The 72,089-nt window shown below is 42.5% G+C and overlaps 1 protein-coding gene across 1 annotated transcript; it reads left to right on the top strand.

Annotated features, from left to right (window-relative positions):
- The first annotated feature begins 29,046 nt into the window (after positions 1-29,046).
- On the top strand, positions 29,047-47,607 carry LOC139380422 (actin-related protein 3-like). Its single transcript, XM_071123081.1, has 12 exons — positions 29,047-29,256; positions 32,541-32,596; positions 32,955-33,067; positions 34,288-34,398; positions 35,064-35,159; positions 35,394-35,501; positions 38,983-39,126; positions 41,395-41,568; positions 42,795-42,887; positions 43,098-43,223; positions 45,627-45,710; positions 46,516-47,607. The coding sequence occupies exons 1-12, from the start codon at positions 29,213-29,215 to the stop codon at positions 46,609-46,611; spliced, it is 1,245 nt and encodes a 414-aa protein (XP_070979182.1). The 5' UTR covers positions 29,047-29,212; the 3' UTR covers positions 46,612-47,607.
- The last annotated feature ends 24,482 nt before the right edge of the window (positions 47,608-72,089 follow it).

Below are 72,089 nucleotides of genomic sequence, written 5' to 3'. Positions count from 1 at the left end.
TAGCCTAGCATAGCATTATGTCCAGCTAGCAGCAGGAAGCTTGGTCACGAAAATCAGAAAAGCAATCAAATTAACCGTTTACCTTTGATGATCTTCGGATGTTTTCACTGACGAGACTCCCAGTTAGACAGCAAATGTTCCTTTTGTTCCATAAAGATTATTTTTATACCCAAAATACCTCTGTTTGTTGGTCACATTATGTTCAGAAATCCACCGGAAATAGCGGTCACGACGACGCAGAAAAAAAATCCAAATTATATCCATAATATCGACAGAAACATGGCAAACGTTTTTTATAATCAATCCTCAAGGTGTTTTTCAAATATCTATTCGATAATATATCAACCGGGACAATTGGCTTTTCAGTAGGAGCGATAGGAAAAATTACTACCTCTGTCTTTTACGCAAGAATCACTCTGAGAGCCCTCAGCTGGCCACTTATGCAATGTAGTCGTTTACGCTCATTCTTCATCATAAAGGCGTGAAACTACGTCAAAATGCTGTAGACACCTTAGGGAATACGTAGAAAAAGGAATCTGGTTTATATCCCTTTCAATGGCCAATAGGGGTGCATAGGAACACAACGGTTTCAAAACATGAGTCACTTCCTGATTGGATTTTTCTTAGGCTTTCGCCTGCAATATCAGTTCTGTTATACTCACAGACAATATTTTTACAGTTTTGGAAACTTTAGAGTGTTTTCTATCCTAAGCTGTCAATTACATGCATATTCTAGCATCTGGTCCTGAGAAATAGGCCGTTTACTTTGGGCACGTTATTTTTCCAAAAATGAAAATAGTGCCCCCTAGCTTAACCGATTTTTGTACTGCAACCTCCTTGGGTAGGTGGAGGGAGTCTGAAAGGGCGTCTGGGAATCTTTCGCTTGTCCGAGAATTTATAGCATGGCTTTAGATGATCCTTGGTTGGGTTTAAGCAGATTATTTGTTGTGATTGCAAACATAATCCGATAGTCTAGGATTATGAGGAAAAACATTAAGATTTGCAGTATTTATTCCACTGGACAAAACTAGGTGCAGAGTATGACTATATGGCAGTGAGTAGGTTTGGAGACAAGTTGGACAAAACCCACTGAGTCAATGATGGCTCCGAAAGCCTTTTGAAGTGGGTCTGTTGGTTCCATGTGAATTTTAAAGTCACCAAAAATGTGAATATTATCTGCCATGACTACAAGGTCAGATAGGAATTCAGGGAACTCAGTGAGGATCGCTGTATACGGCCCAGGAGGCATGTAAACAGTAGCTATAGAAAGTGATTGAGTATGCTGCATAGATTCCGACTGTGTGCAATAGTAGGAATACCACTTCATGCAGCTCACCCTGCACTATCAGCTCCAATGTAAATAATATGAGTAAGTCTACCTCTGATAAGCTTCCGAGTAAAGCATTAAAACCAATCAAGCAACCCAGAAAAGTGCAAAGAATAGCCCATATTAACATACAGTATGTAGCCTAAGAAACAAGGTCCTTGAAGTCAATAACTTGCTTGTAACAGATGACATTCATATTCTGACTATCTCTGAAACTCACTTAGATAATATCTTTGATGATACAGTGGTAGCAATACATGGTTATAACATCTACCGAAAAGACAGAAATGCCAACGGAGGTGGTGTTGCGGTCTATATTCAGAACCACATTCCTGTAAAGATTAGAGACAATCTAATGTTAAATACTGTTGAAGTAATATGGCTACAGGTTCATCTGCCTCACCTAAAGCCCATGCTTGTGGGAAGCTGCTATAGACCACCAAGTGCTAACAGTCAGTATCTGGATAATATGTGTGAAATGCTTGATAATGTATGTGATATCAACAGAGAAGCACATATTCTGGGTTATTTAGATATTGACTGGCTATCATAAAGCTGCCCATTCAGGAAAAAACTTCAACCTGGATCAGGTTATCAGTCAACCTACCAGGGTAGTTACAAACAGCACAGGAATTAAATCATCAACATGTATTGATCACATCTTTACTAATGCTGCAGATATTTGCTTTAAAGCAGTATCCAAATTCAGAGAATGTAGTGATCACAATATAATAGCCATATCTAGGAAAACCAAAGTTCCAAAGGCTGGGCCTAAAATATTGTTTAGGTCATACAATATGTTTTGTAGTGATTCATAGGTTGATGATGTAAAGAATATTTGCTGGTCTGTGGTGTGTAATGAGGAGCATCCAGACGCTGCACAATCAAATTTTATTTTATTTGTCACATACACATGGTTAGCAGATGTTAATGTGAGTGTAGCGAAATGCTTGTGCTTCTACTTCTGACCATGCAGTAATATCTGACAATTAATCTAACAACTTCACAACAACTACCTTATACACACAAGTGTAAAGGAATGAATAACAATATGTACATAAAAATATATGGATGAGGAATGGCCCAACGGCATAGGCAAGATGCAGTAGATGGTATAGAGTACAGTATACTGTATACATATGAGATGAGTAATGTAGGGTATGTAAACATTATATAAGTGGCACTGTTTAAAGTGGCTAGTTATACATATATTACCTCCAATTTTTAATGATTAAAGTTGCTAGAGATTTGAGTTAGTATGTTGGCAGCAGCCACTCAATGTTAGTGATGGCTGTTTAACAGTCTGATAGCCTTGAGATAGAAGCTGTTTTTTAGTCTCTCGGGCCCAGCTTTGATGCACCTGTACTGACCTCGCCTTCTGGATGATAGCTGGGTGAACAGGCAGTGGCTCGGGTGGTTGTTGTCCTTGATGATCTTTTTGGCCTTCCTGTGACATCGGATGGTGTAGGTGTCCTGGAGGGCAGGTAGTTTGCCCCCGGTGATGCATTGTGCAGACCTCACTACCCTCTGGAGAGCCTTACAGTTGTGGGCTGAGCAGTTGCCACACCAGGCGGTGATACGGCCCGACAGGATGCTCTCGATTGTGCATCTGTAAAAGTTTGTGAGTGTTTTTGGTAACAAGCCAAATTTCTTCAGCCTCCTGAGGTTGAAGAGGCGCTGCTGCGCCTTCTTCACCACGCTGTCTGTGTGGGTGGACCATTTCAGTTTGTCCATGATGTGTACGCCAAGGAACTTAAAACTTTCCACCTTCTCCACTACTGTATCATCGATGTGGATAGGGGGCTACTCCCTCGGCTGTTTCCTGAAGTCCACAAGCATCTAGAGTGTGAGGTTATTTTCCCGAGGGCCCTCACCTTCTCCCTATAGGCCGTCTTGTCATTGTTGGTAATTAAGCCTACCACTGCAGGGTTATTCCAGTTACTAAATAAGCACGCACCCATTAAGAAAATGACTGCGAAACTGTTAAATCCCCTTGGATTGATGAGGAATTGAAAATTTGTATTGTTGAGAGGGATGAGATAAAAGGTTTGGAAATTAAGTCTGGCAGCCGAACTGATTGGCAAACATACTGCAAATTAATAAATTGTGACTTAGCTAAATAAAAATAAAAATAAACTACGCTATCAAACAAAGATAAATTATATAAAGAATGATAGTAAAACGCTTTGGGGCACTTTAAATGACGTTTTGGGGGGAAAAAAGCCAACTTGGCTCCTTCATTCATTGAATCAGATGGCTCATTCATCACAAAGCCAACTGATATTGCAAACTACTTAATTGACTTCTTCATTGGCAAGATAAACAAACTTAGGGATGACATGCCGGCAGCAAACGCTGACACTACACATCCAAGTTTATCGGACCAAATTATGAAAGACAGGAATTGTACTTTTGAATTCAGTGTGGAAGAGGTGAACAAATTATTGTTGTCTATCAACAATGACAAGCCACAGGGGTCTGACAATCTGGAGGGAAGATTACTGAGGATAGTAGCAGACAATATTGCCACTCCTATCTGTTACATATTCAATTTAAGCTTATTAGAGAGTGTGTGCCCTCAGGCCAGGAGGGAAGCTAAATTCATTCCGCTACCGAAGAATAGTAAAGCCTTCTTCACTGGCTCAAATAGCCGACCAATCAGCCTGTTACCTTAGTAAACTTCTGGGAAAAAAATGTGTTTTTTACAGTAAACAAAATTGACAGCAGAATTTCAGCATGCTTCCACTCAACAAGCACAGCACTTACACAAATGACTAATGATTGGCTGAGAGAAATTGATGACTTCAGTGCAGCTTTTGACATTATTGATCATAGTCTGCTGCTGGAAAAACGTATATGTTATGGCTTTATACCCCCTGTTATAATGTGGATAAAGAGTCACTTGTCTAGCAGCACACAGAGGATGTTTTTTAAGGGAAGCCTATCCAATATAATCCAGTTAGAATCAGGAATTCCCCAGGGTAGTTGTTAAGGCCCCTTGCTTTTTAAAATGTTTACTAACGACATGCCACTGACTTTGAGTAAAGCCAGAGTTTCCATGTATGCGGATGACTCAACACTATATATGTCAGCTACTACAGCGACTGAAATGACTGCAACACTCAACAAAGAGCTGCAGTTAATTTCAGAGTGGGTGGCAAGGAATAAGTTAGCCCTAAATATTTCTAAAACTAAAAGCATTGTATTTGGAACAAAACACTCACTAAACCTTAAACCTCAACTAAATCTTGTAATAAATAATGTGGAAATTGAGCAAGTTGAGATGACTAAACTGCATGGATTAATACTTGATTGTTAACTGTCATGTTCAAAACATATTGATGCAGTATTATCTAAGATGGGGAGAAGTCTGTCTATAATAAACGATGTTCTACCTTCTTAACAACAATAATAACAAGGCAGGTCCTACAGGCCCTAGTTTTATCGCACTTTGACTACTGTTCAGTCGTGTGGTCAGGTCCTACAAAAAAGTACTCAGGAAAATTGAAATTGGCTCAGAACAGGGCAGCACAGCTGGCCCTTGGATGTACACAGAGAGCAAACATTAGTAATATGCATGTCAATCTCTCCTAGCTGAAAGTGGAGGAGAGATTGACTTCATCACTACTTTTATTTATGAGAGGTATTGACATGTTGAATACACCGAGCTGTCTGTCTGAACTACTGGCACACAGCTCGGACACCCATGCATACCCCACAATACATGCATTACACATCATGCAAGATGGAGCCGACAGAGATGGTCGCCTCGCTTCGCGTTCTTAGGAAACTATGTAGTAGTTCTTATATTTTTATGTATTTTTTCTTACATTATTACCCCAGGAAATCTTAAGTATTATTACATACAGCCGGGAAGAACTATTGGATATAAGAGCAACGTCAATTTTCGACCAGGAAAAAACATTTCGACCAGGAATACGACTTTCAGAGAGCGGATCCTCTGTTCGGACCACCACCCAGGACAATGGATCTGATCCCAGTAGATGACCCAAAACAACTACGCCACAGAAGGGGCAGACGGAGCGGTCTTCTGGTCAGGCTCCGTAGACGGGTACATCGCTCACCGCTCCCGAATATACTACTTGCCAATATCCAGTCTCTTGACAACAAGGTAGACGAAATTCGAGCGAGGGTTGCCTTCCAAAGACATCAGAGACTGTAACATTCTCTGTTTCACGGAAACATGGCTCACTCGGGATATGTTTTCAGAGTCGGCACAACCACCCCGTTTCTTCACGCATCGCGCCAACAGAAACAAACATCTCTCTGGTAAGAAGAAGGGCAGAACTCAAGTTCACCTGACCTAGAATTACTTACAATCAAATGCTGACCACATTATCTACCAAGAGAATTCTCTTCAATTATAATCATAGCTGTGTATATCCCTCCCCCACAGGCTGATACCTCGACGGCCCTGAAAGAACTTCACTGGACTCTATATAAACTGGATACCATATTTTCTGAGTTAGCATTTATTGTAGCTGGGGATTTTAACAAAGCTATTCTGCAAACAAGGCTCCCTAAATTTTATCAGCATATCGAATGCCTGATTCGAGCTGGCAGCATTCTGGATCATTGCTACTCTAACTTCTACAACGAATACAAAGCCCTCCCCTGCCCTCCTGTCGGCAAATCTGCCCACGACTCCATTTTGTTGCTCCCAGTTTATAGACAGAAACTAAAACTGGAAACGCCTGTGCTCAGGTTTGTTCAACGCCGGTCCGACCAATCGGATTCCACGCTTCAAGATTGCATCGATCATGTGGATTGGGATATGTTCCAGATAGCCTCAGACAACAACATTGATGTATACACTGACTCAGTGAGCGAGTTTATTAGCAAGTGCATCTGTGATGTTGTACCCACTGTGACTATTAAAACCTTCCCTAACCAGAAATTGTGGATTGATGGCAGCATTCGCGCAAAACTGAAAGCACAACCATTGCTTTTAATCATGGCAAGGCGACGGGAAACATGACCGAATACAAACAGTGTAGCTATTCCCTCCGCAAGGCAATCAAACAAGCTAAGTGTCAGTATAGAGACAAAGTAGAGTCGCAATTCAACGGCTCAAACACGAGACGTATGTGGCAGGGTCTACAGTCAATCACGGATTACAAAATCTCACTGGACACTGCCCTAATCCATCTGGACAAGAGGAATACCTATGTAAGAATGCTGTTCATTTACTACAGCATAGTACCCTCCAAACTCATCATTAAGCTTGAGACCCTGGGTCTCGACCCTGCCCTGTGCAACTGGGTCCTGGACTTTTTAATGGGCTGCCCCCAGGTGGTGAAGGTAGGAAACAACATCTCCACCCCGCTGATCCTCAACACTGGGGCCCCACAAGGGTGCGTTCTCAGCCCTCTCAATACAGGTGCATCAAAGCTTGGACCGACAGACTGAAAAACAGCTTCTATCTCAAGGCCATCAGACTGTTAAACAGCCATCACTAACATTGAGTGGCTGCTACCAATATACTGACTCAAATCTCTAGCCACTTTAATAATTCATAATGGGACGTAATAAATCTATCACTAGTCACTTTAAACAATGCCACTTTATATAATGATTACATACCCTACATTACTCATCTCATATGGATATACTGTACTCTATACCATCTACTGCATCTTGCCTATGCTGCACGGCCATCGCTCATCCATATATTTTTATGTACATATTCTTATTCATCCCTTTACACTTGTGTGTGTATAAGGTAGTTGTTGTGAAATTGTTAGATTACTTGTTAGATATTACTGCACTGTCGGAACTAGAAGCACAAGCATTTCGCTACACTCACATTAACATCTGCTAACCAATCAAATTTGATTTGATTTGAAGAGGTTTCTTCACTGTCCCCAGAACAGACTATGGGAGGCACACAGTACTACATAGAGCCATGTCTACATGGAACTCTATTCCACATCAAGTAACTGACGCAAGCAGAAAATGTTGATTTAAAAAACAGATAAAAAAAACACCTAATGGAACAGCGGGGACTGTGAAGCAACACAAACATGGGCACAAACACACACACACACACACACACACACACACACACACACACACACACACACACACACACACACGATAACATACGCACTATACATACACATGGATTTAGTACTGTAAATAGGTGGTAGTGGTGGAGTAGGGGCCTGAGGGCACACAGTGTGTTGTGAAATCTGTGAATGTATTGTAATGTTTTTACAATTGTATAAACTGCCTTAATTTCGCTGTACCCCAGGAAGAGTGGAGATTCATAATAAATGCAAATACAAATTTCATGACTAGAAGCTGTCAAAAGACAAAAACGCAGTCATTTTTGGTGGGGAATTGAAATGTTCTATCGTAAATGTTAGCAACACCTCCGCCTTTGCGGGATGTGCAAGGGATATGGTCACTCGTGTAACCAGGAGGAGAGGCCTCATTTAACCAAATTCATCAGGCTTAAGCCATGTTTCAGTCAGGCCAATCACATCAAGAATGACTTGCCTAGTTAAATGAAGGTGAAAAAATTAAATGTAAAAAATTAAATGATCAGTAATTAGTTCACTGACTATAACTGCCTTGGAAGTGAGGGATCTAAGATTAAGTAGCCCTATTTGAGAAGTGAGATATTTCAATCTCTTTCAATAATGAAAGGAATGGAGGAGGTCTTTATTCCAGTGAGATTGCTTAGGCGAACGCCGCCATGTTTAGTTTTGCCCAACCTAGATCGAGGCACAGACACGGTCTCAATTGGGATAGCTGAGCTGACTATACTGACTGTGCTAGTGGCAGACTCCACTAAGCTGCCAGGCTGGCTAACAGCCTGCTGCCTAGCCTTCACCCTATCTCATTGTGGAGCTAAAGGAGTTAGAGCCCTGTCTTTCACACTCTTTCACACACGCAGCGGCTAATCAGTTTATTATCTATCCTGATTGTCTAGTCACTTTTACCCCCTTTTAACCCTCCATGTACATATTACCTCAATTACCACAACTACCTCGTACCCCCGCACATCGACTCAGTACCGGTACTTCTTGTATATAGCCTCGTTATTGTTATTTTATTGTGTTACTATTTCCTTTTTTTTATTAACTTTTTAACTCGCATTGTTGGGAAAGGACTTGTAAGTAAGCATTTCATGGTAAAGTCTACAACTGTGACAAATAACATTTGATTTGATTTGAAACTTTAAAGTCCACCTCCTCACTGTTGAGGGCCTATTTAGGCTGGGACCCAAGTAAATCTTGTCTGTATACTCATCTGTCTCATCCAGATTTGGGTTTGTAGTACCTCATAAAGCAGGTATTGTCTGCTACGAGTACTAAAGGACTGCATACTCATCAATACTGCACGAGTCAGAGCAAATAACTACTATGTCCAACTTGACTTCCTCCACCCACTGCAAGGCCAACAGTGCGGCCATTAGAGCTGTCCAGAATGTCTCTTATGCTGAGGTGGCAAAAGAGTGAAAGAAAGTGGGAGTGTGTCGGTTGCCATGGTGAAGGCAGGTGCAGGATCCAGAAACCCTTGGAATTTATTGCTATGGCGATAAACTACACTGCTGGAGTGGATAAGAATTCAAGAAAGATTTATACCATCATATCTGCAGCTGCTCTTCTTGGGTTTGAAGAATGTCACAGGCGAGGAGCTACATGGAATACTGGCTGGAGCAGTTCAGTCCAGTTCAGTGATGTAGCCACAGGGAAAGACTGCCTTGGACCTCATTCTGGTATCTAGTGTGATGGCAGTCTGTCAGTTGGGGGTATGGGAGAAGTCGACAGTAGGGAGTGATCATTACCCCATAGTATGCACAGTAGTGTCAATGGATAGAGTAGGCAGGTGAGTGTTTGGAAGGGCAAATTGGGATCATTTTCAGGAGTTGGGTGAGCTCGTGTGGATATGAGTGTGGATATGAGAGGAGATGTGGATAGTATGAATAACTGGGTGAGAACACCAGACCCAAGTGGGGAGAACTATTCATCAGGCAAAGAGGTCATGGTTTTGGTTTTGTGACACCATTGGAATTGCGACACCTGTGGGAGAAGTGTGGGGAATGATTAAGAGGATGAGTGGGGTCAGAGGGGAGTGGGATTATCCAGTGTTGACGAGTGGGGAGGATGTGGCAGTAACAGATGAGGAAAATGCAGAGATGATGGCCAAAGCGTTTGTCCAAGGGCATAGCTCGGCAAATTTGTCAGAGGAGTGGCAGAGGGTGAGAGAGAGAATGAAAGAGGAGCATCCTGGAGTGCTGGAGAGGAGGGAGGATGTAAATGATGCGTTGAATTCACCATTTACCATGGCAGAGGTGAAAAGGGCAATAGGTAAGGCAGGGTTAACTTCACCTTGGAAAGATGAGGTGTGCTATGTTATGTTGGCCCATCTTAGTGATGAGGCACTGGATAAGGTATTGGTGTTGTACAACAGAGTGTGGGAGGAGGGGAAATTACCAGGCAGCTGGAAGAAGGCAGTAGTTGTACCAATCCGGGAGCCAGGGAAGGATCCAACAAGGTCAACAAGCTATCGACGAATAGCTTTAACATCACATGTATGTAAGATTATGGAATGTATGATTACAGCGAGGCTAACTTACTTCCTGGAGAGAGGGGGGCTAGTATCTCCACATCAGAGTGGGTTCAGGAAGGGGAGGGGAACTATGGATCCAGTACTCTGCTTAGAAACAGAGGTCAGGAAGACTCAGGTGAACAATGAGACTGTTGTAGCTTTTTTGATGTGGAGAAGGCATATGATAGGATGTGGAATGGGGGGTTGTTATTCAAGCTTGATATTATGGGGGTAGGAGGAAGGATTTCCTGTTTGGAAGGTCTATCCAGGTGAGGGTGGGGATGTCTCTATCAGACCTGGTGGATAACCGTACAGGGGAGCGTGATTAGTCCTCTGTTTTTCTCAATCATGATCAATAATGTTTACTCTCAGGTATGGTCGGATATAGGGAGGTTGTTATTTGCAGATGATGGGGCCTTATGGAAGTGGGGAAGAAATATGACATACATAGTCAGGAAGGTACAGAAAGCAATTGATGAGGTAGAGCGGTAGGCATTAAGGTGGGGATCCAGGTTCTCTGTAGAGAAAACTCAGACTTCTTTACCAGAAGGAAGGTGGGAGATGAGGTATGCTTGAGGTTATATGGGAGAAACTTGGAGAGCATGGGGGCCTTCAGGTTCCTTGGGGTAAACTTTTTACTAGACTGACCTGGGCAGAACACATAGAGAGAATGGTGGGCAAGTGTAAGAAGGTGCTAAATGTGATGTGCTGTCTGATGGGGAAGGAGTGGAGGGCTGGGCGTTCCTCATTGAGGACCATGTATGTTGCATTGATCCGATCTGTAATAGACTATGGCAGTATAGCGTATGGTTGGGCACCCCGGACCTCATTGGAAAGACTAGAAGTCATACAGGGGCAAGGACTCAGAATATGTAGTGGGGCGTTTCAGACATCTCCAGTTGATGCGCTACAGGTGGACATAGGGGATATGCCATTGCAGATTAGGAGACAGCAGCTGGCAATGAATTATTGGGTTAATCTTAAGGGACATGGGGTGTCTCATCCTGCGAAAGGGATTTTACAGGAATGCTGGCTACATGAGAGAAGACAGAACGCAAGCTTTGGGTGGGTGGGTAATACCCAGGCGAAGGAGATGGGACCGTATGGAAGGGAGTTTAGTCCAATTGTAGCTATTCCTGTAAATCTACCATGGCTACTCCTGCCTCCAGTAGTTGATCTAGAAGTGTTGGAGAGGCTAAAGAAAGATAGGGAGAGTGTTGATCCACCTGATTTGTTTAAGAGACGTCTGGATACTGTGTATCAGGATGTTGTGGCCATTTACACAGATGGTTCAAAAGATCCAAGGACAGGACGTACTGGGTCAGCATTTGTAGCGCAAGAATGTAGGGTGGCAGTCAGGAAACGTATTACAGATAATCTGGCTGTATATACGGCAGAGCCGATGGCCATACTGTTGGCCTGCAGTGGGTAGAGGAAGTCAAGACAGACAGATAAGTTATTTGCTCTAATTCATGTGCAGTGTTGATGAGTCTCCAGTCCTTTAGCTCACATAGCAGACAAGACCTGCTTTATGATGCGCTACAAGAGTAGGTGGCGGTAATGCACCATAACATTGGTTGCCAACCACCGATATACCCCACCGAAGAAAAAGAGCTTGCTGGTGGCACACGTTTCGAATAAGAAAACAATCATACTAGCAAACATTACTCGGTGCGGCGTCAGTTTGGCACGGCAGTGCTGTGACTGAGTCAGAGGTAGATTATAGTGATAGAGTAAACAAAGCCAGTATGTAGCACAGTGGTACAAGTAAATGGGGGAATGGGAAACAGAAAAAGAAAAAGGGAGAGAGAGGTCTATGGAAGCAGATATATTAGTTTCCACTGCCAGCAGATGCAATTTGGAGGTAGAGAGTGGCAAGGAGGAAGGGCAAGGTACGCCAAGAGGAGATCAATCAAGTGAGCACAAAGTTACTGAAGTTCTTGGAGGAAGGGGCAGGGAGTTGGGGATCTGAATCTGATTAGGTTGATGAATGTGATAAAATAACTGATTGGGGAAGTTGTAAATGCTAGTGTTAAGAAATGGGAGCTTTTTGGTGTAAGGACAAGGTGCATAGGGGAAAAGCCCTCAAAGTAAAGCAAGTAGGGAAGAAAAAGGTGTTTAACAGAGGGGATAACACTGTTTGTTTTTAGTCCCATCCTTCAGCTCCACTCAAATCCTCCCATCTATTTTTGAGTTCTATTTGCCATATATTTTTCAGCTGTGATATTTCACAAAAAGTTCTGAACCTTTCTATTCTCATAGATTCTACATATTGTAAATAAAAATATATACTTTTTGCCAAGAGTTATTATATCATTGATTGACTATGACTTTTTAAATCATCAACCAGTGCTATTTGCAGATGGGGACATAACATGGCAGGGGATCTGGGGGCCCTAACATTTCTTTGGGCATCTAAAACACATTTCTTGCATTTCTACACAATCTAATATGACCAATGGCCCTTCTAGCCGTCTCTATTTAGAACAACAAAAAGTAAGCAAAAATTCCCACAAGCTAGGTAAGAGATTATAAAATATTTTTAGGTGATTGATAAGACTGAACTAGATCCATGATAATTAAAAAATCAATATTGTGTTGCACTTTTAACAAATAGCCTAACAAATGAACAACTCTTACAAATAAAGTACAAAGACAATTTTTGATTTACTTTAAGGCATCCTCTATATCAAATTTCAGCCAGACCGCCCACCCAACCTGAGCCGCCTACACGCCTGACCCCCACCAGTCTACTCAATAACTCAACTCTCTCCCCAAGACAATTTCCTTCCCATCTTTGAAAAACAAAAGTTGAATGAAAACACACATACAGCAGTTCTTCCTTTAAAAGTTGTGTCGTATTGCAGCACAGCTTGCGGGTTGCCACAGAATTCTATGGCACGTTATTTAAGTGTCAGCCATTGTTGCCATTAATGCTAGTTAGTGCTAGTTTGACCATCTTTGAGAAGCATTTGACTGTTTTTAATATTGGCTGTACTAGAGAATTTAAAACCTTTTTTGTAAGAACATAGTGTATGGGATAGATTTTTAGAAATGTAGTTTAATTAATTTTATTAATATTATGGTGTTTCTATTCCAAGAAAAACATAAATGCATTTTACAGTAGCCTATATACAGTAGCCCTCAGGGATTCCGTTAGGAAAATCTGATGCTGTACAACATGACCGGTCGGGATAGGCCTAGGCTACTAAGTGACTGCGAGTGAAGAACAAAATAATCCTCACATTTCAAACCCTAATTGTAGACTAACCAATATCCAAACGAGGATTCAGTGAAAATAAAAATATCATTGATTTATCAAGACTAGTCCCCATGTTTATCTCAGAGCAGTGCAAAACGGTGCTGAAATAGTTGACCACATGCGGGTATGCTATTGCTTCAAATCCTATTATAATAATTGGATGACTTTGGGTGTTCCAGTAAGCAACAATTTGTTGCCTTCATTAGCCTACTTTATTCCAATATTTCTGTCATTTAGTGATATTTATTCCCATAGTAATTCGTTATGGATCCATCCAGAGGTGGTTAGAAAACAATGCATTTGGTGGGCTATGCAAAAGCGATGGAGTAGTAACATGCCTCGCAAACATCCATCAATACGTTTAAAGTCCCTAAACTCGGTAAGAGTCTATTGTCCTGCTGATAGCCCATCAAGGGTGGATGGCTTCTTTTGTATTCTTAAAATAACTCCAGCACAGAGAAGAGAAAGCACCCTTGAATAATTAAACATGTCGGTAAAATACTGTTAGATTTAGGGATTATGGTCACAAACAGTGCAATTCGCAAACACTTTCATGAGGTGCCTGTGTTACACCGAACGCAAAAGCCCAGGAAAATGAACAGGTACAGTAGCCTGCAAAACTGTAAAGTAGGCCTAATAATGAGAAAAATAATGCTTAAATAAATCTACTGCTGGTCATTACTGTATGCTGCACATTTTTACATTGTATTCCATTTCCAGCGAGACTATTCAAGCCATCGACTCACTGATGGTTGAAGATGATGAGCGATCGGCATAGGCCATCGAACCTGCTGGCATCACGGCACAACATCAACATCGCTCTAATCACAGTCAGAAGACAGTTGAAGAGGGGCCTCCCGGGTGGCGCAGTGGTTTAGGGCACTGCATTGCACCAGAGACCCTGGGTTCGCACCCCGGCACTGTCGCAGCCGGCCTATCGTCGTCCGGGTTAGGGAGGGTTTGGCCGGTAGGGATATCCTTGTCTCATCGCGTACTAGCAACTCATGTGGTGTGGTGTGGTGTGGTGTGGTGTGGTGTGGTGTGGTGTGCTGGGCGCAGTGCGCGCTAACCAGGTTGCCAGGTGCACAGTGTTTCCTCTGTCACATTGGTGCAACTGGCTTCCGGGTTGGGTTGTGTTTTGGAGGACACATGGCTTTCGACCTTCATCTCTCCTGAGTCCGTATGGTAGTTGTAGCGATGAGACAAGATAGTAACTACTAACAATTGGGGAGAAAAGGGGTAAAAAAAAAAAAAACGAAGAAGACTGAGTGGACTTATGGAAAGACTCTGTAAGACATTTTTTTTTCTCCCCCAGAACATTAACCATGTGTGTTATCTTGTTTTGCACTGTTCTGTAGTTTCGACACAATGATTTGTCTGACAACCAAAGAACTACCAAAGAACTACCAAAGAACTTTGCGTAGTGCAGGCCCAGGCATGGATCAAAGCTGGTGAGACATTCAATGACATCATCAAGAGATATGCTGGACCATATGTCAGAGAAGTGTTTTTGGGACCACATCGTTTCTTTCAAGGTAGATTTATGTTATGTTATGTTTAGGCCTGTTTACATGTATATTTCTATTATTTTACCTAATGTTGACTGTTAGGCTAATGTCATTTTTTTTCTCCAAATGACAATGACCCAAAACACACTGCCGCCCGGGTTCGCATTGCAAATGAGTGCATAAACTGGGTCAAGACGCCAGCAGAGTAAGTAGACCTACAACACGTTTAACAGCACATTACTCAACACTAGTGAGACTCACATCACCTACAGTAGGCCTACAGTATATTTAAAATTAGTTTTTTTCATATCTACATGTAGTTCTCCTGATTTAAACCCGATCTCATTTGTTTGGCATCAGCTGAAAACATTAATCTGTAACTCTGCCAAACCTACAAGCAAAGATGAACTGGTGAAGGCCATCAATACTTTTTGGCTTGAGAAACTGATGATACAACAATGCAACAAATACATTGATCATTTCAGAAAGGTTTTACATGTGGAGCAACTAAAATGTAGCTGAAATGTAAAGTAGTTGAAATAAACAACTGCATTTTGAAATAGTATTTTTATAATTATTTTATTAACGAAAGAATAAATTATATGCCTTGTCCGACATTTTGCAGTTGCATGAGGTTTGGAGAAAACTTTAGAGTACTTGTAAATTGGGGGGATTTTTTTTCACACCTAGTGAGAATCCTTTAGTAAATAAATGGAGGTATGAAGAGTCTATTGCTTGCTAGTAGCCCATCATCGGAACCTTATTTGCAGAGTTCACAACCTGCTACACTTGTGAAAAACAAGTGTTTGAAAACATGTTTTCAAAATGCCTCCAGCTGTCACTACTGTAAATAAAAACAGCATCTACAGTGATACAAATATGTTATTGAATTCGATAAAAAAAAATCTGTTATACTAACAAGTGGTTGCCATGGTGGATAATCCAATTATATTTGGTATGACACGGCTCTTAAGAGGCGGCTTCTAAATGAAAATCAATAAAATGTTCCTGTAGATCTAATTACATTTAGAGAATTGGAGGATTCTAAATTAATATCAAAGGGGATTTTATACAATAATAATGCAGGGTTAATAATAATAATTGTTGGATAACAAATCGGCACTCGGAACTCAATAAGACGTGGCTTCTCGCTTCAAAAGGATCTGCAGAGCTGGGAAGGTTGTATCCCCCATATATATAAACATTCTATTGGTTGCAAGAATGTTGTATAATAAAATTCTGAGTTTTAAATCCGGTGTCATTTTGCGTGTCAATTCATGTAACCTTTATTTATTAACTAGGCAAGTCAGTTAAGAACAAATTCTCAATTACAATGATGGCATACACCGACCAAACCCAGAGACGACGCTGGGCCAATTGTGTGCCGCCCTATGGGACTCCCAATCATGGCCGGCTGTGGTACAGCCTGTGCCATGAAATCGGTACATCGAAAATCTCTTCCCAACTATTTTGCAATCTACATGGCACAACTGTCCATTTTTTGGTCCTTCTATTCAACACAATTTTCTTAACCAATTTTGGTCTTTAATGCAAGGCCGACAGACAAGTTCCTTACTTTTCCCCCCTTCCACTTTCCTCTTCCATTTTTGTGGTAATGCTGCAATTAGTTGGTTATAACTTTGGGTAGAGCAGACATTTCCATATATTTGTGTTAGCTGTATGTGTGACATAACTCCACCAGTCCTACATATGATATAATTTACAAAGATTATACCTTTTTTCTTTTTTTTATAAAAAAAAATGTTTTTTTTAATCAATTTGAGTTTAACCACAATATTTGATGTATTATTTGTTCTGTCTTTTCTGGTGGATTAAACAATCAAGTTTCTATGGCTTGTTTAAAAAATAACGATATTTTGGAAATGATTTAGTTTTCAAATAACCAAAAGTGAGTGATTGTTATCTGAATAAAGGGGAAAAGGCCTTTCTTGAACATAGACATTCTTACCAATTTGCTAGAGACCCAGTTTGGATTTAAGTATAACTTTTGTATGACTGACACCTTTAGTGAGAGGTCAAATGCTTTAATATTTAATAATATTTGCCCTCCGAATTCATATTCTGTAACGACGTTCGTCTGTAGAAGGAGAAGCGGACCAAAAAGCAGCGTGGTGGTTACTCATGTTCTTTAATGGAAAATGAACGATACATGAAATAACTTAAATCTACAAAACAACAAACGGAACGTGAAAAACCTATACAGCCTATCCTGTGACAACAAACACAGAGACAGGAACAATCACCCACAAACACAGTGACACCCAGGCTACCTAAGTATGATTCTCAATCAGAGACAACTGCCTCTGATTGAGAACCATACTAGGCCGAAACATAGAAATACCCAAATCATAGAAAAACAAACATAGACTGCCCACCCAACTCACACCCTGACCATACTAAATAATGACAAAACAAAGGAAATAAAGGTCAGAACGTGACAGTACCCCCCCCCCCCAAAGGTGCGGACTCCGGCCGCAAAACCTTAACCAAAGGGGAGGGTCTGGGTGGGCGTCTGGCCGCGGTGGCGGCTCTGGCGCGGGACGAGGACCCCACTTCACCATTGTCTTAGTCCGCCTTATTGTCCGCCTCCGTGGCTTTCTAACCATGGCCACTCTTCTCAATGGACAGAGGGGCGGCAGCTCGGGACAGAGGGGCGGCAGCTCGGGACAGAGGGGCGGCAGCTCGGGACAGAGGGGCGGCAGCTCGGGACAGAGGGGCGGCAGCTCGGGACAGAGGGGCGGCAGCTCGGGACAGAGGGGCGGCAGCTCGGGACAGTGTGACTCTGGCGCCTCTGGGCAGAGGGGCTCTGGCGGCCCCTGGCTGACTAGCGGCCCCTGGCTGACTGGCGGCACTGGCGGCCCCTGGCTGACTGGCGGCACTGGCGGCCCCTGGCTGACTGGCGGCACTGGCGGCCCCTGGCTGACTGGCGGCACTGGCGGCCCCTGGCTGACTGGCGGCACTTGGCTGACGGGCGGCACTGGCGGCTCCTGGCAGACGGGCGGCACTGGCGGCTCCTGGCAGACGGGCGGCACTGGCGGCTCCTGGCAGACGGGCGGCACTGGCGGCTCCTGGCAGACGGGCGGCACTGGCGGCGCTGGGCAGACGGGCGGCACTGGCGGCGCTGGGCAGACGGGCGGCACTGGCGGCGCTGGGCAGACGGGAGGCTCAGATGGCGCTGGGCAGACGGGAAGCTCAGATGGCGCTGGGCAGACGGGAAGCTCCGGCAACGCTGGACTGAGTAGCTCTCATAGCGCCGAACAGGCGGGAGACTCCGGCAGCGCTGGAGAGGAGGGAGACTCCGGCAGCGCTGGACAAGCGAGGCGCACTGTAGGCCTGATGCGTGGTGCTGGCACTGGTGGTACTGGGCCGAGGTCACGCACAGGAAGCCTGGTGCGGGGAGCTGCTACCGGAGGGCTGGGGTGTGGAGTTGGTACTGGAAAGACCGGACCGTGCAGGCGCACTGGAGCTCTTGAGCACCGAGCCTGCCCAACCTTACCCGGTTGAATGGTCCCGGTCGCCCTGCCAGTGCAGCGAGGTGGAATAGCCTGCACTGGGCTATGCAGGCGAACCGGAGACACCGTGCGCAAGGCTGGTGCCATGTAAGCCGGCCCAAGGAGACGCACTGGGGACCAGATGCGTAGAGCCGGCTTCATGGCACTTGGCTCAATGCCCACTCTAGCCCGGCCGATACACGGAGCTGGAATGTACCGCACCGGGCTGCACTGGAGACACCGTGCGCACCACAGCATAACACGGTGCCTGCCCGGTCTCTCTAGCCCCCCGGTAAGCACAGGGAGTTTGCGCAGGTCTCCTACCTGGCGTAGCAATACTCCCTGTTAGCCCCCCCCCAATACATTTTTGGGGCTGACTCCCGGGCTTCCTTGCCAACCGTGTTCCCTCATATCTCCGGCTCCTCTCTCTGGCTGCCTCTGCTCTCCTCGCTGCCTCCACCTGTTCCCATGGAAGGCGATCCTTTCCCGCCAGGATCTCCTCCCATGTGTAGCAACCCTTGCCGTCCAACACATCGTCCCAAGTCCATTCCTCTATGCGCCGCTGTTGCTTCTCCTGCTGCTGCTTTTGCCGTTGCCCGTTACCACGCCGCTTGGTCCTGTTGTGGTGGGTGATTCTGTAACAACGTTCGTCTGTAGAAGGAGAAGCGGACCAAAAAGCAGCGTGGTGGTTACTCATGTTCTTTAATGGAAAATGAACGATACATGAAATAACTTAAATCTACAAAACAACAAACGGAACGTGAAAAACCTATACAGCCTATCCTGTGACAACAAACACAGAGACAGGAACAATCACCCACAAACACACAGTGACACCCAGGCTACCTAAGTATGATTCTCAATCAGAGACAACTAATGACACCTGCCTCTGATTGAGAACCATACTAGGCCGAAACATAGAAATACCCAAATCATAGAAAAACAAACATAGACTGCCCACCCAACTCACGCCCTGACCATACTATATAATGACAAAACAAAGGAAATAAAGGTCAGAACGTGACATATTCATTATATAAATAGTCCCTTTTAATTTTGTCTGGCTTGCCATTCCAAATAAAATTGAATATTTTTTGCTCATATAATTTAGACAGGTCGCTAGGTGTAGGCAAAACCGTAAGCAAATAGGGAAACTGTGATGTGACTAAAGAGTTTTCCACAAATAGACAGGTATTTTCCTTTCCATGGTAGCAAGATCTTAACTATTTTTGCTAACTTTCTATAAAAATGTATTGGAGTGAAATGATTTCAGTCCATTTTAAAGGTAAACTACACGGTAATGTAAAATGTATATTTTTTCGTGATATAGTAAGTAAAAAAAAATATAATAAAGCTGGCAACACGTGTCTGATTATTCCTTATGAATAGGATTTATTTGACTTATTTTGTTTACATTCTTCATGGTAACCACAATGTCACAAATAATTGAACAAACACAGCATGATCAGATTAATTTGGTCAAAACAGTCAAAGCATTTCTTTATTAAAGACTATCAGAAAGGCTGTTTGGACTTTGGATCCAAAGCCATGAATGAGTGAGTCACTCAGCTTTATGCTGACAAATCCTCGCTGGACTCTTTCATTCCATTTCTTCTTCACATCAGCAAAGAAGGACTCCATGTTTCAGAAACTCACTTTATATAGAGGGGCTATCACTCTTTCACACTGGTAAATAAATCCAGTTTGTTATTTACAATTATTGTTTTTAGAGGGAGAGAAACCAAAAGCCCAAGGTGCCTATTTTTAGAATTATCGTCAGTCCACATGTCAAGTGTAATTCCCCCATTTGTGTTTACCTAAGTCTCTCTCAACTCCAGGACCACCGCCAACGTTTTTTGTTGTTGTTGTTGCCTGATTCAGGACCAGTGCCAGAGAAGAGAGACTCTCGGACTGAAAACACCTCCATTAATTTACGAAAAGATAGTCAATTTGTGCCACAGTTTAGACTACCGATAGATCAGCATTCTAACTCCCCCTTGTGATAGTGTGGTGCAATGACAGAACGATGCAATCTGCCACCATCAACCACAAACGGTCGCGGCATAAACTTAAAACTTTTAAAGGAAGAACAACTGTACACCTACAGAGTAACACACCGAAGCAGTACACCCTCCATACAATTCATATTGTAGGCCTAATAGTACTGTAGAGCTTTTTTTTTAACTTGCAAACAATATAGCTGGGTAATCCCGTTCCTGCCCTTAGGGGTCCACGACCCTATAGTGCCCCAACACAACACACCCCACTCGGCTTTAGGATCTTAGTGAAACATTCATTATTGGTTTCAGATGTGTTAGACCAAGGCCAGAGTGACAACAGTACAGCAGACCCCCACGGCCAGGACTGAGCAGCCCAACAGCTAGGGATTGCTTAAATCTCCCCTAACGTGGGCATGTTTTCAATACAGACTTCTTTTGTCTTACAGTATCCAATATAAGGCATCCAGACCTTATGAAATTTGCACAGTATACCCTTAATCTTAAAACAGATCTAGTGAAACTGTACATAACTTGACATTTCTTCCATACATTGTGGGAGGATAACCAACCTTCCAATTAATGGCAATGCATTTATTAGCCATTATAAATGCTAGGTTACACAGTTTCTTCTGATAACAGTTTCCAGTATTAATATTTCCAAGGAAGCAATAACAGGGAGAAGGAAGAATCTGTAGACATGCTGAGATAAAAGATACTATTTGCCAGAATTCAGCCAGCCTTCAATACCACAGCATATGCAAATATGTCCCCTTTTGTGCTTTACCCCTCATGCAGAGTAATACAATTTCCGAGTGCATGATATTCAGTTTCACTGGCATATAGTACTTTCTATGGATGGTCTTAAACTGCAGTAATTTATGTCTGAGATTATATGAACATGACTGGGCATTCTAACATCTTAACCCATTCATCACTATCAATTGTGTCTCCCAGGTCTTCCTCACATTTTTGTTTTATATGTTTTGTGTCATCGGGAAAATCCTCTATCAACCCTTATTACAGTTTGGAAATCGCTTTGGAGGTTTGTCAGACTGCCTTAAAATAGCATCTAGCTTGTCCAGTGTTCTCTAGACAGAGAGAATAAAGTGTTGTATCTGTAACATTTCACTTCACGGCTGTCACAGACTGGTCTTTTAGTATAAGCAGGCCCTGGTGAGGAGGACTATACATCAGGCAAAGAGGGCATGTTGGCATCATTTCTGTGATACCATTGGAAAGGTGACATCTGTGGGAGCAGTGTGAGATGATCAAGAGGATGAGTGGGGTCCGAAGGGAATACGATTATCTTCTGTTGACAAAATTGGGGGATATGACAGTAACAGATGAGGAGAAGGTTGGAGATGATGGACAAAGCATTTGTCCAAGTGCAAAGCTCTGTTAATCTGTCAGAGGAAGGGGAGAGAAAGAATGAGAGAGGAGCACCCCGGAGTGCTGGAAAGGGGGGAGGATGTAAATTATGTGGTGTTGAATGCACCATTTACCATCGCAGAGATGAAGAGGGCAATAGACAAGGCTGGGTTAACACCTGGGGAAGACGAGGTGTATTATGTCATGTTGGCTCATCTCATTGATGAGGCGCTGGAGAAGGTATTGGGTCTGTACAAGTGTGGGAGGAAGGGAAACTAGTGGGCAGCCGGAAGGAGGCATTAGTGGTGCCGATCCGGAAGACAGGGAAGGACCCAACGAGGCCTACAAGCTATCGGCCAATAGCCCTAACATCACATGTATGTAAGATTACGGAACGTATGATTACAGAGGGACTAACTTACTTCCTGGAGAGCAGGGGGCTAGTGTCAACACATCAATCAATCAAATGTATTTCTAAAGCCCTTTTTTACATCAGCAGATGTCACAAAGTGCTTATACAGAAACAGCATGCAACACATCAGAGTGGGTTTAGGAAGGGGAACTATGGACCCAGTGCTCTGCTTAGAAGCAGAGGTCAGGAAGGCCCAGGTTGTCTTGAAGCACCTTTGGCAGCGATTACAGCCTCAATTTTTATTGGGTATGACACAACAAGCTTGGCACGCCTGTATTTGGGAAGTTTCTCCCATTCTTCTCTGCATATCCTCTCAAGCTCTATTAGGTTGGATGGGGAGCGTTGCTGGCCAGCTATTTTCAGGTCTCTCCAGAGATGTTAAATCGGGTTCATGTCCAGTTTCTGACCGGGCCACTCAAGGACATTAAGAGACTTGTCCCGAAGCCACTCCTGCATTGTCTTGGCTGTGTGCTTAGTGTTGTTGTCCTGTGGGAAGGTGAACCTTCACCCCAGTCTGAGGTCCTGAGCACCCTGGAGCAGGTTTTCATCAAGGATCTCTCTGTACTTTGCTCTGTTCATCTTTGCCTCGATCCTGACTAGTGTCCCAGTCCCTGCAGCTGAAAAATATCCCCACAGAGCAAGAAGCTGCCACCACCATGCTTTACCGTAGGGACGGTGCCAAGTTTCATTCAGACGTGACGCTTCGCATTCAGGCCAAATAGTTCAGACTAGAGAATTTCATAGTCGGAGAGTCCTTTAGGCAGCTTATGGTAAACTCCAAACAGGGTGTCATGAGCCTTTTACAGAGGTGTGGCTTCTAAAGGCCTGATTGGTGGAGTGCTGCAGAGGTGGTTGTCCTTCTGGAAGGTTCTCCCATCTCCACAGAGGAACTCTGGAGCTCTGTCAGAGTGACCAACCGGTTCTTGGTCACCTCCATGTGTTCTTGGGGGCCTTCAATGCTGCAATTTTTTTGGGGGGGTATCCTTCCCCAGATCTGTGCCTCGACAGAATCCTGTCTCGGAGCACTAATCAAATCAGATCAAATTGTATTGGCCACATACACATGGTTAGCAGATTTCATTGCGATTGTGGCGAAATGCTTGTGCTTCTAGTTCTGACTGTGCAGAAATATCTAACAAGTAATCTAACAATTCCACAACCAATGCACACAAATCTAAGTAAAGGGATGGAATAAGAATATGTACATATAAATATATGGATGAGCAATGACTGACCAGCATAGGTAAGATGCAATAGATGGTATAAAATACAATATATACAGTGCCTTGCGAAAGTATTCGGCCCCCTTGAACTTTGCGACCTTTTGCCACATTTCAGGCTCCATCCATCTTCCCATCAATTTGAACCATCTTCCCTGTCCCTGCTGAAGAAAAGCAGGCCCAAACCATGATGCTGCCACCACCATGTTTGACAGTGGGGATGGTGTGTTCAGCTGTGTTGCTTTTACGCCAAACATAACGTTTTGCATTGTTGCCAAAAAGTTCAATTTTGGTTTCATCTGACCAGAGCACCTTCTTCCACATGTTTGGTGTGTCTCCCAGGTGGCTTGTGGCAAACTTTAAACAACACTTTTTATGGATATCTTTAAGAAATGGCTTTCTTCTTGCCACTCTTCCATAAAGGCCAGATTTGTGCAATATACGACTGATTGTTGTCCTATGGACAGAGTCTCCCACCTCAGCTGTAGATCTCTGCAGTTCATCCAGAGTGATCATGGGCCTCTTGGCTGCATCTCTGATCAGTCTTCTCCTTGTATGAGCTGAAAGTTTAGAGGGACGGCCAGGTCTTGGTAGATTTGCAGTGGTCTGATACACCTTCCATTTCAATATTATCGCTTGCACAGTGCTTCTTGGGATGTTTAAAGCTTGGGAAATCTTTTTGTATCCAAATCCGGCTTTAAACTTCTTCACAAACAGTATCTCGGACCTGCCTGGTGTGTTCCTTGTTCTTCATGATGCTCTCTGCACTTTTAACGGACCTCTGAGACTATCACAGTGCAGGTGCATTTATACGGAGACTTGATTACACACAGGTGGATTGTATTTATCATCATTAGTCATGATTGAACTTAAAATCTTTCCACCTTCTCCACTGTTGTCCCGTTGAGGATAGGTGTGTGCTCCCTCTGCTCTGTCCTGAAGTCCACAATCATCTCCTTTGTTTTGTTGACATTGAGTGAGAGGTTGTTTTCCTGACACTACACTCCGAGTGCCCTCACCTCCTCCCTATAGGCTGTCTTGCCGTTATTGGTGATCAAGCCTACCACTGTTGTGTTGTCTGCAAACTTGATGATCGAGTTGGAGGTGTGCATGGCCATGCAGTCATGGGTGAACAGGGATTACAGGAGGGGGCTGATCATGCACCCTTGTGGGGCGCCAGTGTTGAGGATCAGCGAAGTGGAGATGTTGTTTCCTACCTTCACCACCTGGGGTCGGCCCGTCAGGAAGTCCAGGACCCAGTCGCACAGGGCGGGGTTGAGACCCAGGGCCTCAAGCTTAATGATGAGCTTGAAGGGTGTTATGGTGTTGAATGCTGAGCTGTAGTCAGTGAACAGCATTCTTACATAGGTATTCCTCTTGTCCAGATGGGATAGGGCAGTGTGCAGTGTGATGGTGATTGCATCATCTGTGGACCTATTGGGGTGGTATGCAAACTGCAGTGGTGACAGGTAAAATGGAGGTGATATAATTCTTGACTAGTCTCTCAAAACACTTAATGATGACATAAGTGAGTGTATGGGACAACAGTCATTCAGATCAGTTACCTTTACCTTCTTGGGTACAGGAACAATGATGGCCATCTTGTAGCATGTGGGGACAGCAGACTGGGATAGTGAGAGATTGAATATGTCCATAAACACACCAGCCAGCTGGTCTGTGCATGCTCTGAGGACGCGGCTAGGGTTGCCATCTGGGCCGGCAGCCTTGTGAGGCTTAACATGTTTAAATGTCTTACTCACATCGGCCACAGAGAAGGAGAGCCCACAGTCCTGGGTAGCAGGCTGCATCGGTGGCACTGTGTTATCCTCAAAGCGTGCAAAGAAGGTGTTTAGTTTGTCTGGAAGGAAGACGTTGGTGTCCGTGACGTGGCAGATTTTATTTTTGTAGTCCGTGATTGTCTGTAGACCCTGCCACATACGTCTCCTCTCTGAGCTGTTGAATTGCGACCTCACTTTGTCTCTATACTGACATTTCGCTTGTTTGATTGCCTTGCGGAGGGAATAACTACACTGTTTGTATTCGGCCATTTACCCTGTCGTCTTTCCATGGTTGAATGCGGCGGTTTGCGATTTCAGTTTTGTGCAAATGCCACCATTTATCCACGTTTTCTGGTTAGGGAAAGTTTTAATTGTCACAGTGGGTACATGTCCTATGCACTTCCTTATAAACTCACTCATCGAATTGGCGTATAAATCTATATTATTCTCTGAGGCTACCCAGAACATGTCCCAGTCTGCGTGATCAAAGCAAACTTGAAGCGTGGATTCGGATTGGTCAGACCAGCATTGAATGGCCGTTGTCACAATACATCCTGTTTGAGTTTCTGCCTATAGGAGGGGAGAAGCAAAATTGAGCCGTGTTCAGATTTGCCGAAAGGAGGGCAGGGGAGGTCCTTGTATGGATTGTGGAAGTTAGAGCAGCAGTGATCCAGTGTTTTGCCAGCCCGGGTATTACAATTAATATGCTGATAGAATTTAGGTAGCCTTGTTCTCAAATTTGCTTTGTTAAAATACCCAGCTACAATAAATGCAGCCTCCGGATACAGTTGAAGTCGGAAGTTTACATACACTTAGGTTGGAGTCATTAAAACTAATTTTTCAACCACTCCACAAATTTCTTGTTAACAAACTATAGTTTTGGCAAGTCGGTTAGGACATCTACTTTATGCACGACACAAGTAATTTTTCCAATAATTGTTTACAGACAGATTATTTCACTTATAATTCACTGTATCACAATTCCAGTGGGTCAGAAGTTTACATACATTAATTATTGATTTAATCTTGTCTTTACATACACTAAATAATATGTGGGAAATGTCTATTTATTTAGAATGGACAATTCTCCTGCACCTGTCTCGAAGCAGGGGGAAAAAATACATGTCATCTATGCACTTAAATAGCGAATGGGGGACACTTTTTCCATGGTTCATTTTCATGCCAGCCAGGTAGGCTATACTCCTGTTGTAAAGCGAAGCAATGTGCTTAATATTAGGAGCTTGGAGAAGCGTAATTACCTTGAATCAACGGTCACGTGGAATTTGACTGCCGTCATTACCCGTGTCCGCTGGTGTGGCGGTAATACAGTCACCGTAACAGCTCTAAGCGCAGCTCATATTAAGAAATCCAGACTCATAATCCATGCCCAAAAAGAAAACCGGCCCCGTCACGGACCAGGATGTCTTGCTCCCAGGCAGACTAAATAACTTTTTTGCCCGCTTTGAGGACAATACAGTGCCACTGACACGGCCCGCAACTAAAACATGCAGACTCTCCTTCACTGCAGCCGACATGAGGAAAACATTTAAACGTGTCAACCCTCGCAAGGCTGCAGGCCCAGACGGCATCCCCAGCCGCGCCCTCAGAGCATGCGCAGACCAGCTGGCTGGTGTGTTTACGGACATATTCAATCAATCCCTATCCCAGTCTGTTGTTCCCACATGCTTCAAGAGGGCCACCATTGTTCCTGTTCCCAAGAAAGCTAAGGTAACTGAGCTAAACGACTACCGCCCCGTAGCACTCACTTCCGTCATCATGAAGTGCTTTGAGAGACTAGTCAAGGACCATATCACCTCCACCCTACCTGACACCCTAGACCCACTCCAATTTGCTTACCGCCCAAATAGGTCCACAGACGATGCAATCTCAACCACACTGCACACTGCCCTAACCCATCTGGACAAGAGGAATACCTATGTGAGAATGCTGTTCATCGACTACAGCTCGGCATTTAACACCATAGTGCCCTCCAAGATCGTCATCAAGCTCGAGACCCTGGGTCTCGACCCCGCCCTGTACAACTGGGTACTGGACTTCCTGACAGGCCGCCCCCAGGTGGTGAGTGTAGGCAACAACATTTCCACCCCGCTGATCCTCAACACTGGGGCCCCGCAAGGGTGCGTTCTGAGCCCTCTCCTGTACTGCCTGTTCACCCACGACTGCATGGCCACGCACGCCTCCAACTCAATCATCAAGTTTGCGGACGACACAACAGTGGTAGGCTTGATTACCAACAACGACGAGACGGCCTACAGGGAGGAGGTGAGGGCCCTCGGAGTGTGGTGTCAGGAAAATAACCTCACACTCAACGTCAACAAAACTAAGGAGATGATTGTGGACTTCGGGAAACAGCAGAGGGAACACCCCCCTATCCACATCGATGTTACAGTAGTGGAGAGGGTAGTAAGTTTTAAGTTCCTCGGCGTACACATCACAGACAAACTGAATTTGTCCACCCACACAGACAGCATCGTGAAGAAGGCGCAGCAGCGCCTCTTCAACCTCAGGAGGCTGAAGAAATTCGGCTTGTCACCAAAAGCACTCACAAACTTCTACAGATGCACAATCGAGAGCATCCTGTCGGGCTGTATCACCGCCTGGTACGGCAACTGCTCCGCCCACAACCGTAAGGCTCTCCAGAGGGTAGTGAGGTCTGCACAACGCATCACCGGGGGCAAACTACCTGCCCTCCAGGACACCTACACCACCCGATGTCACAGGAAGGCCATAAAGATCATCAAGGACAACAACCACCCGAGCCACTGCCTGTTCACCCCGCTATCATCCAGAAGGCGAGGTCAGTACAGGTGCATCAAAGCTGGGACCGAGAGACTGAAAAACAGCTTCTATCTCAAGGCCATCAGACTGTTAAACAGCCACCACTAACATTGAGTGGCTGCTGCCAACACACTGACTCAACTCCAGCCACTTTAATAATGGGAATTGATGGGAAATGATGTAAAATATATCACTAGCCACTTTAAACAATGCTACCTAATATAATATTTACATACCCTACATTATTCATCTCATATGTATATGTATATACTGTACTCTATATCATCTACTGCATCTTTATGTAATACATGTATCACTAGCCACTTTAACTATGCCACTTTGTTTACATACTCATCTCATATGTATATACTGCACTCAATACCATCTACTGTATCTTGCCTATGCCGCTCTGTACCATCACTCATTCATATATCTTTATGTACATATTCTTTATCCCCTTACACTTGTTCTATAAGGTAGTAGTTTTGGAATTGTTAGCTAGATTACTTGTTGATTATTACTGCATTGTCGGAACTAGAAGCACAAGCATTTTGCTACACTCGCATTAACATCTGCTAACCATGTGTATGTGACAAATAAAATTGGATTTGATTTGATTGATTTGATTTGCCCTTTTGCTTGGATTTGTCAGAAAAACAGAGACAGTGGGAACCAGACAGATCATTTGGGGATATTCTCAGTGCTGAATGACATACTGTATCTGTCTGATGATGATATGATGGTCATGATGATGACCCATTGTATCTGATGACAATTTTGGAAAGGTCTAAGAAATTAAGAATTAAGAAATTGTGTAGAATTGTTTGGTTGATTTATGGAATCTGATGGAATTATATGGAAATTGAGTGAACAACATGCATCACACATCAGTATATGGCAACATAGATCATTTGGAAGGAAATTAAGTGTATGTTGACATAATACTGTAGATTCATGAATTTCAGGCTGTCTAATGCATATTTGAATAAGAATGCACTCGGTTAATTCTATAGCACTGTAAAACTCAAATTTTGGATTTGATCTCAATCCTGGTCCAGAAAATGTTTCCATTTAAATTGATGTGCCCTAGGCCAGTATTGACCATTGCAGCATTATATTATTTTATTAGTTCTAATAAAGTTAGATGGATTTTATTTAGGCACAACCACCTATTGAGTCACGTTTTTTATTCCCCTGGCAGTGTTGATGCTTTACTCTCAGGGGCCACTGTGATTGACAGCTGTGAAGCTGACTCTGCCTGCTTCACTCAAGCGCTCCCCGGCGTCAGCCATCTTGCCTGCCCTAGACCGATTGCGGAAGTAACGTTAGAAACTGTACTTTGTGCAGGTTCAGGTTTCCGCCTGTGGACGGTTTGCAATATCCTCCAGCCGACACAGACAGCTATCGATTAACAGAAAACATTTGTGATTACCAGAAGCACACGAGATGGCAGGACGATTACCGGCGTGTGTTGTCGACTGCGGTACAGGGTAAGCTATTCAAACTAGACCGCCTTGCAGACAGCGCACCGAGATTTTGGGTGTCACCGACTCGGAGCCCATCGCTGTCAGCAACTGGGTGTGTGTGCTAGCTATAGCTTGCTAATACATTGAATCAATGTAACCTTGGGCCATTTATTACAAAACTAACGTTTTTTATTAGGCTGTTATTGTACTGCTGTTTAACATACATTTATGCTGTATTCACTAGATGGCTAGCTATACGCCTGCTATTTGCTTTCATCATCACAAAATGTTTTCTTCCTGTTGGAAAGGCATTTTCAATACAACATATCCACCCAATCTGTTCTTCATTGCTGGGGATCTAATATATTGCATTTCGGAAATACTTTGAATGGACAGTATAAAGGGTCTTCCATGTTTAATTTTGTATCGTTAATGCTATTCATTTCATAAGTAATTGTACAGTGCTTGCTTACTAGTGATGCCCGGCTTTGAGCATGCGCAGAGCGACTTCCTACATTGTCGACTTCCTCATTCAGGGTTTTTAGTCCATATATGGTCGTTTTCGGCAACTGAACATGTTTTTTTTATTAGCATACTTCTCTAATTTCCTAAATTTAGCCGTTCCTTTACCATCTCAAATGAAACCATACATTAATCATTTTCTGAATAACAAAGACTGGTTTGTATTCAATAGAAAAGTTCGAGGATTCTCATTTGCGTGACCTCACAGTTCTACAGCACTTTGTTTTGATTGTGCATACTTCTGCTTCATGCCCATCCTTTTTTATCATCTGTAAATATTGTAAATGCCAATATGCTGATTGCACGTCCCAAGATCTATTTTAAGCCAGTGAATTAATAACAGTTGGACCTAAACTAATCCCTCATTATTGAGCTGTGCAATACACCACATCATTCTAGTTGCCTGCAATAATGTGTTCTTAACTGACTTGCCTAGTTAAATAAAGGGTGTTTTAGCAGTTAATCACTTTGGTAAATGTTATTCAGCGACAATAATGTTTTTGTGCATTTCGTTACAAGTAATGGGGGGGAACAACCGATTCAGTTATGTATCAGGATATGCTTTTTGACGATATATCGTTTTGACGTGATCGCAATATTAGTTTTGCGCTAGTCAACTATACCTGCACCAAAACTCCAGTATTTTCCTTTCATAGCTTGTTCTCCGTCTTCTTTTTAATCAAATCGGGTGCCAATTTGATTTCAGCCCTTTTATTTACATGACTGATCAAAACTTGTTTTCTCATGGCTCTCTCTTGTCCCTCTGCAACAAACATTTGGTGAGCGATATGTTTGGAACATCGAATCGCAATAAATTCACAGTATCGAGTCGCAATGCATATAGAATCGTGAGAATCACAATACACATCATATTGGTACCTAAGTATCGTGATAATATATTTTCGGCTTCCCAGCCCTAATTGTTACTCTTACTTGCTGTCTTAATGCACAGATTGTAATCTAAGGAACGATATCTAATGTAGGCATTTGATATAGCCGAGACCTAGATTTATGTTTAATACTATAGTTGGGGTTATTGCCTAACTAAATATGCTACGTTGTTTGCAATCCATACAGAGATTTGAATTCTTCACTCTGCATGTTTCCTTACATACCTCTCCACTTATCTTCCCCGCTCCCTTTGGGCTATTAGTTAGGCTAGTGCATCTGGTCCACACTGGGAGGGAGGACTGGAAAACTACAGCTGAGGATGGAGAATGAGGCTAACTCCTTTGTAGAGCAGATGTTTGAAACTGCTATAAAAGCCAAGTTGCTAAAGTACCAGGCCAGCAGAAGTCTGGTTGAGTAGGCTACACCACCACACAGCTCATGAGTCATGCTCACGACAGCCAAAATATTTGAACTGAACTCTACATCCTCTTACCTCAAGCACAAGTGGGCCGCTATTCTTAGAACTCAACAGTGAAATGGAGCAGCAGAGTTATTGTACTGCTTATTTTGTTCACTTCTCTATAACAGTTTTGTTGGGAGGTCTGTGAAGAGCTACTGTTTTATGTAGGCTACTGTATGTTTTTTTCTTTTGTAGGGGTCAGTTTTGGTCTAAACAAATGTTTCAAATGCAGGTGTTACAGGCCAGGCTTGCAGCTAAGTGTAGTACCTGGGGCTATGGTGGAGTCGAAATTTGCTTATCATACTCAGCAAACAGTTTTGATTTCACACAGTAAGGCCATTATCATTATTCAAACTTGGCCTATACCAGACCATGATTCACATTGCTGTGTTTGAAGAAAGACTACAATAAGGTAGCCTAGCTTACATTTCAGGCCTTGCCTAGGCCTAATGCCCAATCCCAAATCAACCTCTATTCCCTACCCTCCATTTTAGGCACTTTCAGAGACCTATTTCTAAGAATACTGAATGGATGTTGCCTAAGCATTGTCATATTTTGTAGGCTATACTTATCTGATCCTCTCAGTGAGGAGGGCTTGAGGATCGATTTGTATTTGAGCACTCCTGTGGTTATGTCCACTGCTAAGAGTGTAGTGAAACAGGCTTGTTGAAGCAGGTAGCTGCCCTAGACAAGCTAGGACTGTTCTGTGGAATGAAGCCCCAAGCCTATTTTTTTGTGTGTCTTCCACGTGCAGCTACTAAAATGTTAATCCTTACCAGCTCTGTTATTCCTCACTCATTGGGTAGGCCTTGTTATATTTACAATACGGTTAAAATAGGACTTAAAAGCAACTAGGCTTACTTTCTATAGGCTAACCTACTGCACTGAAACGATGGTATTGAAAAGCATCTCAGGCAATGTGTCTTATATCCTTATAGTAGTAGGTTATGTTTCAACTACGATGAGCTCTCTTGGGCTGAGATTTCTAGGCTACCCATTTACAGTAAACACAAACTTAACTGTTGTATGCAGCTTATCGTTCTGCGATAAGGCTTTAGCCGTGTGTAAGTGAACCTTATTTGCGAAACACTTCTGGCACTCTGAACAGTTGTAGGATGATGCTATGCTAATATTTCTACTCAAAGTGGTGGATTTGGGGAAATGTATGAATAGCCCCTTAGATTCCAAATGCCCTTTTACACTATTCCTATTGAAGGGTAGGCTATTCAGAGTTGAGCTGCAGTTGTTGGCACTATACTGATCTGTGGAAGAACAGGGGTTTTATTGATACAAATCACAGAAGCTAGGCCTAACCAAAATATAGGCTATGCCTGCTAATCAATTTGTATTATTTTCTCCTTTTACAAAGTGTCACCCATACAAAAAAATGTGATCAAGTGATGTTCAATCTAATGGTGTGCCTTCTCTCTTTCAGATACACTAAGCTGGGGTATGCAGGGAACACAGAGCCACAGTTCATTGTTCCGTCATGTGGGTATATGTTTCCATTCACCTCACATTGAGGATAGGCTAACTGTTGCCTAGACAAAAGTAATTTTAATAAGCAGAGCCCTAACACGGTTTCAAAGAGTCTAGGTTATGATCTGATATCGTTGATGCTGAAAGTATTTTCAGGCCTGTTTTTCTATTTTAGAGCTCTTTGGGGCAATGCTTTGGAAATACAAGGCTGGATAGTGAACAGTGAGGGCATACTGTAGGTCACTCTTGCACTTGGTGTTTGACTGGATTTGTGTCTTAAGCCCTTTCATCAAACACGGCCTTAGTCTAATTGATTCTCTCTGTCTCTGTGTGTTTCTTTCTTCCTCCATCCGTCTCTCATCCCTACCAGGTATTGCAATCAAAGAGTCGGCCAAGGTTGGATCAAGGACGGTCAAGGGGGTGGACGACCTGGACTTCTTCATCGGCGATGAGGGGATAGACAAGCCCAATTATGCCACAAAGGTACCAAACCCATGACTCAAAAAGGCTACAGGGCCACCCAATACAGTATAGTAAAACTCACATATACCACAAGCTAACCTGTCCAATGCCAAACATGACAGCCCTGAAGAGCCATTTGTATGTGACCAATACAAAGTACAAACCTACCAATTGAACATGACAAATGGCCTACAAGTTGTCATGTGAACTTGCATACTGTGCATTTCAAAGATACCTATTCCAAGGAAATACGGAAACCAGTATACTGCACCAGAGAGGTGTCTGTCAACGGCCAGTCACTCTCATTTCACATGACTATTTGTCACTACGCAATGCACTCAATGTTTGTTAGTGCACATTATGTGCTACTAGGCCATGCAGGCCTACTCTTGTACTTGATGTGTCATTCAACCATGCACTAAAATGTATGTTGGTGTACTTAGTCGCAAAGTAATTTACAAGCCAAGGCCTAGTTTCCCAAAAGTGTATTAAGGCTGCTTTCATAGTTAGAACCTTCATAGGAGCATCGTTAAATCTCTAAGCTGTTTTCAAAAACCATCGTTACTAACGTAGCACTTGAAAATGCTTGTTATTTACCGACTACCTCAGACCTCTCGTAGAACAGCTAAGTGTGTCATTATATGCGTTTTTTCCTCCTACGGAGTCACTTTATACACAGATGAGATCCACTAAACATAGAATCAAAATGTTTGTCTCTCTGTGACCACTGGTAGCTTCACAAAGAAGTTAACTATGAGTTCGAAGTTGCCAATGTCTTCGAAATTGTTACGAACAAGAGATGGATGAAAAGATGTTTCAAATGAAAACCGAGATGACTGCATTAAAAGATAAATATACTACATTATAGGATGTATAATTTATTATTATTCAAATCAATTTCATGTTCATTCAATTGAGTTATATTTTGCTAATTGTAGACTACTGTTTAATTTTGCTTCAACACGTGGGCAGTAGTGTGCCAAATCTTGATTTTAGTGCATTATTGTGGGGTAAGCATTAGAATAACCCACCTCAATATTTGCAGCCAGGGATTATATATGTTTTTCGGAGCTGATCCTTCATCAGTATTGTGGAATAATTTGAATGTTAAGGTAAGATTTTAATGGAGAAAGCTGATCCGAGAACACCGATGTCTTTTGATCATATCAGTATCGACACATGCCTCAAACCGGGCCCTGTATGTTTGCCAGTGTGATTGACCTTTGACCTCTCGCCCACAGTGGCCCATCCGTCATGGCATTGTCGAGGACTGGGACCTGATGGAGAGGTTCATGGAACAGGTGATCTTCAAGTACCTGAGGGCGGAGCCTGAGGACCACTACTTTCTGTTGGTAAGAGGACCATGGTCCAAATGGGACATTTACAGGATAGAAAGACACCATACAGATGGATAGAGGGCACACTTGTCAAAGAGGGTGGGCTCTCTTTACAACCTGATGGGTGAAATGAAAACCAATGGGTCTGTGGAACTGGAGGTCCTGAGTTGTGCACCCCTGGATTAAAAGTGCTGTCATGAATGCTAGTACACTTGAGGAAGTAGGACTATATCAGCACTGTGAGCCAAGTGAAATAGAACACCCAGTGAAGGGAACTAAAACGAAATGGTTATAACAGTGGGCTAAAAACCTTGGGTCTTTCTGGGGCATACATCTATACGTCTATTAATAGGGTTGGCAACACTTCCAGGTTTACAAGCTCGCTATCTGGAGGTTTCTTGGACGGTCTGATGTAAGTTGTTACTCTGATCTTAAAAGCGCGTCTCAGGAGAATAAAAATATAAAAATTAAAAAATTCAATTTTAAGGTGCTGATAAATTAATGTAGGGGGAACACTAAGGCTGTTGTAATACATTGTAACTAAAACCTTTTCTGTAGGTACATAGCATAGACTTTTATCTGTAATTGAGGGTGATGTGGTTGTTAATAAATCTGATGCTGGTTGGATTAGTGTGTCTGTGTTGAAGTCTAACTCCCAGTACTGTGGTGTCCTCTTGCAGACAGAGCCTCCTCTGAACACACCAGAGAACCGAGAGTATACAGCAGAGATCATGTTTGAGTCCTTCAACGTCCCTGGGCTCTACATTGCAGTGCAGGTATGGCCTCATCATCCCTGGGAACACTATTTATATCTATCAGAAACAAACACTTGCACACACACACAGCCTTTATGCTTTTATGTAAAACACAGACTTCCTCACTGCCACTGCCCCCTGCTGTTTAATGTTGTGTTTAAATAATGTGGTCAATGACATCATGGACACCCTCAGTGTTGTTTTACTGTTGTTTTACAATGGCGTCATATTGACCTTGTGTTCTCTATACCCAAGGCTGTCCTGGCGCTGGCTGCCTCCTGGACATCCAGACAGGTGGGGGAGAGGACACTGACAGGGACGGTCATCGACAGCGGAGACGGAGTCACCCACGTTATCCCTGTGGTGAGTGACAAACACACCTGATCTGAGGAAAGCCTTATCACGTCTGACAGAAAAGACTGATCTATTACACACATTCACTCATGTACACACGCTATACACACACACACACACACACACACACACACACACACACACACAGTGTTTCTCAAAATGCATACTACTGTGCTCACGGGAGGGTCGGAGTATTAGTCCAAATTAAAGTATGCGAAACGGAGCATGGAGGGCACTTCTCAAATGCGTACTCCGTTTGTACATATTTTGAAGCATGCATAGATGCAAGACTCAACGGAAAGTATGCAAAGAAATATGACGCAACCACGCAAAAAATTATGCAAAATTTATTTAAATCAATTTCGGCCATTATTTGAGTTTAAGCGAGAGAAAATACAAGGAGAGAAATGTTGCCTATTCACATCTCATATGTTGCTTGACTACAATATTTTATCTTGATACGTTAATAAATAAATACTGTGTTAATTTTGGCATGTTTATCTGCCTACGTACCATAGATCGCAAGCCCATAATAAGTCAAATAGGCTAGCTACTAGTACTGTTAGCTAGCCAGAGGTTAAATTCTTCATGGCTATCTTGCATAATATTAGTTTTAGGTCATTTTTGCCAGTTAAACTATCTGGTTACCTACATTATTACGATTCATATAAAGTGCATTCTGAAAGTATTCAGAACCCCTTGACTTTTTTCAATGCCCCATAATGACAAAGTATAAACAGGTTTTTAGAAATCTGTCTGGGCTACTCAGACATTCAGAGACTTGTCCCGAAGCCACTCCTGTGTTGTCTTGGCTGTGTGCTTAGGGTCATTGTCCTGTTGGAAGGGGAATCTTCGCCCCAGTCTGAGGTTCTGAGCGCTCTGAAGCAGGTTTTCATCAAGGATCTCTCTGTACTTTGCTCTGTTCATCTTTCCCTCGATCCTGACTAGTCTCCCAGTCCCTGCTGCTGAAAAACATCCTCACAGCATGATGATGCTGCCACCATGCTTCACTGTAGGGATGGTGCTAGGTTTCCTCTAGACGTGACGCTTGGCGTTTAGGCCAAAGAGTTAAATCTAGGCTTCATCAGACCAGAGAATCTTGTTTCTCATGGTCTAACAGTCCTTTAGGTGTCTTTTGGCAAACTCCAAGCCGGCTGTCATGTGCCTTTTTACTGAGTAGTGGCTCCCCGATTGCTCAGTTTGGCTGGGCAGCCAGCTCTAGGAAGAGTCTTGGTGGTTCCAAACTTCTTCCATTTTTAAGAATGATGGTGTCCACTGTGTTCTTGGACCTTCAATGCAGCCCCCAAAAAATTGTACACTTCCCCAGATCTATGCCTCGACACAATCCTGTCTCGGAGCTCTACGGTCAATTCCTTTGACCACATGCCTTGGTTTTTGCTCTGACATGCACTCCAACCAAGTTGTAGAAACATCTCAAGGATGATCAATGGAAACAGGATGCCCTTGAGCTTAATTTTGAGTCTCATAGCAAAAGGTCTGAATACTTATGTAAATAAGGTATTTCTGTTTTTTAATATTTTAATTTCTAAAAACCTGTTTTCGCGTTGTCATTATAGGGTATTGTGTTTAGGATTTTTTCAAATGTAATCAATATTTGAGTAAGGCTCTACCGTAACAAAATGTGGAAAAGGGGAAGGGGTCTAAATACTTTCTGAATGCACTGTATCTAGCTGATAATTATCAAGTAAAACACTTGCTTTGTGTATATCTTGGAAGAAGGCTCAGTGAATGGGGAGATGAAGTGTGAGGTAATACAGTAGGGGGAGTGTGTGCTTCATATTGTTTTATGCATTCTCTACACTCATCCTCACAAGAATGTACTCAAGAGAACGTGGTCGAGAGAATGCACTCTGAGCATGAGTGTGGAGTCATGGTAGTATGCATATTGAGAAACACCCAGAGGGTATAAGGATTTTTTTTTTAAACAGAGACGGATGTACAACCTAAACTTGTCCAATAAGAACACAGATTGTTGTGTTCCATTGCTAAATGTTTTTCTACTGCGTGTCATACTGAACACAAACATAGTCCCAGCGAAAGGCTCCCTCAGCCAGACCCCCGATCCTGCATGTGTCTCAATACTTCTTAGTGGCCTCCTTTGCCTGTTACTAAAGAAATCTATACTGAACAAAAATATAAACGCAACAATTTCAACGATTTTTACTGAGTTACAGTTCATATAAGGAAATGAGTAAATGTAAATAAATTCATTAGGAGCTAATCTATCGATTTCACATGACTGGGGAGGGGCGCAGTCATGGATGGGTCTTGGAGTGCACAGGCCCAGCCACTGAGGAGCCAGGCCCAGCCAATCAGAATTAGTTTTTTCCCAACAAATGGTCTTTATTACAGACAGAAATTCTTCTCAGTTTCATCAGCTGTCTGGGTGGCTGGTCTCGGGCGATCCCGCAGGATAAGAAGCTGCATGTGGAGGTCCTGGGGAAGGTCCTGGGCTGGTGTTGTTTTTGAGGCCAGTTGGACATACTGCCAAATTCTCTAAAATGACATTGGAGACGGCTTATGGTAGAGAAATGAACATTCAATTACCTGGAAACAGCTCTGGTGGACATTCCTGCAGTCGGCATGCCAATTGCACACTACCTCAACTTGAGACATCTCTGGCATTATTCTGTGACAAAACTGCACATTTTAGTGCCCATTTTATTGTCCCAAGCCCCATGTGCACCTGTGTTATGATCATGCCATTTAATCAGTTTCTTGACATGCCACACCTGTCAGATGGATGGATTGTCTTGGCAAAGGAGTAATTACAGGGATATAAACAAATTTGTGCACTAAATGTGAGAGAAATGAGCTTTGTGCGTAAGGAACATTTCTGAGATCTTTTATTTCAGCTCATGAAACATGGGACCAACGCTTTACATGTTGTGTTTATTTTTGTTCAGTATTTTCTCTTGTCCATTTCTTTTCAATCAGTTCAGATGAAGGCAACTATCAAAGTAGGCCACTATGCTTTTGACACACAGCCTTAGATACAGGAGCAATTGCCTGGCAAGTAAATGTATTGCAAGAACACACGTTATGTGGACAGTGTACACGTTATGTAAGTCAGCATCTTGTAGGATGTACAAGCCACTGCTTAACATACAGAAAGTCAGCCAAACATAATTCAGGATGTGAGCATCTATGATAGAAAAATATGCCTTCAATGTTGCTAAAAGAATAGTCAGTTATATATTAACTGATCCCTTTTTTCTAACTACTGAGCCGAACTAGACTGGGCTGGCTTGACTACACATCCACCATAGTTGCTGGAAAGGACAATGTTGAAAAGAAAATATCCAGGCCAGCACAGTACGGTTTAGTTCAGCACAATGGTGTAGATCTGGCATGAGCGTTATTTAAACACGTGCATCTACTTTGACCTATTTATTCTTATATGCTGTGATGTCACCTCACCCTAGACAATTGTGAGCTCTGAACCATCTTTCTTTTTGTGTTGCTGTAGGCTGAGGGCTACGTCATCGGCAGCTGTATAAAGCACATCCCCATCGCGGGTCGTGACATCACCTACTTCACCCAGCAGCTTCTGAGGGAGCGGGAGGTGGGCATCCCCCCAGAGCAGTCCCTGGAAACGGCCAAGGCAGTCAAGGTAGGTCACAGTGAACTATGTTTCCCGTCAACCACTACTCCACTCACCAACCACTGTGGTTCATAGTACAGTCAAGGAGCCAATCCTAGACCAAATTCTCAACCGTATCCCGGGTTCTCTGAGGCAAGGTTTTCCAGAATGTTGATTTTAAATTGAAACTATCCTGTGTTGCCTAAGGGCATTTTCACACAGGAATAACGTACTCTGTTGCGGTTCCCTAAGCCATTTTGTGAGAATTCAACAAAATATCTTCTGCTTTCACAAGAACTGTTTTGGGGTGCGATTTACAAGGTGAAGTCTACATTGCAGTAGCATACTAGCTTGGCTTGATAACAACAGTCAGACAGTTACTCATAACTCGCGCTACTGCATCATAACACTTGTCACTCTGGTCCTGGGTCCTCGTCCGACCACTTTGGCAGAAGTCCCACTGCTTTGTCTTTCTCCAACAACTAGTCTACCGCTCTCATTATTGTCCAGCACTTTCATTCAATGAAGGTATGCGCCCCAACAGCATTCCTCTACCACCACTCACCCAGTTCAGATTTTGTAACTGTTTGCATTGGAAGTTGACTGAGTATTTGAACATTGCTAACACAATTCTGATTTTTTTCTGAAATATAAATGAAGAAATAAATGAACCAAGATGTCTACAATTGGAAATGTGTAATTCTGACCGTGTCTGTAGTTTGACTATAACACTAGGTGGCGCCATTGTTTTACCCTGTAAGTTTAATACCTCCTGCTAAGAACATCACTTGATGTTCAGTCTTCTCTTTTGTAAGGTAGTTTGAAATGTGGAACACAGATGCAGTTCTGTTTTTGATTGTTTAAGTTTACACTTCAAGATGGAGGACTTGACTCCCCAGGTGGTTCAAAGGGTGTGACACTCCCCAGGTGGTTCAAAGGGTGTGTGGTGTTCCCATTAACCCCAAGCTTGTAAATTGCCCCTTGTTTTCACCAGAATCAATTGGGATTCACCTCCCTTCCCTTCTTGATCCAAAGCAGTACATTTTTATTGAAAGGCTCACCTAAATCCTTTTTGGGCGTACTGTTGAAGGTCATTGTTTTTCAACCCGAGGCAAACATACACTCTTTTCATCCCACAGACTTGATCACTGACTGCAATTGGTAGCTTGATTTGTATGCTATGTTCTTGCTCTTAAAAAATAGCTGTCCAATCATTTGCATTTGTCTCTACCAAAATCTGTGTTTTATAGAATTGTTTTAAGTGGAGTCCTGTGTTGTTGGAAAGTCTTAAAATAATTTAGAATGTAATTAGGGCCAAAATCATGGTCAAAACAGGGACGGAATCATGCAGGTACTAGTGTTGAGCAAATTAATGGTTTTGGTTCGATTACATGTTTTAAAACATTAAATGCACTATGCATTATGTGGGTTGAATGCTGTAACAACACAGAATACAGCAATACACCACTTCATGACTTCATTACCGCGTATCACAAGTAATCACTATTTTAGTAGTTCTTCAAAGAAAATAAGACATACTTTTATGACTGCTGAATACCAGCTATCAATCACTTAGATCAGGTATTTTCAGGCGACGCTTTCTATCCCTCTCGATTGCACATTTTCTGTCTATTCTCTCCCTTTTTGTGTCTGCCCTAAACTAACTTAGCACGTGTAAAAGAAACCCAGACCAGACACAATTAATTAGGGTCATTGTAAGTAAATTACCACATTTTCTGCACTAACAATGTAGAGTATTGGCCTGTTGGAAACTACAACTCCCTACTACATCGCCCATTTCGGGCTTGATCTGATTTCTCTCTAGAGATACTGTGGAATGAATTACTTCCTGAGTTGTATTGCTCACCAAGATCAAAGACCTTTAAACATGTGTACTAAAACAAAATAAATGGAGATAAATTACTATTGAACTTTAAAAAAAGTTTCAGTCCAGCTCTGTAAGTTCTGTGGACCACACTGACCCTACAGAATGTAACGTACAGTATGTAACCAGTTACACTGTACTTCAGCATCCACTCACGCTTTGTCCTCCACACCTTGCTCCCGAATGGCGCAGCGGTCTAAGGCATTGCATCTCAGTGCAAGAGGCGTCACTAGAGTCTCTAGTTTGTATCCAGGCTGTATCACATCCAGCCGAGATTGGGAGTCCCATAAGGCGGCGCACAATTGGCCCAGCATCGACCGGGTTTTGCCGGGGTAGGCCGTCATTGTAAATAAGAATTTGTTCTCAACTGACTTGCCTAGGTTAAATAAAAAATACATGTATTTTTCCACCAGGAGCGTTTCAGCTACGTGTGTCCTGACCTAGTGAAAGAGTTCAACAAGTACGACACGGATGGCTCCAAGTGGATCAAGCAGTACACTGGAATTAACAACATCAGCAAGAAGGAGTTCACTGTCGACGTGGGCTACGAGCGCTTCCTTGGCCCTGAGATCTTCTTCCACCCAGAGGTAAGCAGTTATCACTATGCTGTTAAACTGCTTTATAGCAAGAGGTTAGCGCTATGCTAATTAGACTAGCATACCATGAGTGGGAAATGTTCTCTTCAGTGTCATCGAACATTAGCATAATGTTAACTCTGACCTATAGGTCCTAGGTTACAGTAGCTAAACATTTGTGGTAAGACCATCATAAGTAGAATCAGGGATCAGGGATCATCAGCTAGATTCAGCCGCGGGTCGATTTCTTCTTGAGCAGATGGTATGCGGCCGGAACATAATTGCAAATAATTTGTAGACTGCAAATTGACCGCAAGAAGCCCCAACAGATAAAATATTTGACAAAAAAAAATCATAATTTAAAACCTGGCTTACATTTGTATACGATCACATGTACTCTTTCTTACCTGCAAAAGTAAAGTAAACGAGGGATACAGGGTGTGGTTCCTGAGTTAATTAAGCAGTTCACATCCCATCATGCTTAGGGTCATGTTTAAAAATGTTGAGCAGGACATTATTTTGGCTACCATGGCTATGTTCTCATAGGATGACAATGCCCCCACATCCACTAATGATCACTGAATGGTTTGATGAGCATGAAAACAATGTAAACCATATGGCATGACCGTCTGTCATCAGATCTCAACCCAATTTCTCACTAATGGAAGATTCTGGGGCGGCGCCTGAGACGGCGTTTTCCACCATCAACAAAACACCAAATAGTAGAATTTCCCGTCGAAGAATTTTCTCATCCCTCCATTAGTTCCAGACACTTGTAAAATCTATGCCAATGTGCATTGAAGCTGTTGTCACTTGCCCTTTTAAGACACTTTATTTAGGTGTTTTCTTTATTTGGCAGTTACTTGTATCTCTTATGTGTGGGAGTACTTTGGAACAGATTTCCAAAATGTAAATCACTTGGAGCTGATTTTTCTGGTGTTTTTAGTTTTATATTCAACAATAAACATTTTTAAATATATATATTTTTTCACCAAAAATGTGGGGTGGGCAGTTGGGGAACCCTGTCCTACAATGTCCTATAATCACAAATTACAGGCAGAAGAGGAGTTGTGCAGATCAGGGCTGCAGGGGCCGGAGTGAATAATGGAGATAGACATCTTTTAAAATGGTTAAGATATTCTTAAAGATATGTTTCTGTGAACGTGGATGTGTATAAAATTATAAATTCTTTCTCTCATACTTTTCTTCTCCCTTCACTCTTCCTTAAATTCCCCCAGTTTGCCAATCCTGACTTCACCCAGCCCATCTCCGAAGTTGTGGACGAGGTTATCCAGAACTGCCCCATTGATGTCAGACGTCCTCTTTACAAGGTAACCCTATCCCTGGAACTACATATATCTTGGTTAAAACCACATCCCATTAATGTCCAATAAGCATTTTGGATTTGACTTGAACAGACTTATCAGCTCTCTGGTCTGCAACTCCTTTCAATATCAAAATGTTCTGTATGTGCGTGTGAACGAGTTGAACCCTCTTTATTTGCCACAATATTTGACACGTCCCACTGTGTTCCTCTCCAGAACATTGTTCTGTCAGGCGGCTCCACCATGTTCAGGGACTTTGGGCGGCGCCTGCAGAGGGACCTGAAGAGGACTGTGGACGCTAGGCTGAAGATGAGTGAGGAGCTGAGTGGGGGCAAGCTCAAGGTGAGAGCAGTACCTAGTTATGGTAACCTTACGAGAGCTGTTCCTGTTTCCTTACAGAACTGGTCCCGTCAAGCTCTGAATCCCTACTGTTATTAGTCAGAGCTTGTAACCAGCTACTGTTTTGGCAGAGAAATGTATCATCCAGAGACTTTTCAGCTATTGAAATCCTTGGGCTAAAGTGATTTTTTTGGGATGCCTAATTCCAAACATTTTTAAAACGTTATTAAAGGCCCAGTGCAGTCAACTTGTGTTTTATATCAAATTGAGGTTGGAATAATACTGTGAAAATGTTATTTTAATGTTAGAGCTTTTTTAAAAGACTTAGTTAATAGACCAATAAGAAAGAGTTCCAAGCCTTTGCCAGTAACGGCTAGTTTCCTATGCCCCAGCACTGCTCTATGCTAACAAACAATTTGTCACTTTTTCACTATTTTAATTGAAACCAGTAAGGTAATTCATTGTTACCCAGAAATTATTTCATAATAGAGATTTAAAGAAATTGCTACATTGGACCTTATGCTTTCAGTGTAAACTTAAACAAATAAAATCCAGATATTAGGTACAGTGCATTTGGAAAGTTTTCAGACCCCTTCCCCTTTCCATATTTTGTTACATTACAGCCTCCTTTTAAAATGGATTAAATACAAACATTCCTCATCAATCTACACACAATATACACAATACCCCATAATGAAAACTGTTTTTTCAAAATGTTTGAAAATATAATAAAAATGTAAAAATTCCTTATTTACCTAAGTATTCACACTCTTTGCTATGAGACTTGAAATTGAGCTCAGGTGAATCCTGTTTCCATTGACCATCCTTGAGATGTTTCTACAATTGGAGTAGAAACATTGGAGTCTACCTGGGGTAAATCTGCCTGGGGTAAATTTCATGGATTGGACATGATTTGGACAGGCATAAGGTCTCACAGTTGACAGTGCACGTCAGAGCAAAAACCAAGCCATGAGGTCGAAGGAAATGTCCGTAGAGCTCCGAGACACAATTGTGTCAAGGCACAGATCTGGGGAAGGGTACCAAAAAATCTCTGCATTGAAGAGCCCCAAGAACACAGTGGCCTCTATCATTCTTAAATGGAAGAAGTTTGGAACCACCAAGACTCTTCCTAGAGCTGGCCTTTTGGCCAAACTCGGGGGAGAAGGGCCTTGGTCAGGGAGGTGACCAAGAACTGGATAGAGCTCCAGAGATCCTCTGTGGCGTTGGGAGAACCTTCCAGAAGTACAACGATCTCTGCAGCACTGCACCAATCAGGTCTTTATGGTAGAATGGCCAGATGGAAGCCACTACTCAGTAAAAGGCACGTGACAGCCCGCTTGGAGTTTGCCAAACGGCACCTAAAGGACTCTGACTATGAGAAATAAGATTATCTGGTGTGATGAAAACAAGATTCAATTATTTGGTCTGAATGCCAAGTGTCACGTCTGGAGGGAACCTGGCACCGTCCCTAAGGTGAAGCATGGTGGTGGCAGCATGCTGTTGGAATGTTTTTCAGCGGCAGGGACTGGGAGACTATTCAGGATTGAGGGAAAGATGAACGGAGTAAAGTACTTAGAGATCCTTGATGAAAACCTGCTCCATAGCGCTCAGAACCTCAGACTGGTAGCAAAGGTTCACCTTCCAACAGGACAACAACCCTAAACACAAAGCCAAGACAATGCAGGAGCGACACTCCCCATCCAACATGATAGAGCCTGAGAGTATCTGCAGAGAAGAATGGGATAAACTCCCCAAATACAGGTGTGCCAAGCTTGTAGCGTCATACCCAAGAAGACTCGAGGCTGTAATAGCTGCCAACGGTGCTTCAATAAAGGGTCTGAATACTTAAGTAAATGTGATATTTGAGTTTATTTGGAATCATTTCTAAAAATCTGTTTTTGCTTTGTCATTATGGGATATTGTGTGTAGATTGAGGAAAAAAACTAACAATTGAATCATATTTAGAATAAGGTTGAAACGTAACAATGTGGAAAAAGTGAAGGGGTTTGAATACTTTCCGAATGCACAGTATGTAAAAAAGATAATGGACCTATTTAAAAATGATTATTATTATAATGAGAACTAACAATCATCAAAATTAAAGCTATACAGTCACACGGGAATCGAAAATTAAAAAACAATCTATTTAGCCTTATTGATTTAGTCATTTTTGAGCAAATGAACACACCATTAGCCATGGCAAAATGCATGGAATAGCAGGAAATTAGTTTTGAAACTTGCTAAATGTGTAGAATTGCATTAAATTGGCTTTACACCGCCAAGATGGGGGCCTCTAAAATTTTCTCTAAAATTCAGTCGCGCCGATCGTGCCCATTGCCACGCCTATTTGATCCAGAAAAATCCCTAACATCGATTTATTTCTGGTTTTTGCTTTTGCCTTTTCAGCCCAAACCAATTGATGTGCAAGTCATCACTCATCATATGCAGAGATATGCAGTGTGGTTCGGAGGATCCATGTTAGCCTCAACTGTAAGTATTGCTATTCTGTGCGGGAAAACAGTATTATAAGTGGAATTGTAGAAATTCTGTCGTGTTCTTTGGAACAAAATTCATATGATAAGGAAACATCTAACTTGTCACATAGTAAAACCATTTTAATGATTTTAAATGTAATTCAGAAAATATTTTATGTGCCATCTGCATAACTGCATAACTACCTTCCTAGAATGTAGTCCAAGATAATGCAATAAAAGTTTACTGTCAGCACTTTAGCTGAATATCAGTGATTTGCATTGTCAGCATGATTACTGCCATTTTGTGTTTACTCTTAAGGGCATATTACCTTCCAGTTTCCTTGTAACCCGATTGAAATGCCAAAGTAATTGTGTATAATTCCAATGTCAAAGGGAATCATCCATAATGTAATCAGGGGCATCCATTGATGATGTTCATTGTGATTGTTGCGAGTTTACAACATTGCATTAGTCATGATGAGTCAACTGAATAACACCTTTTTAGAACAGGAACTCCGGTACTGTAGGTTGTGACTGTAAAGTGGGTTGTGTCATCACTGACATTTTACAGCACAGCATTAAATGCTTTTAGTCTAGATATATATATTTTTTTACGGAACGTCCTTTGATTTGTATGGTAGAGACGGGCATCTTAAACATGTCTTATAAGATAAAGAGAATGAAAAACTCTAACCCACACTCTTTGACTCTGTTTAAAAAAAAAAAAAAAAAAAAAATTAAGATAATTTGTTTTCAACTTTTATTTTTTTCTATTTTATTCAAATATGCCAAATGTCAACACATTGCTTTCTCTTTTCTAGCCTGAGTTCTACCAGGTATGCCACACCAAAAAGGACTATGAGGAGATTGGGCCTAGCATCTGTCGTCACAACCCTGTGTTCGGAGTCATGTCTTAACTGTGGCCCTCCAATATCTAATGGTTAGATGGGTTGGGATGGGAGAATAGGGGGTGGGTTTGGGAGGGGGATGCCGCGGGTCAGGGTTGGTGCGTTAGCGATTTTTGATTGCTCGTTCATTGTACAGAACGAGAAGGCGATACAGAATTTTAAAAAAGGAAAAAAAGAGACCAGACCAAACACAGTCCGGCTGGAAAATTTATTGGAAATGTTTTTTGTTTTTTTTGTTTCATTTTCCAAAATGAGGGAAATATGGTTTCTAAACCAAAACAATAAAATATAATTTCCGGATCTGTCGAGCAACATACTGAAAGCGGGATGGTGGTGGGGGATTTGATGGTGACGATGATGACGACAATAACATTGATGATGATTAATAAAACCAGAAGTCATAAAACATTATTTATGTTTGTAGAACTTGAGTCCAGGGAATATCTGGCAACTCAAGCTATTGTTGATCATGGCAAGGTTATAGAACATATTAATGTCTCCTTTACATATTTTTTTTTTCTGCTTCAAATGCACTTCACTTTATGTACCACAGCAAGAGCTTGTTTATATTTCATACAAAGGTTTTTTATATGTAAAACTTGGGATATCCGGGGAGAAAAATGTAAATGCATACCAGTATCAGCAAGTGACCATTTTAACCCACAATGCAGCTTTGATACACAGTATTTTTTTAAGTTAGAATACTTTCTCTCCCTCATTATTCTACCCATGTCTGTCCTTGCTATTTCCCTTTTAATTCTACATTAACACGCCTCTGCTTTTATTTTCGACCATTCCAGATTTCCTCTTCTATATTGCAGTGAAAGAAAGAAAAGAGAACTCTATTCATAAAATAATTATGATGACATTGAAAGAGAGTGACTGTAGGACCAGTATTGTTAGCCTTTTCCTTTTTTAAATTAAATGCCAAATTATCAAAAAAAAATGGGATTTGTGTATTTAATGCCTTACAACATTCCAATAAAGGCTCAAATTTGTTTCTCAGTGCTTGACTGGACTATTGTTTTTACAGCAACAAACACAATCAACACCACACAATGTCATATAAAGAGTTCCAGCCCACGATAAAAAAGAAATAAAAAAAAGAATAGGACACATTTCTGACTGGGTTCTTGTTTGCCTTGTCTCTAATTGCTTTGATAATTCACTGTTTCATGTGCAATGATTTCTCAGACATCTTAAATAAGAACATCTAGCCTATACAGTTGAAGTCTGGAGTTTACATACTTAGGTTGGAGTAACTAAAACTCGTTTTTCAACCGCTCCACAAATTTATTGTTAACAATCTATAGTTTTGGCAAATCAGTTGTGTCATGCACAAAGTAGATGTCCTAAGTAATTTTTTCAACAATTGTTTACAGATGGATTATTTCACTTATCACTGTATCACAAATCCAGTGGGTCAGAAGTTTACATACACTAGAGTTGACTCTGCCTTTAAACAGCTTGGAAAATTCCAGAAAATTATGTCATGGCTTTATAAGCTTCTGACAGGCTAATTGACATAATTTGAGGCAATTGGAGGTTTTTCTGTAGATGTATTTTAAGGCCTACCTTCAAACTCTGTGCCGCTTAGCTTTACATGGGAAAATCAAAGGAAATCAGCCAAGACCTCAGAAAAAAAAATGGTAGACCTCAACAAGTCTGGTTCATCCTTCGGAGCAATTTCCAAACGCCTGAAGGTACCACATTCAGCTGTACTAACAATAGTATGCAAGTATAAACACCATGGGACCACGCAGCCGTCATACCGCTCAGGAAGGAGGCTCGTTCTGTCTCCTAGAGATGAATGTACTTCGGTGCGAAAAGTGCAAATCAATCCTAGAACAACAGCAAAGAACCTTGTGAAGATGCTGGAGGAAACCGGTACAAATGTATCTATATCCACAGTAAAACGAGTCCTATATCGACCTAACCTGAAAGGCCGCTCAGCAAGGAAGAAGCCACTGCTCTAAAACCGCAATCAAAAAGCCAGACTACGGTTTGCAACTGCCCATGGGGACAAAGATCGTACTTTTTAGAGAATTGTCCTCTGGTCTGATGAAAGAAAAATAGAACTGTTTGGCCATACTGACCATCGTTATGTTTGGAGGAAATAGGGGGAGGCTTGCAAGCCGAAGAGCACCATCCCAACCGTGAAGCACGAGGGTGGCAACGTCATGTTGTGGGGGTGCTTTGCTGCAGCAGGGACTGGTGCACTTCACAAAATAGATGGCTTCATGAGGAAGTAAAATTATGTGGATATATTGAAGCAACATCTCAAGACATCAGTCAGGAAGTTAAAGCTTGGTTGCAAATGGGTCTTCCAAATGGACATTGACCCCAAGCATACTTCCAAAGTTGTGACAAAATGGCTTAAGGACAGCAAAGTCAAGGTATTGGAGTGAGAGAGATTAAAGTAGACGGCACGCGTCAAAATGATTGATTGATGACCTTACGTCATTTTGACCTTTGCGTGTCCGAATATGTGCCCCCTCCCCGTCCCCCCTGTTCCTGTGGTCACGTGTTATTTTGTGTTATTTCAGATCTCTATGTCATCCTTTGAAGTAGTCCAGTTGATGGATGTCTAGGGGTCTGGTTGAACTGTGGTTGTTGTGTTTGAACTTTTGGACCTGGTATGACCCCCCAGATGTATCGCCCATATGTGTATCTGATGAATCCGGAATGTCCTGGGCATATGCCTTATAAATGTCCAGAACAAGGTTTGTGAACCAAGAACCGTAAACGCTATTTTTTTAAACATGGATTTTGTGATCAGTGGCAAAGCTGTGATGACTGTAGCAACTGAAGCAGGACCGCGTCTGAAACATAGAGAAAGGGCAAAGTATACAGCTGCAATATACGATGCTCCAAAAAAGCGGTTTCTAAATGTGTATAGAACCCAGATACCGCCCGCAACTGCGCTGAAAGATGAAGTGCCGATGTCTAACGGCCAGCAATGGGGGTATCTGTTTGATTACTTGGCCTGTAGCGTGAAGCTCTATACGGTAGCCGAAGGAGAAGAATATACCGCCCAGACATTAGGAGTGGCCTATGGGGTTGAAGACTGGACTGTTTTTCGCCAGGTTTTGTGTCCCGAACTGAGCCGTCTCACCAAGGGTTACAGCGTGTTCACAGGCTACGAGACCCGTTGGGAAGGTACCCCGGACCCCTCTGGAAGAGTATTTCACCGGGTGAAAATACAGAGAAAGAATGGCCGTCCCTGTGGCTGCGTGGAGTTCTATATCAGCACCGAGGAAATCCGCAAACAAAACATCAGGGATGGCGGTTTGGTCGGTGATTTTAGGCTTCGAATGCTTATTCCCTTTAAAAGTTGGCCTTTATTGGAATTGAAAATGTTGGATGTGTTGGACGCTCTGTTTGTACAGAGCCAACAGCGGCAGAGCATTGTTCGGCTAAAGAAGTGCATAATCTATACGAATCCGGAGGATTACGACGCAAAGCAGCCCCAAGAAGGTACATCGTCAGAATGGGCAGTCCCCGAAGAAAACTAGGTAAACTGCGTAGTTAACCACGCCCAGATACCCCCGGGGCTGGTTCAGCAATAAAAGGAGGTTCCTTTAAAACCTACAGTTCTTAACCTACGCATTAACCATGGATATTCCTAACGCATACCAGAACTCCGAAACGTCATGGGAGGCCGACACTAAGGACTGTATACCGCGCAGCCCTACATTCTACTCCCCCCTGGCAAGACCCTCGACACCCCCTACATGTACACAGCCTGAGGACGTGTTTGATGGGGTGGTCAGTACTATTTTTGTGGACACCATCAAGGCCTCTGTAGCCACGCTTTTAGACGTGGTGATTGGAGAATATATACGAGAAAAATGCATCGGTTGTGAGATTAATCACCCCAGCCAGCGCCGGCATCCCTGCCTATACGACCCCCCAAGATACTACTTCTTCAACAATTTTGAGGCGCTGGTGAAAAGACTTTGGTCCTGCCGGTTAATACCATCGCTGGTCAGAGCCCTGGAGGCTATGGGCCTTGTGCCGTCTATCCCCAGAGTTTACGGGGTAACCGAGGCATTCCTACACGAACTGAAGGAGGCGATTCACATCCACGAGAAACTCAAAGAAATCCGACACACCCTGGTGGACGATAACAAATACCGGGAGGCTGTGGTGGCTGACGTGATGACTTTCTGGCTCGATAAACCCCAAGAGACCGAGTGACATTTTTGTTATTTAGATGTAGAGCAATGGGTAACTATGTGTATACGAGGTTAGATAGATTAAACACATTTTTTCTTTTGAGAGAACTTACAATTGTTATGCATCAAATTATTGAAAATAAAGTGAACAATGTATCGTTCTACACAACCCACAATTCCGGGACTAATGTAGAGAGGGTGTTGAAAATGGAACAAATCATGAATCATGTACGACATGCGGGCGAGTATCTACAATGGACACAAATGGTAACCCGGCTTGGTGGTGATTCTGAAGAACTAGAAACAACCTTGTCTAAGATTTTACTTTATTTGTTTGAAAAACCATTTAATTGTAACATGTATCATATTTGTTGTTTATATACTTTTATAGCGGATGTGTGTGTTGTAAAAATTCAGCGAAACAAACCTGTTAATCTCAACCAAATATACCGGGTTTTGCATGATGCGGTCATTGAGAAAGCGGGGACATGTATCCTGCAACGAATTCTGAATTGTCTGTATGCGTAAGACATGTTTTCATGAAAATAAAAACCCCCAAAATGAAATTGAACTGTTGTCGTTATTTGAAAGTGGCTCATTAACGTTATTGTACCTCAGAGAGGCAAGAAGGATGGCAGAGCAGATGTTGAAAAACATTTACTATAATCCCGCTAACCCGGGGGCTTATGGGGGTAAGGAACGTTTACAGAGAGCTATAGCCGAAGAAACAGGTAGCCGGTTAAGCGATGCTAAAGTAAACGAGTGGCTATCAGAGCAGGATGCACACACTCTGCATAAACCCGTAAGAAAACATTTTCCCAGAAATAGAGTTTTTTCTACCCAACCAATGTCCCAATTTCAGGCGGATCTATGTGACATGCAGGCCCTTGCAGATAAAAATGAGGGAAATCGCTACATGCTAACGGTTATAGATATTTTCTCTAAAATAGCTTTTGTCAGGGTCTTAAAAAATAAGGGTGGTGCAGAAGTGACCAGGGCCTTTGAATCTATCTTGAAGGAAGGAGGCGCCCCGAAGAAAGTGCAGACTGATGGCGGAAAAGAATTTTTTAATAAGACTTTTCAGAAACTCATGAAAAAGCACAATATAATACATTTTGCTACTGGCTCAGATTTGAAAGCTTCCGTTGTTGAACGCTTTAACAGAACTCTGAAGGAGCGCATGTGGCGCTATTTTACAGCGCACAACACGCATAGATATATCGATATAGTTCAAGATTTAGTAATGGGGTATAACAATAGTTATCATAAGAGTATAAGGATGAAACCCTCCGAGGTCTCTTCGGAAAACTCTTTTCAAGTCTTTAAAAATCTGTATGGTTTGCTCCCCCTTCGCCGTAAGAGAAAAATTAATTTTAAATTCGCTGTGGGGGACTTGGTTCGCATATCCAAGTTGAGGGGTGTTTTCGATAAAAGATACATGCAAGGATACAGTGCCGAGCTTTTCACGATTACAGAATGTCTGCCGCGCATACCCCCGGTCTACACATTAAAAGATTATGACGGGGAAATTATAGAGGGATCTTTTTATGAGAAGGAATTACAGAAGGTACAGGTGGGTAAAGACAAAGTGTTCCACGTGGAGGAGATTCTAGCTCAAAAGAGAGAAAAGGGTCAAAAATGGGTGTTGGTCCGCTGGAAAAACTGGCCCCAAAAATTCAACAGCTGGGTATTAGAGCAGGATGTGGTGGAGGCCTCGGGGTTAATTTAAACCCCCAGGCATGATAAAATACAGCCTCAGTCGTGTGTACACCGGAGTGCATAATGGAACACAGCGGCTTCTACCTGACTCTCCCCAGTAATGCGTCCGCACATATATATCGTAATAATCAGAGTTCGAATTATACAACCAATTTTCCAAAGCCTATAGAGTTATCCGAGGCCTGGGAAGTAGGTCTCAGCGAGATTACATACCCCCATAGTTGGTATAATATCAAAGATAAGGACCGGGATTTTTATTTCAAAAAGTTATCGGAACCTGCAAAACTTATTAAGGTTAAAAAAGGGTTCTATAGAACCGTAGACAGGATCGTCTCCGAGTTGAATGAACGCCTATCGCAGAACAGGATGGAAATATTCCTGTTGTACAACCCTATACATAAACGTGTACAAATCTCAGGAGATGCTTCCGGGGGGATAAAGACCGGCGGTAATTTAGCATACATTTTGGGGATGGGTCCCGATAAATGGACGTATGTGACCGATAAATTATTCCCATTCCCCGCGGATATACATGCAGGATTTTACAACATATTTGTGTATACCGACATCATATCCTATCAAAGGGTCGGAGACAGCTGTGTGCCACTCCTGAGAACGGTTCATATAGACGGAAAGGATGGGGACATAGTCACTGTCACCTACGACAAGCCACACTACGTACCTGTAAGCAAGAAATATATTGAAAACATTCTTGTTGAGCTTAAAACGGATCAGAACGAAAACATTGAATTTACTTATGGTAAAACGATTGTAAAAATCCACTTTAGACCCACCAAAACCTCTCTACATATATAAGTATTATATATTTTATATAAGACATTTAAATTAAAATTATGGAACACCGACATCTCGACCCTAACCGGTATGTCTCATACTATGTTGATCAGGTGGGTAATGGGTTACCCGGCTATTATGGTTCCCCCACCATGTATGGTTCGGGGATAGGAGGTATATTTCGTAACCTCTTTAGGATGGTTTTACCGTTTATGAAGAGAGGCCTCAGCATAGCCAAACCGCATTTAAAATCAGCAGCAAAAAATATAGTAAGTGAGGTTGTAGCCAATGCTATGACCCGAAGGGCGTCACCAGATGTCGAGAGTCAAGAAGGCTCAGGGTTGATGATGTTGTCTCGAAGAACGAAAAAGAGGCCTCCGGGTATAAGGCGCAGGCCTGCGCCTAAAAAACGGAGGTTAACGGTTGAAAGAAACTCAGTTAGTCAAAGACGGGGTAAAGTGAGGAGGTCTGGACCAAAAACGGTAAAAAGAATACTCGGAAGTATTTTCTAAAAGAACAAGCAACATGGCTCTTTTACACCGCATGTCCTCTGAAGCTATAAAGACAGAGCTCGATCTTTTCACGGCCCCCTTAACCCAACATTCAGTAGAGAGGTCCAGTTATGTGGAGATAGCCCCACTCTCTGCCATTACAGACAACGGGCCCATAGAGTTTTTTATACCAGGCCACGGTGACAACTATCTGGACCTCAACAACACCTTGGTGCATTTGCGTCTAAAAGTGACCAAAAGAGACGGTACTGATATTGCAAACGATGCCAAAGTGAGTCTCATTAATTACCCCGCGGCCACCATCTTCTCCCAAGTGGATGTGACTTTGGGGGAACGTCTAATCAGTCAAAGCAGTGCCACATACCCATACCGGGCCATCATGGAATGTTTACTCAACTACTCGGAAGACACGCTCAAGACCCAATTCAGCGCAGGGCTGTTTAGCAAGGATACTGCAGGAGCCTCTATGGAATCGACAGACCCATCCACCGGTGCAAATAAAGGACTGGAGGCACGGGCTCGCTACTGTGCAGAATCTCGAGAGTTTCATCTGCTAGGCCCTATACACTCTGACATTTTCTTTCAAGAACGTTTACTCTTAAATGCGGTTGATTTAAGACTAAAATTAACCAGGGCCAAGGATGAGTTTTGCCTAATGTCTGCAACGGACGGGGACTTTAGCTTAAAAGTGTTGGGGGCCACGCTTTTTATTAAAAAAGTGTCTGTATCTCCGGCCGTTCGTCTGGGTCACTCACAGGCTTTGATGAAAGGAAATGCCCTTTACCCTCTCCAAAGAATTACCATGAAAACCTTTAGCATACCTGTGGGCAGCAGAATCTGCAGTCAAGAAAACCTATTTCTAGGGCCTTTACCGCGATATGTGGTTATAGGTTTGGTTGATCACGCCTCCAATACGGGCAGCTTAAATAAAAACCCATTTAATTTTCAACACTTCAATGCAGAGTATGTAGCTCTGTGTCAGGACGGACGTCAGGTCCCTGCTAAGGCTTTCCAACCGCAATTTAATAACAACATATCTGTGCGAGAATTTTACAATCTATTCCTGGCTACCGGGAGGCATCTAAAAGATCTCTCTTTACCTATTGACAGAAATGATTTTGCAGAGGGTTACACAATGTATGCTTTCAATTTATCCCCTGATGATGACACCTCGGGAAATCTTTCGGTGGTGTCCCAAGGTAACCTCAGGCTGGAGATGCGTTTCCGTACACCTTTAGCCTGTACCGTTAGCATGATTGTTTATGCCTGCTCTGATTCAATCTTGGAGGTGAATAGCCGAAGACAGGTTTTAGTAGATTATTATTAAGGATCGTTGAGCAAAGACATGAATACCCAAGAGTTGGAAGGGCTCATGAGCCGACTGATTGGAAAACAATTTTGCGGCGTGTTGGCTTGTGATGAATTACCTATGGAGAAATGGATGGTGCGGCCTGCCATGTTTATTGTCAATACCCATCCTAAACACATGCCGGGTGAACATTGGCTAGCTGTGACATTAGAAGCGGAAGGAGGAAGAAAAATCTCAACTTTTTTTGATTCCTATGGCTTTCCCCCGGGTTTTTCACATTTCCCTAAATCTATTAAAGAATTTTTGACCAAAAACGGCTCAAAGATATACTACAACACCAAACAGGTGCAAGATAACCTTTCCACAACATGCGGTCACCACTGTGTATTCTATCTATGCCAAAGAGCCCGGGGAGTTTCTTTTGAAGATGTTATGTCTCTTTATAAGGATGATTTAAGAAGTAATGATAAAGTTGTAGCTTGTTTTGTTAGAAAATATCAAAAGTGTTCAAATGTGTATCATTTAAGAACGTGTAATCAAGGCGTATGCTCACGTCAAATGTTTCAAGAATGCCACAAATGTTAAATTGCTTATTTTTTCAAATAAAATTTATTGAATTTAATCATAGTCATTCAAAAGTCATTCAAAAGTCTAACCACCCAGAGAGATCGGGATTAGGGAAAGGTCCGGAGGCGTTCAGGGGGGTAAATGGGTTATCGTCATTCATTTCATAAGGATGCGAGGGTTTTGGGGCGTCTTTAGGGGTGCTGTATTTCGTTGAAGGTGTGTGTTTTAAAGAGTGAATCTGTTGACGAGTCTTATAGTTGGGTACACCCGAGAGGGGTATGTTGAGGATGGCCAGGGCCTTAAGAAACTGAAGCCATCCTGGAGGTCTTCGGTCATCAGCAACCTTGTGGGCAGATGTGGTACTTTTAAGCAAGTCCAGCATATGGGAACCTTTGACAAGCGAGCCCTGAAGGATAAACTCTCCTTTGTCGTTCCAAGTAGCTGCCCCCTTTGAGTCTTTTAGCTTGTTCATAATGTAGCTAACATTTTTCCTGTTACGTGCCGGAACATGGGCTAACATGTCATGCATAACTTTATCTTCAACAGGCGTTTGAGCTTCAGACGGTAAGCTCACAGGTACCGGCATTACAGGGGCGTGGCTCTCGCTAGGCTCGTCATCTTTTAAAGGGTCCTGTAGGGAAATAGTTAAATGGCCTGTCTCTCTCTCCCCTTGTTTCACCAAGGACAAATACCTTTGCAAGAGGTTTGTGTATTTTTGGACCTTATCATAGGGGTTCAAGCCTTTTTGATTCAAAATATCCTTCATGGCCGTATCCAAATCATTTTCAGCTGTTTGTCTGATATTTTCGGGACCCTGCACTTGTTTTTTAAGTCTATCCAACTCTTGTTGTGGCACCAGATACATTTTATTGGCCATCACCCTATGTGTTCAACCCCCACGTCGGGCTGCAATAAGGCTGGTGATGAAGGGCACGGCTATACTTAGTAAAGGTAGAAGAAAACCCCCAGACTGTTGTATGCTATGTCGTTTCTTTTGAAGACTGACCCTTTTATTGGCAAAGAGCTTGATCGCGGTCTTTTGTCTCTTTAATTTTTTCAATTGTGTCAGGGTGAGTGGAATGCGTCCTTTGAGAAGATTCAAAGCAATCTCACATAGGGATAATATTAGATCTGAAGAACAGTGACCCAAGATGGCCTTCCGTTCATTAGATGTAGCCCCAACTAGGCTTCTCAAGAGGGGCAAGTTTCTTTTTAAACGCAGAGACATAGCGGTTACTTTTTAGGTATGTACGCAGCCGGCCACTCCCACGGAAACAGACCTGTTCGTAGCCTAAGGTGTTCTGGAGTATTTGCTTTTAAATCCACGATTAAATAAGAAAATGGCGCTTTGGTAGCGTCCTCGTAGCTCTCCATAAAGTAGGATTTCCTTCCCGGGTACATCTGCTGAGCTAGAGTGTTAATTTGTAGTTTGTCTCTAGGATTTTTGAACAAAACCATGTAATTGGCGTTCAAACTGATGGTGCGGCTATTTTTACCTTGGTGAAACACATTCTGCACCAAGTAAAGCACAGACAGGTTTCTATGATGAGTATATTGGGTAAATGCTCGGGCAATTTCAGGATGTTCGCTACCTGCAAATAGCATATCGTCCAAAACCAGCAGATTGTTTTTATGAGGAGGTAAAAGTTCATCATCAGACAGGGAATCAGGTATTCCTTCAACAAACTTGATTTTTATTGTCTTCAACAATTCATCATACAGAGGTTGATAACAAGAATAACACCACACAACATTATCAGGCTTTTGAGATAACACATGTTCAGAATTCTCTAAAATACTTTTTACAAAACAAGTTTTACCACTATTCGAAGGCCCTGCGATTAAGGCCGAAAATGGTAGTTGCAACCGGGGGTCAAAACCTTCTACAGCAGTCATTATATCTTAAGCTTTAAGACACCCTGTAGCTTGTAGCATAAGTCTGTAGCCAAAGGGACAATGTGGTCCAGTCAGGCAAAAAGCAGTCTCTTGTCATAGACAACCCTGAAGCTTTTAGTAAGTGGGGGCCTTCCTCAGATGGAAGCCCTTTTTTAGACCTAACAATCTTTTTTTTTTTTTTTGTAGGAGCTCAAAATCTCCAAGTCACTATTCCTGTCATTTAGGCACCCCTCGACCAAGCGTGTGACTGATTCAAAGTTTTACACGCGGGGCATTTTCATAGTTTTGAGTCACGCGTGACACCCTGCTGCATGTAGCATAAGTCAGTAGCCATAGGGCAATGTGGTCCCGTCAGGCAAAAGCCTTCTCTTGTCATAGACAACCCTGAATCTTTTAGTGAGTGGGGCATTCCTCAGATGGAAGCCCTTTTTATCTCTAACAATCTTTTTGTAGGAGCTCAAAATCTCCAAGTCACTATTCCTGTCATTTAGGAACCCCTCGACCAAGCGTGTGATTGATTCCAAGTTTACACGCGGGGCATTTTCATAGTTTTGAGTCACGCCTTTGGCTTTCAAAACCACGTGATTGTCCTTAGTTCTAAAAGCATAGCTTTTAGGACCACAGGAGGACCATTCGGTGATATGGTCACCCTCTGCGAGTTCACTCGTTAAGCCACCCAGATAGTTGCTGAGTGGGGGGATCCAATCCCCCGGTTTGCTTACATAGACCACAGAGTCTGTGTCGTGGTAAAGAACCCGCCTCTGAAGCTGCTCCATGAGCTTGTACAGTTCAAGTCGGCCATAGGCCGTGGTAAATGCTGCAAGAAACACATTTACATTACCCGGAGGTAGAACCCACTTCTTGTTACGTCGCCATTGCACCAAGGCAATGTCTTGACTCAAGAATGAAAAATGTGAAATTTCGTATTGGTCCGAAAAAACAAATTCCAAAAATTCTTCCGGGTCTTTAATAATCGACGTTGTTAGCATATTACACCTCTGCGCTAATTTGCCCCAAAGCGAGTTTAAGTACAATTTCGACACATTTCGTTTGGTTTTGTTGACCTCTATTCTGTCAGGGTCAAGAAGGATGCCTTCTCTGTCGTGATAGTCTTGAATGTACCTGTCTTTACTCTCTTGATCTGTGACCGATGCAGGATAGCCTGAAGCCATTTGCTTACATCTCAAGAAGGTTTTGATGTACTCTTTAAAAAGAGTGTCTGATTTCTTGGTAAAGTTCCATACTTCAATGATTTTGGCCACACGATACCCCATCTCTAAAGCCTTAGAGAATTCCACTGTGACCCACACCCCTGTCAGGGCTCTTTCTTGATCTGAGTGATCACATGGGGTTTGCTGTATGTTTTCACTGCATGTGCGACAAAGGGGAAAGAAAAGTTTTCCTTGAGGGCCCCTGTAAGGCAACACAGGTATAAACAAACCCCTAGGAGGGTAGACTGTTGCTTTGATCAGACCAAAATAGTTTTGGGGTAAGTCAAAATCCCGATGAATAATTTCTGGATGCCCTATAGGATAGCATGAGGAACTCATTACATGAGGATAAAGGGATGTAAAATCTACATAGCCTATTGTCTCGTCGGGTTGCGCTACATACCGCAATGTCAAAGCATTGGTACGGCCGCCATACAAGGCCTGGCGCGGTTCCAGGGGCTCAGGGGTTTCAAAGCTGGAAAGGAAGGCTTGAACATTAGGATCAGACTTTTTGAGGGCTGTCCATTCGTGCTCCCACAAAACAACCACTTTTAGACCGTAAGTAGCCTGTAAAGAATCAACTTTGTCTTGAAACTCTTGGTACATTTCCCCAAAAGTCTTTTGGGTTAGGACACACAGGGTCTGGGGCACAAAGCAAGATTTGCAACCATGGAAGAAACAACCGTTGTACTCATACGCGGTCTCAACCCCGTCAATCTGTGTGTAGCCATCTACATGGTAAGAGCCAAATGCCTTCTCCCCTCGATTCAAAGCATGTTGAATAAAAATGTCTTTATCCTGGGCCATATACTCTAACCATTGAATGGACCCACTAGAGTATGACTTGAATTGGCGTCGGTAGTTGTCAGGCGAGGGAATGGCTATTGAAGCGGGCGGCAAATAGTGTGTACGATAGGTTTTCATGCATGCCGATGCAATAGTTGTACAACTCCAGGGGTCAATACCTGCATCTTTGATTACCTCTTCTCTGAATCTGAGGCATCCTTCACGAAGTATAACCACATCATTGTCACAGTATGATTCCATCTCTTTATGGAAATCAAAGGTGCCATGTCTTACTGTCTCGTACCACGTCATGAATCTCTCACGCTCTTTGGGAGACATTTGATCACACCCGTACATTTCAGGGCTGGGATATGATCCGACATAATGTAGATTCTCATCAGATGTGAAGAAGTGGGGGAACCAGCCTTTCACAGAGTTTTCAAAACCCAAGGCCTCTGGCATTTGAGCCAATCGCATGGGTAAGAAGCTTACACTGTCAATGTATCTCTGGTTGAAGGCTGGGTCTACAAAACACAAGATTTTACTACCTTGAGCTATGACCCAGGGTGCCACGCCTTGCTGTATCAAGGGATTCAGAAGCAGGTAAGAATCGTAGGCTCTAGCATTGTGGGCTATAAACGTAAAGTTTCTGTACTGTGGCTTTCTAAAATGTTTTAGAAAGAGTAGTGCACAATTGGATCCTTCTGCAGACCACTTTTCCCCCTTGAATGTCATGGTAGATACAAAAATAGGCAAATGATCCCCCGATTGCTGATTTGTCTCAAAATCATAGAACACATATTTCTCTGAATGTTCATCTTCAGCCAAGGGTTGAATATAACACTCGTGTGGCACTTCTTGAACCACTTCAGCGTCTCTGCTTTTCAAAGGCCCTTTACAGATTGGACAATGAATGATTCCACACACATGTGGTTTAGGGCTATCTATTTTAAGGTTGTAATTGCAATGACATTTTGGGCATTTCTTGTTAATGGCACAAATGCTTACAGATTTACAGGCCTTAGGGTGCCATGTTTCAATTTTGTGTTTAGCGTAACAGTAGGTCGAACGACATGTGCGGTGGCAATCAGCACAGGGTGTCAAGTTTAAGGGTTGCATTGGGCACTCTGCATCTTGACATACCGAACAGTTATAACGGCACGAGTGCCCCCCCTTTCGGGTGTAGCCGGTATGGCATGATGGACACACATAGGGGGTCCCGAGGAACGCCGTGATGTTGGTAATGGCGTAGTAATGTTCGTTTTGCACATAAAAATACAGAATCTGCGGGTGCGGTTGGGGGGTGTTTTGGAACTTCAAGAGAGATGCATTAGCTCTACTGTGGTACAAAACCACAATCTTGATATTCAGAAGGTTTTCAAATTTGAATATGTCGGAAAAAGCAACCCCCTCATGTATACCGAGACCCACCCCCGTTTGGATCTCTCTAGCCTTTTGCAATGCCGTCAGATCAGTACATCCTGGGTTAAGTAAATGCGCTAGGCCTATTGCAAAACATAGCTTATTATCGGGATTGTGAACGTTTATGAGGTAGGCCCTTTTATTGCTTAGGATTTCCGATTGCATTAGGCTATCAAGCTTCCTTCTCTGCCCACCACCCCCCTGGGGTTGACGTATTATTTGAACTACAAGCTCGAGGGTTCGATCGGCTATGATGGCTAAATTTGACTGAACAAGTCGTTCTAGCAGCGCGGTAAATTGTTCAAGATCTGCTTCGCCATTGGGTAAAATAAGAGATACTGTGTTATGCAGACTATCTCCACAAAGTTCCAACTGTAGAACATCCCGTGGTTCGCCATAATCTCTAGCCATCTCTAACAGATCGTTCAGAGTGTCCGTTATCATCATGTAAAACAACGCATAGTCAAGATTCTGATTCACCCATAGGAAATTGAAAAACTGTCGAATCTCTGTATTGTTGAATTTATTCCGGTACACAACCCGGACACGTCTATCAAGACCATCTCCCGCCAGATGTATTAGACAATTTTCCAATTCCCCAAAAACATCTTGTGGCGTTTCAGACTCTACGGACCTGGGCGATATTGGTTGGTCTATCTCTGTTGGGGTTGCCGGGGCCGAAAATGTCTGACTCTCGTTCAGACGATTAATTAAGGTTATGAGGGCTTCGGGAATCTGTGATAACAGGTTTTCATCGGGCCCCCCTGACTCGTTCATGCGATTAATCATTTCTAGGAGTTCGGCTGGAATCTGGGATAATATGCTTTCATCGCACACCCCAGACTCGTTCATACGTGTAATAACTTCTAAGAGTTCTGGCGGGATCTGCGCTAAGAGGCTTTCAACTGTCTCACCTTGTTTCTGTAGTTCGGCCATTTGGATAATTAAGGATGTGCGTTTTTGGGTCTTTCGGGAATGATGGGTGGTTACATGTATGATTTTAGCGTCTGTATTTGCGTTTTTTAATGGGTTTGCTGTTTAACATGCGGGGAATTGTTCTATGCCAGAATAACATATCGTCTCTGTACTGTCTCTCAATTAAATCACCCACTCGTTTGTATAGCAAAACATTCCTTGATTTCAAAGCCCTGGAAAATAATGTGAAAAACCTTTCTTGTTCTACTGCAGGTACTGATGCCGTAGAATTGACGGGGTCGATAAGGTTGGCCGCATCACAGAAAAGCTGGTCGTCAACATCTGAAATGTCATTAAAAACAGGTCTATCGGTTGTTTCATCGGGAATGTTCGGGGCGCCGGAATCCCCCAGCTCTAGGTGTATGTGTCCGTCTGTGCCGTTTTTCGCCGGGGCTGAGTCTGAATGAAAATAATACATACAAAATTACGTTATTAAATATAAAATATGTTAGATACATAAAATGTCAAATACATTTCAGGTCTAATAATATATATATATTAACAATACATCGTTAAAATACCTAGGCTTTTTTGGCGCTTGTTCTGACGAATTGCTGATACCGAGGGCTCTGGGCTTTTTTCAGCTAGCGTTCCCGATTCTGCAGGGTCTGTCTCCGGGCAGTCTGAAAAAACATTATTTGTCCTTGTTTTAACATATTCTATCAAAAGAGGTATAACTAATAAAAAGACGTATAACACATAACATAAACGTATAATGGTCTCATACCATGTCCTTGGAGCGCCTGCTCGCGAAGCCTCAAGTTCCCGGCCCAGCCGTACTTTTCGGGTGGGGTTGAATCTGAGCAATGTACTTGGGCCACAGTTGTGCGTTGCCTGTTGGGGTCTGGAATATGTCGTGAGGGGGTGGACGTTCCCGGTGAGTTTGAAAAAACGCGCGTACAGAACGGTAGAATTGCATCCATGTCACTCGTGTCCGCTGTCCATAACGAATCCTTTATCATTCTTAACGGTATGTCGACTGTATGTAAATACATAAAATCGTTTTTAAAATAGTACACACTATTTTTTATATATAAATATTCTTGGGTATGTGTTTAATTGTAAGGACTTACAACGAAAAAAGTCTGATGGCGACTGACTGCCTGATTTTTGAGAGTGTGTATCCCCCTCATGTTGTTCCAGATCAGGTAAACCGTGTAAAAGCTGCGTAAAGGTTTGGGACTCTAGCCACCGTTAGACAATATTAACCGTTATACGATATATATACACTTTTTAACACATATTGGCCTTTGGCCTGAAATACCCAAATAACTCGGGGTTTGTTATTACAATAATATTCAAACAAATCTTAAAATATATTTCTCATTTACTCACCTCCAGAAATATCCATTAGGAGGGCTTTACAGCCTATGCTATCTGTCCTGGCAGTTAAATATTCGGGCCTTTGGGTTTGCGCTAAAGCCGTGCTAAACTTGTTAAAAATAGACGTTCTGTCCCTAACTTGTTAAAGTACGGAATGAGTTTCGAGAGATAGCCTGTATGCAAACAACTGTATGTTTGCTTTAGACCAAAAGGCTGTGAATTCAAAGAACCGTTCTGTCATGCGTTTTGTTTGGGGGGTCCTGGGGGGCGTTGATTAGATATCCTGGTTTAACCCCGGGCGGTCGGCCGATACCTTGACAGGCCATATGCTGGATAGTTCAAACTTTGGGATTTCAAACGATTCTCTACAGATGGGACCCCATGTTGAACCCACACAAACAAACCCTTTGTTTTTTGAAACGCACACACACACTCCTGCTGCTCCTTCACCCGCACACTCATGCACGCACCCTGATTTTCAATGTCTTTTTCTTCGCGACCGAGTTGGCTGAAGATGTGAAATACCGTTTCACATAGTTACGGGTGAGATACAGTTTTTTAAAACTCCTTTTATTGAATTCCAAAATATTTAACACATACATTTTAACACACTTTATAATTCAACATGTTTTACTATTTCTTACAAATATAGGGTCCGTTTAGCCCTGACCGTTATCCGTTTCCAACTCCCCGTCGCAAAGTCTTTTGCCCGCTCCATCGAAGCTCTGGCCGTTTTCACTCCAGGGATAGATCCGCCTTCTGCCTTGTGGGTCTTGGGAATGTCTCAACGATAACCGAGGCCATCGCCGTAATTGTTCCCGATTTTCGAAAAGACTGTCCAGCTTATTCATCAGTGTTCTGAAAATATGGTAATCGCGCCATTTAAAACTGAACATTATTTGGAAAAAATTTACATCCTTGCATGCTTTGGAAGATACATGTGATCGGACCGTTTTCGAAGCATTTGCACTATCAAATTGTTCACATGCTAAAATTGTCACTCTGGAGTCCGGGGTATACGCCATTGACGCGATTCTTATGGCCATTATATCACTTCGGCCACAGACCTGTTCTTCCAACGCATATCCGGGCAGCCTTGAAACACTTAGGGCGCGCTCCATTTGACACAGCGCTAGTCTTATTTTAAGCCATTCTCTCATCCTTAGCGCTGGAGAAAAACTCTCGGGTTCTGCCCGATAAAAGGGTTGGGACACGCTGTCTGTGAATATCTTAACCGTAGATTCCTCCGGGCTAAAGATGTAAGACATATGCCCGTCGCTTGTACACAAAAAGCCCTTAAAACATTCGGGAGCCTCACGCAAAACATCCTCCAGGCTTTTGTCGTTGGATTCTTGACATGAGCTGCAAAGCACACCGATAATTGCCCTTGTAGACATATTTTAGATGTTTAATATTCAAGTCTTTATTTTAAAAATTGCTTGTTCTGGACATTTATAAGGCATATGCCCAGGACATTCCGGATTCATCAGATACACATATGGGCGATACATCTGGGGGGTCATACCCGGTCCAAAAGTTCAAACACAACAACCACAGTTCAACCAGACCCCTAGACATCCATCAACTGGACTACTTCAAAGGATGACATAGAGATCTGAAATAACACAAAATAACACGTGACCACAGGAACAGGGGGACGGGGAGGGGGCACATATTCGGACACGCAAAGGTCAAAATGACGTAAGGTCATCAATCAATCATTTTGACGCGTGCCGTCTACTTTAATCTCTCTGGAGTGGCCATCACAAAGCCCTGACCTCAATCCTATAGAACATTTGTGGGCAGAACTGAAAAAGCGTGTGCGAGCAAGGAAGCCTACAACCTGACTCAGTTACACCATCTCTGTCAGGAGGGATGGGCCAAAATTCACCCAACTTAATGTGGGAAGCTTGTGGAAGGCTACCCGAAACATTTGACCCAAGTTAAAGAATTGAAAGGCAATGCTACCAAATACTAATTGAGTGTATGTAAACTTCTGACGCACTGGGAATGTGATGAAAGAAATTAAAGCTGAAATAAATCATTCTCTCTACTATTGTTCTGATATTTCACATTCTTAAAATAAAGTGGTGACCCTAACTTACTACAATTAAATGTCAGGAATTGTGAAAAACTGAGTTTAAATGTATTTGGTTAAGGTGTATGTAAACTTCTGACTTCAACTGTGGAGGGCAATCAATTAAACAATCATACATGAGGCCATCTATTATGACATTTCTATCATGGCTGTGATGTGGACATAGCCAGGAGGCAAAGCCACTGTGTTCCAGATCAAATTTTTATATTTTAATATTGCAACAATGTTGCAAGGGTCAGAGATGATGTCGAGATACTTTTTACGGTGGAGATCAAGTTTGTAAATTGCATGGCTGGACAGTGGATCTCTAAAAGTAGTAGTGTGTTGCTAGGGATTGACGTAAAAGATGACACTTTTTACAAGTGTTCCGGCCATGTGTATGTTGTCTAGTATATCATGGGCACGATAGGCTCTAACAATGGGAATTCCAAATCACCCTTTGTATAATTCATTGTTAAGTATGGGATGTGACTGACATGCAAAACAGTCTTCACACCTTGTAGTTTTACTCATAAGTCCATATTTTCATTGGAGTTACGGATACCCATTCCCCCCACCAGAAACTTTTTCAAACATGCGTTCAGAGACCGCAAAACAGGAGAATGGGACGAGGCATAGGTCTCCATCGGGAAGTGATACCGCATCAGAAAGTTATGTCAAACAGACAACAGGTGATGATGCCAGCATTAGCCACAGAGGGATTTTTTCCCAAGAATTCCGGATGGAGCCAATGCTTTTTCAACAGGAGTTATCCGTTGCCAGACAACAGTGGTGATTGTCTGACAAACCCCCGCACAAATAATATTTTTACGTATGCAACATGCTGCGAACTTGTACGAAAAAAGTAGAAGGAAACCTTTTTCCTACCTCTGGGCTATTTCTGTCCTTCAGGAGAATTGAAGCCACCAGAAAATATCAATGTCTGTGTGTACATGGTCACATAGTCCTCTTGACAAGTGAGGACATAGTCCTCGACAATTTGGAACCAGACCACTTACACACGAGTGGGAAAGAGGGGATTGAGACTGTAGAGGTGATGTCTACTCAAACAGAGTACTAGTGCCTGATTTGTCACTTGGGTGAGGTAGTTAGTCTTGGTCTCAACTTATTTAGCTATTGTCAAAGGGAGCACAATTTGGTGCACCACTTGGTGTTTGTAGATTTTGCCCTAATGTAAGATACCTTCGACACAAGGAAATTAGACCACAATTCAAAATAGAAAGTCAATATCAGCTCTCATGCATTAGTTATTTTTGTTGTTGCAATTTTCACCCCCTTTTTCGTGATATTGTTTCATCGCTGCAACTCCCCAACGGGCTTGGAAGAGGCAAATGTCGAGTCATGCGTCCTCCGAAACATGACCCGCCAAGCCGTGCTTCTTACCACCCGCTTGCTTAACCCGGAAGCCAGCTACACCAATGTGTCAGAGGAAACACTGTTTAACTGATGACCGAAGTCAGCCTGCAGGCGCCCGGCCTGCCACAAGGAGTGGCTAGAGCGCGATGAGCCAAGTAAAGCCCCCTCCGGGCAAACCCTCCACTAACCCAATTGTGCACCACCCTATGGGACTCCCGGTCACAGCCCGGTTGTGGGATCAAACCCCAGGTTGTAGTGATGCCGCAACACTGCGATACAGTGCCTTGGGAGGCCTCATGCATAAGTTCTTTAAAAACAAATCTGAGCTATTTTGAGTTTGCACCTGTTCTTCTCCAATGGAAATGGTTGGAAAGGAAATCCTTGCTGTTCAAGAGACCTATAACTGGTTGTAGTTATGCCGAAAAGAATATGGAAGGAAGGCAGCATTTTGGTAGCACTTTACATTATGGCTTGGAATAAGAATGTTATGTAAAGTGTTACCAGGATTTCCTTTGCTATCTTGCTCCAAATCTTGCTCACCAACCATACAAGTTTGGAAGCCTGGCATTGGAGGGTAAATCTACCTCAATAGGCACGGTTTCATGATATTTCTGGGTTTTGCCATTTGTGTAATGGCCCCAATTACACCTGTGAATGGCTCTTAAGTGCTTCAGTTTTGCTTGGTCGGTAGCTACTGTAGGTCGCCGTTGGCCAATTGGTTGAGAAACCCCCCCTGAGCATTCAGATTCCCCCAACACTGTAGCAGGACAAATAGAGAGTGCGCTGAGAAACGATAGCCTCATTTATATGGAAAAGAGGTTTCTTCTTTGAGCACAGGTAATAGGTTCCTGCTTGAAAAAAAGAACCTACCCAAAACAAACAATAAATACAGCACTAGAAGATGCCAATGGAGATCTGCATTCAAACAGCCTTATGCCACCAACAGAAAATCTATTTCAGGGACCGGCACTTAAATGAGCAATTTTAGTATGGTATTGTTTGGGCAAACTGGGACAAAACAAGGCTCTGACTTATACATTTACTGTGACAGAAGGAACAGATTTGTTTTGTTGACATTGCAGGAATTCTGTGTGGGGTAAGAAATTAAAAAATGTTATCGGAAATAACTAAATGTTTTGTCTTGGTTGTTATTTTAATGGGATTTACATCAAGTTGTTTCAAATAAATTTTAGATATATGTGATTGATTGTATACATTGTATGCCTAAAAGTAAGTACAAACCATGTTGATGTTCCATGGAATCTAGTTTCAGGCTTGGTAGTTTACTCCTGCAAAATTATCCATAATTATTTGTTTTAAGTGTTTTTAATGAGCATTGTATTTAATAACAATTTTTTTGATAACTTATAGTATAGAACACAGGAATCTAGTTTTTGGTTTGGATTAAATTACCAGCCTAGCTAGATCTTCATCTCAAAAGATACAGATATAGCAGCAACCTTCTTTCATTATACAGAAGGATTCCTCAGACGTTTTTCACAGATTAAAACAACCCTGTGTAAGCAGCTCAAGAAAAGCCTTGTTCAATAGGGGATCCTACGGGAAAAAATGCAGATGACAAGGAGGTACGAGACTATTAAACAAACTAAAGTATATTACGTGCACTCCCAATGAGTGCAGCACAACATGAACACATGAGAAGGATGATAAAGGACACTTGCCAGTTCTGCAGGCTGTGCATCAGGCAACCCCCAAAGTCATTAACCTCTTATGGCTGCATCCCTTGTTCTCAATTTCCGCCTGAAGACATACCCTAATCTAACTGCCTGTAGTTCAGCCCCAGAGGCAGGGATATGCATTTTATTGGTATCATTTGAATGGAAACATTCTGAAGTTTGTGGAAATGTTAATTGAATGTAGGAGAATATAACACAGTAGATCTGGTGGAAGAAAATAGAAAGAAAGAGCATACGTTTTCTGTTTTTTGTTGTTGTAGCATCATCTTTCACATGTACTAGAATAGACACACAGTCAGATAGGATGCTGGAGATAGTTTTTTGGATAACACAAGAGGGCAACTGCAGGTGTGCAAAGTTTCAGACTGATAACTTCAGGAATGGGTGAGCTACATGACATTTAGCATGAAGTACCCCAGGTGTCCCACACAAGTTGCCCAAATGTACCCAAGTGGCCGAATTGGTGAAATGACCTATAACTATATACAACAGTGCAAATAACTATATACAACATATCAAAAAGCAATTCTAACACACACACAAAAAAACGTGTTTAAAAAAATATTAGAAAATAAATATTAAAAAAAACAGTACACCCTTTGGAAGTCCTCTACACAATATTTTGCTGCCTGTGCCATGCCTAGCAGTCTCTTTCTGATGTAAAGCAGAGGCAAACTGAACAAGTGGCGCAGGTCATGTGACACAGAACACAACAACATCTCCATGCTGTGCCCTTTTGGCCCTGAGGCACAGTCATGCCTGCAGTAATGAACTGTGGCATATGAACACCACTGGAGGCAGGAGTAGAGGGGGCAGAGGTAGAGCGGGCAGCTTGGCACCGGGGGCTCCCAGTCGGAGTCGCTATCACTGTGAAAGAAAACATTTTAAAAAAGATTTGTATTGTATGAGCCTTTTATCATCACATAAAATAAGCAGATATGTATTGTATAGAGCAGAGGGAACAGTCACTAAGGTGAAGTGCTGTTCCAATCAACTCCAGCCATTGTTGTGGGCCTGCCCTCCCCCGAACAGCACCCAATGGCTATTTCATATGGAAATAGAGAGGAGTAGCAGGCGCAGTGGCCATGTGTGTGTTTGCTGTTCTACTCCATTCCTTTTGAATAAAAAAATGGAAAACAAATGTTCCTTTTGTTCCATAAAGATATTTTTTATATCCAAATACCAAATACCTAACGCACCAAATACCGTTAGTTTGGTGCGTTATGCCCAGGAATCCACAGGAAAGAGCGGTCACGTCAACGTAGACAAAAATTCCAAATTATATCCATAATGTCCACAGAAAAATGTCAAACGTTTTTTATAATCAATCCTCAGGGTGTTTTTCAAATATCTATTAGATAAAATATCAGCCGGGACAGTTGGCTTTTCACTAGGACCGCCTTTCTCTTTTGCGCACAACTCACTCTGAGAGCTCCCACCTATCCACTTACGCAATGTGGTCGTTCACACTCTTTCTTTAAAATAAAAGCCTGAAACTATGTCTAAAGGCTGTTGACACCTTAGGGAAGCCATGGAAAAAGGAATCTGGTGATATCCCTTTAAATGGGCAATAGGGATGCATAACAACAGAGAGGTTTCAAAAACAGGGGCACTTCCTGATTGGATTTTCCTCAGGTTTTAGCCTGCAATATCAGTGATGTTTAACTCACAGACAAAATGTTGACAGGTTTGGAAACTTTAGAGTGTTTTCTATCCTAATCTGTCAATTATATGCATATTCTAGCATTTGGTCCTGAGAAATAGGCCGTTTACTTTGGGAACGTTATTTTTCCAAACATAAAAATAGTGCCCCCTAGGTTCAAGAGGTTAATAAACATATCTCACACGCACATCATTTTTCCCTTGCTGATATCCTTCTTTAACCTGTTACGGCTGCAATCCCCCTATCGGGATAAGTGTCATCAGCATCCGCTAAATAGAATAGCGCTACATACAATAAATATTACTATAAATATTTATATTCATGAAATCACAAGTGCAATATAGGAAAACACTAGATGCCTTTTGTTAATCCACCTATCGTGTCAGATTTTGAAATTAGGCTTTACAGCGAAAGCAATCCAAGCGTTTGTGTAAGTTTATCGATCGCACGATAAAACATTAAGTACATTTAGCATCAGGTAGCTCGGTCACGAAAATTAGAAAAGCAATCAAATTAATCGTTTACCTTTGATGATCTTCGGATATTTTCCCTCACGAGACTCCCAGTTACACAACAAATGTTCCTTTTGTTCCATAAAGATTATTTTTCTATCCAAAATACCTCCATTTGTTTGTCGCGTTATGTTCAGAAATCCACAGGAAAGAGCGGTCACGACAACGCAGACGAAAATTCCAAATAGTTTCCATTATGTCCACAGAAACATGTCAAATGTTTTTTATAATCAATCCTCAGGTTGTTTTTAAAATATATAATCGATAATATATCAACCGCAAATGTCTTTCACAGTAGGAGAGGGGAAAACAATGGCTGTCCAAATTCTGTTGCGCAAGCAAAACTCATGTGACCCCTTGGCCCGATGTTATCGTTCTGGCTCATTTTTCAAAATAAAAGCCTGAAACTATGTCTGAAGACTATTGACACCTTGAGGAAGCGATAGGAAAAGGAATCTGGTTAATTTCCCTTTAAATCCAGCAAAGGGAGGCTATGGAACATGGAGTTTTCAAAATAGAAGCCACTTCCTGTTTTGATTTTCCTCAGGGTTTCGCCTGCAATATCAGTTCTGTTATACTCACAGACAATATTTTGACAGTTTTGGAAACTTTACAGTGTTTTCTATCGAATACTAATAATAATATGCATATATTAGCAACTGAGACTGAGGAGCTGGCCGTTTACAATGGGCACCTTTTCATCCAAGCTACTCAATACTGCCCCTGCAGCCATATGAAGTTAAATTTACTCTCACCCTTTCGCTACTCAGTAATTTCGGTGGTTGTCTCCTACTCGGTCACAATGTTTACAGGGAACCTTACACTCCCGGGCGACATGTCCTGTCTCATCACAATTAAAACATTTTCTATCTATTTTTTTTCTGTGTTTTTCTTCTCTCCTAGGTCCCTTCCTCGCTTCGGCTAACCACATACGAGCAGTGTCGAGCCCTTCTGTCCGTTGCTTCTCTACCTTGTCCCCACAAACCCTATTTATTTGTTTTCATTGATCCCAGTTTTTCTATATTTAAAAGTCCGTCAAATTCGTACTTACTCCTCCATGTCGGGCCAACATAGGTGTTTCTCTTATCTCTTCCCTGCATAATTTCTCATCTCCCGTTAATTCCGGGACCTCCTTTGAGGATTTACTGCCCATTGCTAGTTAACTTTGTAGTTACTATGCTTATTTTCCCTATCTAGGTGTATGTGCGTCTATGATCTATGTTTGTGCTTTTTTACTATAGTTTTGTTTCTCCTTCCTGAAACCTTTTGTCTATAGATTTGGCTTTTATCTCACTCCTCTAGATTAGGTTTCCCTCTCCTCCTGTTTGGATATTCATTTATTTTAGTATTGGTTAGGTTAAGTTATCCTGTTCACATATTATTACCTTCCTTTCTCACCAAGCCTAGTTTATATCCTTACCTATTTTAACATATCTATCACTATACATATAGACCAGTTAGGTATTAG

The sequence above is a fragment of the Oncorhynchus clarkii genome, chromosome 22 (assembly GCF_045791955.1).
Source record: "Oncorhynchus clarkii lewisi isolate Uvic-CL-2024 chromosome 22, UVic_Ocla_1.0, whole genome shotgun sequence".
Taxonomy (NCBI): domain Eukaryota; kingdom Metazoa; phylum Chordata; class Actinopteri; order Salmoniformes; family Salmonidae; genus Oncorhynchus; species Oncorhynchus clarkii.
The sequence above is the reverse complement of the archived record's forward strand: the minus strand, read 5'-3'. Positions and strand labels throughout refer to the sequence as shown.

What these genes read in the sequence shown, in the direction of transcription:
- LOC139380422 (XM_071123081.1), top strand. Translation starts at nt 29,213, where the DNA reads ATGGCAGGACGATTACCGGCGTGTGTTGTCGACTGCGGTACAGG. An exon ending in AGCCCAATTATGCCACAAAG is followed by an intron (nt 33,068 to 34,287) that starts GTACCAAACCCA and finishes TCTCGCCCACAG; the next exon opens with TGGCCCATCCGTCATGGCAT. An exon ending in TCAGACGTCCTCTTTACAAG is followed by an intron (nt 42,888 to 43,097) that starts GTAACCCTATCC and finishes GTTCCTCTCCAG; the next exon opens with AACATTGTTCTGTCAGGCGG.